Source organism: Anser cygnoides, chromosome 1, assembly GCF_040182565.1.
Source record: "Anser cygnoides isolate HZ-2024a breed goose chromosome 1, Taihu_goose_T2T_genome, whole genome shotgun sequence".
Lineage (NCBI taxonomy): Eukaryota > Metazoa > Chordata > Aves > Anseriformes > Anatidae > Anser > Anser cygnoides.
Window position 1 is genome coordinate 105,742,522 of NC_089873.1, and position 60,948 is coordinate 105,803,469.

General features: G+C 41.0%; 1 protein-coding gene across 1 annotated transcript; it reads left to right on the forward strand.

Annotated features, from left to right (window-relative positions):
- The first annotated feature begins 39,667 nt into the window (after positions 1–39,667).
- NDUFA9 (NADH:ubiquinone oxidoreductase subunit A9) lies at positions 39,668–58,520 on the forward strand. The gene is made up of 11 exons (XM_048080012.2): positions 39,668–39,820; positions 43,726–43,896; positions 44,725–44,822; positions 45,014–45,105; positions 48,100–48,241; positions 49,275–49,377; positions 49,909–49,976; positions 50,122–50,198; positions 54,158–54,253; positions 56,025–56,091; positions 58,248–58,520. Exons 1-11 carry the CDS (start codon positions 39,763–39,765, stop codon positions 58,416–58,418), a joined length of 1,143 nt encoding a protein of 380 aa, XP_047935969.1. The 5' UTR covers positions 39,668–39,762; the 3' UTR covers positions 58,419–58,520.
- Positions 58,521–60,948: the final 2,428 nt, after the last annotated feature.

Here is a 60,948-nt window from a genome sequence, read left to right on the forward strand (position 1 = left end):
TGCTTTTTATTTGCAAGTGGGAAGGACATCAGGACATGGCTAGGGGATGTGGGGGTTGATATGTTGTTACTCTCAAGGTTGTGATGGAGAGGGGGGAAAAGAGGAGTTCAAAGGTAACTCATTTGCCATTTGCTCTACTGTATTTACCTTGTGTCAGTCACATGCTTCATGCTTCCACTGGCTGCCTGAGGACGAGGAAGAAATCCTCTTTACAACTACTCTGATTTATCACCTGCAGCGTACAGTTTAATTTCACTTTTGAAGCATTGGAGTTGCCCTGGCTGGAAAAAGGAGGCTGGACAAGCATGCTTATGCTTGTAGTGGTATTGGAAAATTTCTCAAGTACCTGTAGGCAGGTGTGGCTCACATACTTGGGTTAAACCAATCACCAGATCTGGGGTCAGGAAGGAATTTTGCCCTAGGTCACATTGGCAGGAACTATTGTGTTGTTTTTATTTTCCTAGCTTTGCAGTGTGGATTGTGGTTGGCTTCCTGGATTATCTACTGCCATCTTAAGAAATGCTGACAACTCAGCGTTTGGACCTACAAATGGAAAAGTAGATCTAACTCTTAAGGTCTCAGGCCTGCCTCATATAATCATGCAGCCACTTTGGCTGTGCATAGGCTTCAGTCTCAGAAGTGTACAAGGTGTCCTCAAGACTGTCAGCATCCTTCAGACTGCCCATGTCATCTGGGCATCTCCCCCTAATAAAGTCCATGCAAGTGTGTAATTTGGAATTCTCTCTGGTTCTTTCTGTAAGGCACAGGAGGTTTGGTGGCAAAAGTTTCCAGCTTGTTTTTGGTGATAGAGCATTTTGTGACACGTGCTGTGGGAGGACATGGATACTCCCTGGAATTTTTTAGGCTACAGGACACTCGAGGCTACAATTCCCTGGGCTTGTTGATGTGGGTGATCTTGCCTGAGTGCCACAGAGCTGTCATTTAGTTCCCTGTGTTACAGGGATGGGTCTGAGTAGGTACTTCTTTAGTGGGATCCTGTAGAAACTTCTAGTAGACTTACATTTAACACTGACAGCTCTTGTACCCCTTACATGGAACGACTTGAGCCACATAGGGAGCATCACTGAATGATGCAAGAAAGCTGGGGTAAGAGAGCATCACTTCAGAGAGATGGCAGTCTCATAAGCAGGCATCTCTTCTTTGTTAATCAAAGCACTCCAGGAATAATTGCACTGTTAATTAATTTCAAATATGCTGCTGTATCTGAATTTCCTAACTATCCGGTGATTAAAACAACATGCTTATTAGAAGTCTCTTGGGGAGTGGCTTGTGTAATGTTGGTATTGATCGGATGAAAACAATCAGAAAGTTAGGGGCATTCTTCTGAGGTATTGAAAACCCTTAATGAGGCCCTTAGTTATGCAATAATTTCTTTGCAAGCAAACACATGCCTATTATCATTATTATTGTGCTGGTTGTTGATATCCCACTGACATGAACAATTTAGAGAATTCCAAGTATTATGCAGCTATCCTGCCAGCTCAGAATAGGCTGACACAGCTACAACTACCTATTTAAGAAGATTAGACACATTTTATTTGCATAAGAATTTAAAGCGACAAAACCACTTACCACAACCAGGAAATGATAATTAAAAATGAATTACTGCATTTTCTTTTATTAGCTTTGCCATTAAATTCTGAAGGCTACAGTAAATGCCAAACTGAAACAGATGCTCTAAAATATTCCTCCTAGGTTTTCCAGGTTCTTGGGCGTGCCGCAAAGTTGTCTCATTACCCATATTGTCAAAAAGTGATCATGTGTACAAGATATGTAATTATCCTAAAGTAGGCATTCCCTAACTGGGGTGACAAGTAAGTCTTTGCATGCTTTGCATTACTCATGCACAGTTCTAGTGGCTCTGCATGGTTGGGTCAGCCCACACGTAACACCAGCAAAAACTCAGGCATCAGAGTAAAGCCATCATGAAGCTGTGGGCTTCCTTCTCATCTAGTTTCCCCAGAGTCCTGCTGGCAGAAAAAAAATGAGCCCTTCAGGAAAGGCTTTATTTTTTATTTTGTGCTGCAGACTTCTGCTAAAGGGAGGTTGGTTGCAGATAGGAATCTCTCCCAGCAGCCCCGGTTTCAGCAGGGAAGTGAGAGCAGAGGAGTGAGAGGAGATGCAAAAGATCACGCAGAAAACTCTTTCAGAAGTCTCAGCCACCCTTCTCATTGATATTGTCTGGCACCACAGTGACAGCCAGAGGCCCCTGCCGAGGCCAGTGCTGTGCCATGCCAGGAATGAGATTCAGAAAGGAGAATTTCCTTCTATTTTCCAGTTGAGAATTCCCACCACTTGCCCAAGGACAAGGCTCAAACCAACCTCACGCTTTAAACCAGAGCCTGGGGTGCAAAGCAAGAGGTGGGCACCCTCCTCCTGCTGCCAGATGTCCCACCAGCCTGATGCTGCTGCACACCAGGGCTGTTTCCAGAGGCATTGGGAGCCACTGGGATGCTGCTGCCTAGCCCTGGCTGCTGGGGACGAGCCACGCCCGCCCTCTGCAGGCACCAGGCACGGGTCTTTTCCCTTCCCTTCCCTTCCCTTCCCTTCCCTTCCCTTCCCTTCCCTTCCCTTCCCTTCCCTTCCCTTCCCTTCCCTTCCCTTCCCTTCCCTTCCCTTCCCTTCCCTTCCCTTCCCTTCCCTTCCCTTCCCTTCCCTTCCCTTCCCTTCCCCCTTCCCTTCCCTTCCCTTCCCTTCCCTTCCCTTCCCTTCCCTTCCCTTCCCTTCCCCCTTCCCTTCCCTTCCCTTCCCTTCCCTTCCCTTCCCTTCCCTTCCCTTCCCTTCCCTTCCCTTCCCTTCCCTTCCCTTCCCTTCCCTTCCCTTCCCTTCCCTTCCCTTCCCCCTTCCCTTCCCTTCCCTTCCCTTCCCTTCCCTTCCCTTCCCTTCCCTTTCCCTTCCCTTCCCTTCCCTTCCCTTCCCTTCCCTTCCCTTCCCTTCCCTTCCCATTTTCCTCCCCTAAATTTAATTCAAACTATTTTAATGTCAAAATACTACTGAAATGATTGGAAATAGTTTCATTTTGAGACCTCTACATTTTAAAAATCCTATTCAGTAATCACTTTTAAAAATGTTTTTGGAAATAAGAAGGATGCCTGAAACAGGTTTTCTCCAGCCAACAGAAGGGGCAGCAGCATGCCAGTCCAGCTCCTAGCAGTGAACACCAGTGAATGAAGTGAAAAATGCTCACCAAGGTGCAGCAACAGCGGTGAGAACATCTGTTTCTGGCGGTTCAGCGCTGTGTGGCACTTACACAGCTGTGTCAAAGAAACTGAGGGTACCTAGGAAGGAAATTGGAACCGATGCCCTGGTGACAGTGAAGGCACTGTCTGGCTATACTTCTCAAATGCATCTCTGCAGTGAATTGTGCCCGAGGAGTTTCCATCCTTCCTCAGCCAGGATCTATATACCAACATTTTCTCATGACTAAGAGCAGCAGGACAACTAACTGCCCCACAGAGAGCCAGGGAAGAGGTGCTCTGGGATGAAATCAGACACAGAGGAAATGGATTCTCGAGGCTCCCCTGCTTCGTTATGGGCCGGTCTCCTTCACAAGGTGACTTAGGGGTGTTTAGTGCCCCCTCTCCCTTCTTTCTTCCTCCCATTGCTCAGCCATCCCTGTGTGTTGATAATCCTGCAGTGTTGCCACAGGCTCACATAGCTTGTGATCCCAAGGTTGCTTATGCTCTGTGATCCCAAGCAGTGGCAGTGACTGGCAAGAGATGGCTGCAGCACTCCCACAGGCCGGTTCCCAGGATGCTATCGGGTGTATCACTGAGCTGCCAGTGAATACTGCATCTCTTTTTGCCCCTCTCACAGCAGTTAAGGGACCTAAGAGTGACTGGGGGTCTGCCCTGAAACAGTTTTCAGGGGCAGCAGAGCACTAGCCTTGGTCTGAAATCTTCAAAAACCGATGCCCGCATGGTTAGGGAAAGCAAAATCATACTGCTGTACAGGGATAGCTTTCCCCCAAACCCATGAATTGGCAGGTTCACATAAGGAGCATTTGCATTTCTGTTCCCATGGCTATACCCATATGAGGCTAGATGCTTATTTTTAAGACTGTCAAGTTTATTGTTTACATGAACCTTAAATTCACTACAGAGTGGTTCTTTGTCAGCTTGAGCCTTTTCCATCTATTTTCTCAGTCTGTGTAATGAGGACAGGAACACTCTGCACAGCAGTAGCAAGAGTGACACTGAAAGACCACAGTGAGCCTTCCTACCACTGAAGCCTGCAGCAGAAATGCTTGTCACTGTCACTAGTGTATGGCCTATTTAAGGAGGGATGCACTTTTGCTGTTTCAAGTTAGGACTGATAGTCAGGAATTTCAGGCTCCATATACGTCTTGCCAGAGCCTTCTGTCATGAATTTAGGCAAGTCACTTGACATAAAATCTTGTTCTCACAGTAGCTGATGGGAGTCTTGCCATGAAATTCATTTATTTGATAAACAAAAATGAAAAATGTCCTGTTTGACATAAGACAGGAAGATTTTTGGGGCCAAGACTATCTCTTCCTTTGATTGTTGGTGGTCCATTAGTCCACCAGTTCCATATGGAACAAGAAATATGAGCTATATAATTGAAAGAGAGGGAATTTAAAACTCTGATTAAGAGAGAGAAAATAAAAATTACCCTTGCAAAGAGAATTGGTATACATCTTCAGCTCAGGGTTTTCATAGACCATCAGTCAGAAGAGAGAAATAGAAGAGCAGACCCCTGCAAACCAGAGAGCCAGATTGGTGGCAGACAGGGCAGACTGATTTAATGTTGCAAGAAGGTCAAAACAGAAACTTTAGCATCAAAGAAAGGAAGAGGGCTGCAAAAGCCCAGTGCTCACAAGTAGCACTTACCAGAGGTATCATATAAACTTAACCCTGCTGTCATTATTTCTATTGGAAAGAAGGGAGGTGAAGGCCATGACCTGTGAAGCAGAGGTCAGATGTTACAGACCATCAGACAAAGGAAGTGACAATAGGGAAAAGTTCTTCTCTGAAGCATTACCAGATGGTAGCTAATCTCGGTCAGAGGAGAAGGTATGGCCACCAAATCTACACAGGCTTCCTGAACCTGACACTCAGACATTATCAGGGGAAAAGACTATCCTTCCAACTGTTACAAGAGAGACTGGAAAGACTGTGCAGTGCAACCCATGCAGTTAATCAAAGCACTCTGCTGATTAGGGGCAGAATTTGCCAAGATCAGACATATAACACATATTCCTTGTTAATTGCTTCTGAATAGAAGACATAAACTAAAATAACCTGAAAGTTTCTGCCTTAACGTGAATTTTTCTCCCTGATCCCTCTGCCGATTTGTGAAAGCAAATTTGCTTTTTGATTTAGAGGAAAGCATGGCTAGGGGAAGGGTTGCTATGAACTGACAGATCAACACTGGAGTCTGTCTGAGTGACTTGGTTTACAGTAGCAGTGGTAGAAATCCTGCTGTCAGGATTCAGCTAGATTCATTCAGCTAGAAATTTGCTGACAGATTTACTGAGAAACCTCTGTTAGCTGAACTCAGGTAGGGCTCCAGCATATTTCCATATCTGTAGCAGAGGTGAGGAACACACACACAGGCATACAGATGGCAGTGAGCTCAGTAGCCACAGAGCAGCATCTATTCAAGGCAATAGGGCACAGACCTGGGAATGGAAACCTAAATGCTTTTTATGGTGTTCGTCACAACATGGCTTGCATTTAATCTTGCCAAAATTGCTTACGTTTTCACCACACTTCTGTTTTTCTGTCTGGGAGAGAAGGAATAGAGTCCCCATTGTTGCAGGCAGCTGCCATGAGAGCTGCGTGCAGAATGCAGAGCTGGGACACTGCTGTGCCTGCCTAGGGCTCTGCGTGACAAAGACCATGATCAGAGTCGGGCCTCTTCCAGTAATTTCTTCTACAGTAATGTGGGTTCACTAGGACTCCAAGTTTGCTGCTCGTTGCTTGGAATCTGGAACTTTTCTGATCTGATTTAAGGTCCTCACTGGTCCTCTTGTAAACAGGGCACACAGCAACACGCACTTCTTAAAGTGATCCAGTGTGCAATGGCTGCATGCTTGTGCCTACAGGTAATACAGTCCTGTGTGCCTGCCATGTGGGATGTCCAGCTCTGAGCTGTGGAAGTGACAGCTGCAACACAGGCCAGTGGAGGTGCAGGCATGGTGCTTAAAGCTGTGAGGCAACAAATCCACCCCAAACCCATTGTGGAATACCCCCAGGGGATCGTGCCAGCGATTCTCCTGAGAAGTTCTGTTTCACCTCTTAAGTATTGTTAATGATGACATTTCAAGGTGTTTCTCCCGTGTTAAATGTGCATAGCTAAAACAGGAAACAGAATACACAGTGCTTGTAAAGAGCCTTGCTCTGTCCTATCACAGAATTTACGAGTCTTGAAATTCCCTTCAAAATCTGGACCTGTTGAAGCAGGGGTGTCTTTCTGGTTTCTTTCAGACATCTTATTGTTATTGTGTGAGATGGACTCTGCAGGGCAAGCAATCCTTTTAAAGAAAATGGAAAGGTTTGCCCCCAAACTGGCAGCTATTTATTAGGAAAGTGCCGTGAAGTGACATTATTTTAGAACTCCAGCAGTAGAGAAGAGCTGGCTGGATTTCAAAGCTTCAGTGAAAACTTTCAGCACGATTTCAGATTTTGTTGAACAACAGAGTCGGAGGTTTTGACTAAAATGTTTCTGAAAATAGCAAAACTCTCACCCACACAGAGAGCTGGATGTGAAGCCTCAAATTTTGATGGGGAGAAAAAAAGTGATGACATTTTCCTTCCAGTTTTGGATCAGCCCCAGCAATAAACCTTGCTTTATATAGGAACCAAACAGACATAATAGGAATTAAACTGTACATAGATCATAAATAGAAAGTGCAACAGAATAATACAAGTACTACCAGACTTGTTCAAATATGCACAAGGCAGAAAGCTGAATAGCAGAAAAAGAAAATGAAATGCAGGGGGAAGGTATAGTTTGCATGTTGTAAAATGAGAGCAGAGGTGGAGGCACAGAGATAAGCAAGCTGTCTGGGAGCAGTAGGGAATGCTCTCACCCCAGCAGTGGACAGCTTGTAGTCATGGGCAAGGAAACGAGCTCAAGACGCACAGTCTTAGCAATTTTATCAGTTTGCAGATTAACCATCACGGTGCCCAAAATGCCAGAGTGTGCTACACAAAGGGTGCTGTGGAGCAAGGGAAAAGGAGGCCTGGTAACCCAGAAAGGTGAGAGGACAACAGGGAAGGTGCAGGAGCCAGGGAAGAGGAAAGGAAGAGTACTTAGTGCCAATGGCAGGGGCCATTGGGGTGGAGGTAGAGTTGGAAAGTCTGACCATACTGTGCAAATTGGTGGCGAGTGGCAGGTGGCTTGGCCAGGCCAAGAAGCATACATGATCTCCAAAGGGCCTTGAGGTGGTGTAGGAACTAGAGGCTGCTCTTTCTGCACAGAAAACTGCTCCTACAGAGGACCGGCCTGGCTGTTGGGCCCACTGAGATAACTGTCCTTGCTGGCCTCCAGCCCATAGAAGGTGATATCAAAGCACTGTCAGAAGTGGATATCAGCCACTGTGGTGCCACTGCTCAGCTGACCTCCCACAGGCTTGTCTGTCCACCAGGCTTGGGGCCTGGGAGGTGGTAACAGGGAGTAGCACCGATGAACTGGGGTGGTGGGAGATGCTTTGGGAAGCACTAATGACTCCATCGGCCAACAGACCCCACTGGGGCTTACATGCTTTGGGTTCAGCTCCTGGATCTGGTAGGAACTTTCTGGATGTCTCTGGGAAAGCAACTCACTGTCTGGTGTCTTCTTGGAAATTGGAAATAACAAGTATTATCTCCTTCTCATTTATCTGTTCAGCTGAAATGTGTCGTAGGCTGGGCTTTGCATTCTGTCTCTTTGCATGCCATGCAGCAGATCCAGGGGTTGCAGTACACGATGGAGGGGACAACAGCAGCTGCAAAGTCCTGGTGCAGGAACAGGAGGACTGCATTCAGCTTTGCAGTCCATGAGTGTTGCTACAAATGACAGATATAATCAGGCCTTATTTTTTTTTTTTCACGTGCATGACTGAGGAAGGATGTCAGCAGCTGTTCTCAGCCGCTCTCTTCAACTGAAGCTAAAGATTTGGGCAGGTCGTGCAGGGACTGGGGGGTGGGGAGAGAGAAATGCATTGAAATGCACTTGAAAGACACATGCATAATTCTTAGAAATGCTTTGTGTCAACTTCAAAGATCCTCCTGGGAATGCAGCTCATTCACTGACCAACACGTTTCCTTGGTAAAAGGCCGCAAACGACGTCTTCTTCTTCTCCTTTTTTTTTTTTTCATCTCTAGCATCAGTCAGTACCTATGTTTTCTTCCCCAGTAATGCCTGTAAGTTTGATCAGCTGAAATAGTTTAAAAGCAGTAATGGATTGGGCAAATTAAGTTGCTCTAATAGGACATTGAGAAAAAACGTGTCCCTCACTGACATAACTGGAAGTTTTGTTTCAGTTCTTTAATGGTTTGTTAAGGATGGAGCATGAAAGAAGGCAATACTTAACCCTTCTGGTAGAAAACACCATGGCAGCAGAGAAATTGAGACAAAATTCCTCTAAAGCCTCTTTGCAGATCCATGGCTAAATCTGAAGAAAGTTTTTTCTCCTCCCACTACCCTAACAAGTGTTTGAAATTACATTTCTAGAATTTTGCTGTTGCTGGACTTGAGGTACAACAACAACAACAATAAACCAACCCCAAACCCTGCAATAGTTCAGCACTGTTACTTAATAGACCTTTAAATCCTAACCACCATCTACTGTAAATTCTAAAAACATGTTTTCTGATCATGGTCAAGTCTAAGGTTTAACCTCAGACACTGAGGTTTTTTTTTGCTTAAGACTTGATGTGTTTATGGCATATTGCTTGTGGTGATAATCCTACTTTTGAAAGCAGTATCTCTGCTTCAGAGCCAGGTCTGTCTCTTCCTTTCACTGAACTCAGCACTCTTCTGAAAAATTCAATGGAATAAAAAAAAAAAAAAAAAAAAAAGAATCAAAAAAAAGTTGTTTTATAAACAGCCAGGAAGCAATCATATTTCTGAAATGGTTTATTTATTTATTTATTTTTAAATGAGAGTATATTTTTGGTTTTGTTCTTATCTTGGCATTTTACACACCAGTGTCATCACTGCATGGCTTCTGCTTATTGAGACAGGCTGCAAAGCCTAAAACCTTTATCCACTTTCTCTTTGATGAACTCTTAGTGCTTAGTTTTGGAATTTTGTATTTTTCTTTGAGGGAAGCACTGGCACCATTTGGTGGGATTTTTGTCACTGAGATCAGTAACATTAGGATTTCAGTCCTTGCACCTATCAACATACCAAATGTTCTAAGTTTAGTCTGCGTGGCTAACTTTTTTGCTTGTGTCAGAGAATATGAAACGTATTTATATTCCTCTGATGAGACTCAGGGATAAATAAATAAATAAAATCAGACAGGTAAGGTAGCAAATGAGCGACCTGAAACAGTTTCCCAGATAGGTCTGGGCTGGATGTAGATTTGCATTTCCCAGTCCCCAGCTCTCTGCTGCCCTCGTGCTGTGTCACTGCCTCACTCCTGCACGAAACGAGAAGGAGGGTTCAGAACCTCTCCTGCTGTTTTCAGCTTCTTTCTCCACTCACAGGAAACCTAGCAGGCTTTGAGCCTGGTGTGCAAGGGTAGTAGGCACTGCAGGAGCATGTGACCTTTCAGGATGCAGGTAGGTCAGCCAGCTGTGTCCAACATAGCCCAGCACCATTTCTCAACAAGTGCCTAGTGTTTAAAGACAGGGAACTGTTTCTGAATCATCACTGAGATGAAGACAAATTTCCAGGCAATTAAAAAATCTTCTGTACAGTCTGGTGCTGAGATCAAAATGATTAACATCAGTATTGATTAGCTTTACAGTAGGCACACAAAGAGTCAACTAAGATTTGGGCTCTGTTGTCCTGATCCTGTATTAACAGATTTTATCTGCCCAGGATGCCATGGAGTTTAAATGGAGAAGACAGAAAAAGACTGGGCTGAAAAACAGCAGCAATGAAAGATGGAAACATATCCTTAACCTTGTGTAGCAAACCAGATTTGGTGCAGGAAGGAGATACCAGCTTTGTGATTATTTAACCAAACACTTTTCCTGTAGACCTGAGAGCAAGGTTTTAGCAAGTACAGAATCATGAGAATAGGGAGCCAAAGTGGTCAAGAAAGATCTTATTTTTTTAACATTTTGAATCTAAAATTACTTGGACATTACTGTAGTCATTAGATTCAAAAGTTTGTAGGGAATGTAAAAGTAGAAGAATGTGTATCATCTGGGTGTCATATCACTCATAGTTTTCGGAAAATAACAAATATTTATTGAAAAAGAATGCATCCAGGAGTATGCATAATGAATTGTAAAAGCTTTAACTTCCAAAGATTATGATACAGGTATTTGAATAATTTGGAAGTGTTCTACAAGATATATGTTTCTATATTTTATGGTGTATAAAAAATTAATAGATACTTAACAGGTGGCTACTTATGATGGATGGCTCAAACATTAAAACCTAAATATAAACAACTTTTATATGTGGAGGAGTATTTTCTATTTGAATCTCCAGATTTATCGGAGATATCGTGATTTAGTTCTCATGTGAATCCAAAATGAAATTATTCCCCCTTACGATTCAAAAGCAGTATTTAAGGTGGTGTGATGGAAACATAAAAGCAGAATTAAACTAGTAAGTTTTCTGCATTGAGAGGTGGCAAAGTAACTCAGCTGTGATTTAATGTGTCATCTAAAGACAACGAGCAGAAATTTCCTACTGTAAATGATGACATTGGGTTTCTTTTTATGATTTGGACACCAGTGAATGCTAATCTCTGCAGAGAATTGCCATTCTGGGGCAATTTCAGGAACTTCTCTAATGAGGCTTAGTAGTTGTTTGGATGGCCAAGTTATATTGCCTCTGGAGCTGTATTTCATCTCAAATTAAGTATGTACCTAGATCTGGAAAACTAAAATTGTGAAACTGGGCAATTCAAATTCAAGCTTTGCCTTCTTGCTGGTTTTGGCAATTTCTCTAGTGTTGCTCTGGTAAATTATGAAGCACCAAATAACTTGATAAAAGTTGACAAAATTCAGTGCTAATAATTTCAAACAGAATCCTCACCTACCTGCAATTCAGATTTATGCACTATGAATAGTTCTGTTGAAGGGAACAGTGACAACACCTGCCAGTTATCAGGAAAATGTTCTGACTTTCAGTTTTGTCATTTCTTCAGAGCAGTCTGAGACACTGCTCAATGCTTCTTCCATCCTCATCTTCAATGTACTGTGGAGCACATTGTACTGAGGAGTCTGATGGCGCTGGGCAGATGGAGCGGTGATATCATTGGGCTTTTCCATTTCTACTTCCTATGAATATTTGCCTTATTCTCACATCTCAGCTCTTTCTCGACATGTTTTAGACTAGAAACATTTTTCCTTTTCAGGGGCAGAGAAGGAATCACTTCTTTTTGATTTCAGACAAGATCTGGCAAGTGAGTTCTTGTTGCTAGTCAAAGAAAAAGCATTAAAAAAATTAACACAGAATCTGTGTTTAGCAAAGTAATTTGCATAAGCTGTACACTTGGTTCTTAGAGTTGGAACAGTTCTAACCTATGACAAATTCCTCTGTCTGGGCTGTCTTCCAAAATCATTTTCATCTACCCTGGCAAAAGAACTGAAGTCTGCGTTCTGCACTAATTAACGGCCTTCAGGAGAAGGGCCCCAGTTGAAATGCTGACACACTTTGTACACGCTTTATTTGTGAAAGGGGATACTGAGCCCATTTGATGGCGCCTCCTGCTCCATCACACTGTGCAAAATTTTAAGTGAGGAAACAAAATGGGTACAGTCATGTCTTGTTAAGATTCTGAGTCACTAAAACACTGCAGTTTTCCCCATTAAAAAGTACTATATTGGGAATTTCTTATCTTTGAATAACATTGATAAGCAGAAAAAAGACTAAAACCACAGCAGTTCATCAGTGAATATGAACTGTCATCCACTATTTTTTATGAAGCACTACGTCTTAACATAGAATCATAGAATCATAGAATATCCCGAGTTGGAAGGGACCCATAAAGATCATCAAGTCCAACTCCTGGCACCGCACAGGTCTACCCAAAAGTTTAGACCATGTGACTAAGTGCACAGTGCAATCGCTTCTTAAATTCAGACAGGCTCGGTGCAGTGACTGCTTCACTGGGGAGCCTGTTCCAGTGTGCAACCACCCTTTCAGTGAAGAACCTCTTCCTGATGTCAAGCCTAAACTTCCCCTGCCTCAGCTTAACACTGTTCCCGCGGGTCCTGTCACTGGTGATAACTGAGAACAGGTCACCTGCCTCTCCACTCCCCCTCGCGAGGAAGTTGTAGACTGTGATGAGGTTCCCCCTCAGCCTCCTCTTCTCCAGGCTGCACAGGCCCAGTGACCTCAGCCACTCCTCATATGTCTTCTCCTCTAGGTCCTTCACCATCTTCATCGCCCTCCTCTGGACACTCTCCAACAGTTTAACGTCCTTTTTGTACTGTGGTGCCCAGAACTGCACACAGTACTCGAGGTGAGGCCGCACCAGCGCAGAGTAGAGCGGGACAATCACTTCCCTCGACCGACTAGCGGTGCCGTGCTTGATGCATCCCAGGATACGGTTGGCCCCCCTGGCTGCCAGGGCACACTGCTGGCTCATATTCAACTTGCTGTCAATAGCTGAGTCTCAATAGCTAAGACTCTATCTCAGTAAATATCTTCATTTTGGAAGCAGCAGGATATATGTCCAATGTCTCTTTTACATATAAATGAAAACTGCTGGAAAGGGAATTCAAGGAGAACAGCTGTCATGATAACTCTATAGAGTTCTTCTAGCAGGTCTGCACAGTCCCATAAGTAAGCTTTCCATGTTAGATCCATAAAAGGATTCAGAGCTTTTAGGCATCCAAAGCGTTCAAAGGAATGCAGAGTCGATGATCAAGCAAGGCACCCAGAAAATAGCACATGTGGAGAGTCAGGCATACCAAAACATGGCATCCCAAAAAACCATGGGAGACATCTAGGTAGTCACCAATAAATGGGAGATGGTGTAATGTAAGAACCCTATAGGAAAGCACCCATCCCTGCTAGTGCTTTCCACCAATGAGCTCTCTTCTGGAGACTTGCATTTGAGCCAAGAAAGCTCTTGCTTGCAAGGTACATCCTACAAGAGAAACAGCCTGCGCTAGCTTCACATTCAGTCCCACCTCTGTGTTGCTGTGATTTCCATCTTCTAGCTGAACATCCTACCACAGAGCTGTATGTTGAAAGGAGGCTGTCTTAGTTTTCTCTTCCAGAACTGTTGACTCGAGTATTCACCATCTGCTTTGGAGATATGAATACACACCTGCCTGGGCTGAAGAGAGATCTGAACCTGGCTCTTGACCATTTCATGTGTCCAGCATGAGCTAAGGAAAGAAATTCCTTTTCTGGCTTATCTGTATGGAGCCTTACCTGGGAAGCGTGCTTTGAAAACACGATCAGACTCAACTTTACAGCTGAACTAGATGGAGAGCTCCTGTGGAGGCTTAACTAGGTTTCAGTGCATTCACTCTGGTCAGGGAATGGAGTGCAGTACATCTGTCCAGCAGTAGATTCAGATGCTTAGTGAACTGTAGGAAAACACTTGGAAGAGGCAAGGACATTTAGGCAGCTGCATGATGCTTTAGGAATTTAAGGAATCCCAGTCTCTGTCTTAGGCTTTCCTCCTTGCTCATTTGTGATGAGTGCAGAAAGGGAAAGAGGAAGAGCAGGGGGATTTCTCTCTCAGACATTCCTGCAGGATTTTTCTCCTCAGACTTAACTCTGCTTGCCTGCTGCAGCCCTCAGTAAACCAATTCACTGTGAAACAGGAATGCACTGATTCTGTAGTCACTGAGACAGATCCAGGATTTTCCCTAGCAAATAAACTAGCAAATACATAATCAACATTCTGTGTAAATCTGCATCATTGCCTTAGGAAGAGAAATTTCAAATTTATTTTTCTATGAACCTTAAATGTGAAGTTTTCACCAGCACAAATACTCCAACATTTCTCCTTCTTCTTGGGTACAGAGGATAGTTCTGTCTTGTTTTCGTCCCTAAAAGTATTGACTGTGTTGAACACTAGGCATGTGCTTTCAGAAGAAAAGCACCATGAATGCTTTCATGTCCCTGTATTATCAGCCACGTGCTCCATCACTGGGAGACAAATGGTCCACTGAAATGTGGCTGGCCAGGACGTTCTACATACCAAGCAGATGCAAGTAGAATGCCATAGGGAAATAAGAAACACATTGTATGTGATTTAAAAGGCTTACAGCTATGGAATATCCTTCTGAAAGCTTAATGAATATCTCCAACACATACGCAATCGAAATACAAAACAGGCCATGCATCAGAATATAAAACCACAGAACTGGAGATAATCTCTGAAGAGAGCCACAAAATAAATCCACTGACAGCAGCATCTATAATCATACAACACCAGCATTTGGCTTGTCAAAATGTCTCCAAGCTCAGGATTTTCTGTGGAGAGGAAACAGTCCATGGAGATTCTTTCTTAATTTTATGCCTTCTGTTTGCCACTCAAATAAACTTGTATGCTGGGTTTGGGGGTTTTCTTTGTTTTGCTTTCTTAGACACTAATACAGCCCAGACTGAGTTTGACAAAGTTACTGATTATAAATTCAGCATTCTTGCCACAGGGCTGGAAAAGGACCATTTAAACAGGCACTTGTTCAAGTAACTAAAAATCCAAGCTTTTACATGGTGACTTTTGAAAAGATCTTTCTTCCTAAGGTTTAGATCTTTAGTGAGGAGAATATGTAGAAAAAAGGAGAAGGGAGAGGGGGAAAGTCTCTCAGGACTAGTCTTGTAAAGGCGTTTTTCTGCATAGACCTTCCTGGTTATTTCACAGCATGAGCTCGTGGAAAAACTCTCTTCAGTGGAGAGTTTCCACCAAAAGTTTAGGTGGCAGAGCTGGCAAAGGCCAGGCAAAAGAGGTGAAGAAGATAACTTCATCTGTCCCTCATTCTCAAAGAAAAATGCAACTCTGAAACAATTTATTCTAGAAATGTGTTAGTTGCTGAGTTTTCCCAGCTGCTGTAGTGAAGTGGAGGGATGACTGATGTTATAGCTGTATTGTGTGGTAAGAATGTTAAGCAGGCCAGGCTCAATAACTTTCTATCCAGACGACTGGTTGTAGTGAGGACTCCACAAGTGCCTACTCTGCGGTTAAGCAAGCTGATCCCAAGATATGTAAATGGTATGGGTTGCATTGTTTCACCTTATCCCCATGTTATCTGCCTTACATAAAAGAGCTACGAGACATCTTGAGGAGAAGAAAGCATTCAGACTCTCCTCCTCCAGAGAGTGCTAAAAGCTTATGAGGATGCCTGAAAAGTAGTGGACAAGTCTGGCTTTGAGAAAAGGCTCAGCCTTACACATACAGTGCACCAAATGTTTCGAAACTTTGGAGAAAAAGTGGATGGGATTTCAGACATGGCATAGCATTTTTATTTGCAAATCCCATGAGGTGTCACAGCTCCGTCAGCCTTTCCTGATAAGAGAGATGCTCCAGTCTGCTAATTATCTCTGTAGCCCTCCACTGGACTCTATTCAGGAGATCCATGTCTTGCATTGGGAAGCCCAGAACTGGACACAATACTCCAGGTATGGCCTCACCAGGGCTGAGTAGAGGGGGTGGATCACCTCGCTCCACCTGCTGGCAACACTTTTCATAATGCACCCCAGGATATCATTGGCCTTCTTGGCCACAAGGGCACATTGCTGGTTCGTGGTTAACCTGCTGTCCAACAGGACTCTGAGGTCCTTCTCCACAGAGCTGCTTTCCAGCAGATCAGCCCCCAACCTGTACTGGTGCTTGGGGTTATTCCTCCCAAGGTGCAGGACCCTTCACTTGCCTTTGCTGAACTTCATGAGGTTCCTCTCTATCCAACTCTCCAGCATGTCCAGGTCTCTCTGAATGGCAGTGCTTTCTTCTGGTGTATCAGCCATTTCTCCTTGTTTTGTGTTATCAGCAAACTTGCTGAGGGTGCACTCTGTTCTTTCATCCAAGTCACTGATGAATGAGATGAACAGGACTGGACCCAATACTGACCCCTGGGGGAAAGCATTAGCTACAGATCTCCAACTAGACTGCACCACTGCTTGCAGGCCTCTAAGCTCTGCCATCCAGACAGTTCCCAATCCATGTCACTGTCCACACATCCCACACTTCTGAGCTTACCTATGAGGATGTTGTGGGAGACAGTGTCAAAAGCCTTGCTGAAGTCAAGGTATACAACATCCACCACTCTCCCCTCATCTACCCAGCCAGTCATTCCATCACAGAAGGTTATCAGATTGGTTAAGCATGATTTTCCCTTTGTGAATCCATGCCGACTATTCCTCATCACCTTCTCCTCCACGTGCTTAGAGATGACCTCCAGGATGAGCTGTTCCATCACCTTTCCAGGGATGGAGGTGAGACTGTCTGGGTCCTCCTTGACGTTTTTGAAGACGGAATGACATTGGCTTTCTTCCAGTCCTCAGACACCCCTCCTGTTCTCCATGACCTTTCAAAGATGACAGAGAGTGGCTTAGCAGTAAGGTCCACCATCTCTCTCAATACTCATGGGTGCATCCCATCCAGGCCCATGGATTTGTAGGTATCATGTTTGCTTAAATGATCTCTAAACTCATTCTCCTCGACCAAGGAAAGTCTTCCTTTCTCTAGACTTCCTCTCTCATCTCAAGGGTTTGGGATTCATGAGGGTGGCAGTAAAGACTGAAGCAAGCATTCTATAAATCTGTCTTCTCGGTATCCTTCATCACAAGAGCACCCACCCCATTCAGCAGAGGGCCCACATTCTCCCTCATCTTCCTCTTGCTACTGATGTATTTGAAGAAGTCCTTGTTGTTGTCCTTGATGTCCCTGTACACTCTGATAACATTCCTACATTCCTCCCAAGTGGCCTGTCCCTTTTTTCCACATTCCACATACTTCCTTCTTTTGTTTGAGTTTTGCCAGGGGCTCCTTGCCATCCATACAGGTCTCCTGCCCTTTTTTGCTTGACTTCTTACTCATAAGGGTTTTGAGCTTGGAGGAAGTGATGCTTAAATACTGACCAGGTCTCTGGGACCCCTCTTCCTTCTAGGTCCCTAACTTGGATTTCTCCAAGTAGGTCCCCAAAGAGACCTACATTTGCTCTCCCGAAGTCCAGAGTTGTAATGCTGTTTATTGTGCTTCCTCCACTCAGGAGCCTGAACTCCACTATCTCATTGTCATTTCAGCCAAGGCTGCCACCAACCTTTCTGTCTCCAACCAGTCCTTGTTTGTTTGTTAATACAACGTCCAGCAGCACAACTCTTCTCATTGACTTATCCACCACATGTCAAAAAGTTGTTGTCAGTGCTCTGCAGAAATCTCCTGGACTGTTTGTGCCTAACAGTGTTGTCTTTCCAGCAGATATCAGGGTGGAGAAAGTCCCCCATGAGAACCAGGGCCTGTTATCATGTGGCTACTTCTAGATGTCTTCAGGTCTTGGCAACTCCTCTTCCTGATCAGGTGGCCTGACCCACAACAGTGTCACCCATGTTAGCCTGCCCTTTTATCCTTATCCATAAGCTCTCAACTCACTCGTCATCCACCCTGAGGCAGAGCTCCATACATTCCAGTTCCCCTTTCACATAAAGAGCAACTCCACCACCTTGTCTTCTTGGCCTGTAGCCATCCACAAGAGCATTCTGGTCATGTGATCTATCCCACTACGTTTCTGTAATTGCAATGACACCACGGGGTCAGTCCCCCAGGAGTGGACTGCTCCAGCACAGACCCCCAACAGGTGGCAGCTCCCCCCAGACCCCCTGCTCCTGTGTGGGCTCCTCTCCACGGGCTGCAGCTCCGGCCCGGGGCCTGCTCCTTTGGGGGCTCTCCATGGGCCGCAGCCTCCTCCAGGCCACATCCACCTGCTCCACCGGGGGCTCCTCCACGGGCTGCAGCGTGGAGATCTGCTCCATGTGGGACCCATGGGCTGCAGGGGACAGCCTGCTCCACCAGGGGCCTCTCCACAGGCCGCAGGGGAACTGCTGCTGCCTGCCTGGAGCACCTCCTGCCCTCCTGCTGCACTGGTCTTGGGGTCTGCAGGGCTGGTTCTCTCACATTTTCTTAGTCCTCTCTCCCAGCTGCTGTTGCACAGCAGTATTTTCCCTTTTTTAAACATGCTCTTACAGAGCATCGCTCGTTGGCTCAGCTCTGGCAAGCAGCAGGTCCCTTTTGGAGCTGGCTGAAACTGGCTTTCATTTCACATGGGGCAGCTTCTGGACTCTTCTCACAGAGACTCCCCCCTGCAGGCCCCCTGTGAGAAAAGTGAGAAAAGGAAGTAAACAAGTGGTAGAAGAGAAACTGAATCCAGGCAGGCTGTCTTCATTTTGAGATCAGCTGATGCAGTTTCCCACCGCCCATTCCACCAACCCAAACAGAGAAATGGGTGAACAGGCTAAGCAAAGGTTTCCCTTGAGCCCAGTAAGAGAACTGGTGCTAATACTATCCTGCCTTTCACTGGGTCTCTGTTAAACCTGGTTCCTTGTTTCTGAGATCTTATGAAGCATTTAGAAATCTGAAACTGTAAGGCACTCTGTTAAAGGTGGTGGAATCTTTCTTTAAAGACCCAGCACAACTGTAACCCCAGCACACTGGTATGCCATCATGCACTAGTCCTTGAGGTGTCATCTTTGACCCACACTAATGTAATCCTGCTAAAACCACCTGGTATGTCTGGGGTGCAACTGCCTTCAGCAGTACACTGGAGTGAAATATTTATGCATTAAGATAAAATTAAAATATAATTTTCAGGCATTTTTAGAGGAAGTCTTCAGCTTCAGATGTGGCAAAATGATAGATAAACTTTAAAACTTACATGTAACAGCTAAACGGCTTAGAATATTGTGATAGAATGTGAAGCCTATGGAGACAGCCCAAGCTCGTGCTTTTTAAAGTCGATGGAAAGATTTCTCTGTCTCTCTGAGTGTTGAATCGGTCTGCGAGAGACTGGATGAGATCCAATTGAGGCCCATAGTTACCAGAAGTTGCTACCAACCAATGGCTATTCAGTGAGTCAGTCATATTAAGTGAAAAGATGGTTGCAGTAACATGCTTAGTGACCAATGGCTGCAGACACAGAATATTTTTCTTTCTGCATAGAGGTCTGGGGTCAGAAGACCAGGAGGGGAAGGGCATGAAGGCAATAATTAATTTATCAGTCCATGTATGCCCCCCACAGAGGGATCTGGAGGAACAGTCAAACGAATGCAAACCCGTCGGTGTTTTCTGTAAGGTATTTATTTGATCCAGAGGGCTGCAGGCTGAAGTCACTATGTCTCTCAGGCTGACTCCTTTCACCAGCAGTGAACTGCTGCTTTAAAATAAAAATCCAAAAATTGACCTACAACTGCTACACTGCCAAATAAAACTGAGATTTCTTAGAAACTGCTTTCACTGTGCCTTTTGTGTAAAATATTTCCTAAGATGTCTTTGTGTGGCTATTAGCTATTGTACTTGCTGCACTGTTAAATTTTTTAATGGCAAGTCAAAATGTTTCCTTGAGATCTCTTCTGAAATCTTTTGTTATGGACCACTCTCAAGGTAAACCTGAAACAAATAAGCAAATGAACGAACAACAACAAAACAAAAGCAAAACCAACCAACCAAACAAAAAGACTGTTAAAGAATGGGTAACAGTAACATTCCTTTTTTTCACACTCATTGCAAATTACTCAGAAGCATATCTTTGAGGGGGCATGGATTTCAGGTGAACCTGAAAGAAGACACTAGAATAAAAAAGAATTAAAAAAAGAAGATATATTGGTTAAAATGAAGCACCAAAGTGATGCTTATTCATCCACTTCAAATCTTTCAGGGAACAGTTAAACTAAACACTGCAACATTTTTTCTAATTGATAAGGCTGGTTAAGAGAACTGGACAGAATACGTTACCTACAAAAATCATAGAATTTTTAATTTAGGAGACTTTTAAGCAGAGACCAGGTAAATATTTGCTAGGAACAATTTAGGTAGTGCTGATCCTACTGTAGAAGAGAGGAATACACCATGAGACCTCTTTGGGTCTCCTGTAAATTTATTTTCTATGGTTCTGTGCCGACAAACAGAAAGGAGTGTTAGCCAAGAGCTTGGGAAGATGTATAGTAATGTTTTAAATCCATTTATATACAAACTAAAGTTTAAGAAAATATACATACGAGATGAAGAACTGCAAATGAAAGATGACAGAAAAATAACACACAGGCATTTGAAATGTAGGCCGAAAATAAAACAGGATTTAGTTTGGAAAATGTATGCTAACATACTTGGGGAAATATAATCTGAATGAATATTCTCAGTGGGAAAGGGAAACCTGGAAATCATTTATGTTACAAAAGAGTCTTCTGGCTGATTAAGGACAGTGAATTAGATTGATGTGTTTGGAGTACCACTGTAATGGCTGGAGCTCAGCTGGGACTTTCAAATTTAAGTTTGCTGCTGCTACAACTGAGGCCCACAAATAAATCCCCTAGTACTCATGGTAACCTTCTACAAGCTGATTTATACTTCCATTGAAAATTTGGCTAGAAGTGTTTAGGAGTTCATGCTGTTTTACAATGCGAAATTAAACTGATCACCTGCCCTGGGAAACAGCGTTGGTGTTGAGCCCCTGAAGCTTCACCTGGAGACCAACAGCCAGCTCCAGATATATAGTCTGTGGCGATCTGTCTGCATGCTGTTTTTTCAACAGAGTGAATAAGGTAACAGGCATTCTCCCACCCTTCTCCTATGTATGTATAGTAAGGGAGTCTGAGCAACAAGAGTCTTGATTCACTGACATTAGTATACATTAAAATCCCTCTTCTTGACTTTTATTGACACAGAATTGCACCGGTAATAGAGAGTCTAAACTTCTGAGATTAGCTGGAAGAAAAACTATGCAACCAGGTGGGGAAGAATTCAGATGATGAGATAAATCATGGAAAGCAGACAGAAGAACTGGTAAACAAAAGCAAAACCCAACAAAGCAAAACTCCATCCATAAATATCAATGATCTCTTATTTTTTCAGTCCTAGCAAATCATTAGACATGGACTCTTCTACCTTGCCTTGGCTATATGCTGCAGCTACCTTCCCTACCTGTCTGATCACAAAGGGATCTAAAGCTATTGAGTAAAATTCCTTCTCCACCTGTCTGAGAAATCATTTTGAAATCCAGACCCTTGCTTATACAAGGAACTTTAAATTGTGGGTAGATGGAGTTGACAGAAATACTATATGCCACCTGGTAGACTGTGGGTAGCATCTTTTTGCCTAGTTAGAGAGAATAACAACATTAATTTCAGACTTTTATTTCCTCAAAGTCCAGAAGCAGCAATCTTGTTTTAGATGTTTTTCTTAATGCAAAGTTTTCCATTCTGTCACTAGCACTCACAGCAGCTCCTGACATAAACACAAGCCCAAGCACAGCATTACATCAGCTGATGGCAGCAACGGGGATGTCTCTGCTTACTCTGTGTGAGATCTACGGACTCCCATAGTGAACCTATTTGTACTTACATGCAGGAGTGAGTGAGTTAGTCATCTTTATCAGGTATAAAGATTAGCTTGGTTCTTTCTGCCTCTAATACTCACTTTGTGCTGTTTCTTTCTCTAACTATTCCAAAAGGATGTTTCCTGCTGGCTCCTGACAGCTCTTGTCCATTTGGTAGGAAATAGAAGGTAATGTTTCCAAAGGAAGCAACCTACAATCTGAGGAGCCTCTCTCCCAGCTCTGTTAAAGGTGATACCCACAGAGTAAAACAATCTCTTCACTTCTTCCTGCTGCTGATACTGTTTCTCCGCCCAAAGCAAGCTTTAATTAAACCTTCCTGTTTTAACTATGTCGTTTAGTTAAGATGTCTGAGATGACATCTAAGATGAGATCATGGGCTATAATCTGGTAAATGAAGTTGAGCTGTGTGGTCCTCCAGCTGTGCAGAGTGCTTTTCGCCATGAAACTTTTCTCTGAAAAGGATTTTGTTATCTGAAAATTTTTCTTTCTCTCACTGTATTTTATGAACACATGGAAAGGATCTGATGGTGGGCTTCAGCAGAATAAACACAGAGAAGCTGTGTTGGGCAAGATCATTTATTTGGTTAATTGTGGAGGGTCTTTTCTGTGGGCCTTCAGTGGTGAAAAATACAGCACCACTACTGGCACAAGCCATGCCAGATTTCTGCTGGGAAATACTGGATTGGCAAAGTCTGTCCGGAAAGAGGGCTGAGCCGTCTTGCAAAATACAGCACAGATCACCCAAGAGTCATGCAATCTCCCCATCATGGTCCTAGTTCTGCCACAGAAACCCATTAAGGTGCAGAGGGTCAGCTCATTTACTGAGTTATTCCAGATTTAGCACTGGTGCAAACGAGGTCAAACTAGGGCAAAATGCACGCAATGTCCTGCAAGGAATGGAAACATGTGAAAGCTCAATTCACGGACCTTCTTTGTAACATGAATGTATATACACTGTCTGTGTAAAGTAACACAAATGGCTGGCCAGGATCAGCTGTGAAATACACAGTTGTAAATCTTGGTGAAGGGTAGTGATTATTTACTCATTTACTTTACCTCTGTTATTTCAGTTGTTCTTTCTAGTATATTTCTAAATAATTTCCCTTCTTGCTCTAATATTTACAGATCTCTTGCACATGCAGACCTTATATATCCATTCATATGTAATCTTGTAACCCAAGTAGATATATTTAATTATTCAAAAAAGTCACATCTTGTAGTCCATTAGCAATTTTCTGTCTGCTAAGTTTGCTCCATTGTTTCAGTATTTTTCTTCTAGAGCAGTTTCTTGGACTTCATTTGATGTTCAAAGAGCAATCATAAGGGGATGCACAGTGGAGAACTATGGTATCCTTGCACTTTAACACTTTAACATATTTCTTTATATCTTTATTTCTTTCAGCTTCTGTATAACAATGTATTGAAAACACATCTCACTTGATCTTCACTGTCACTCCTTGGTCTCCTTCAGAGCTGTTTTCCTGGCTTCTGCTTTCTATTGCATATATGTATTTATTTTTTGTCACCTGCCTTGCATTTTCATAAATTCTGTCTTTCCTGGTATTATACATTATATTATAAATATTATATTATTCTGTCTTTTCTGATATGGTACGCAGTCTCTACTGATAATATAAAACTATTTTTTCTGGGTCATATTCTATGCTGTCAGTGGTAATTTTTGTCTTATTGGTATTATCTGGAAATTTCAATAATTTACTATTTTGTATTTTCCACATTATTTGAAATCCCTCTTAATCTCCAGTCCCTAAATTTGTGTCACAATGTGCTTTCCCTGGATCTCTGTGATTTTTATGATACCACTATACATATATATGAATAACAGACTATGCATTAAAGAACAAAAAACCTTGGTTGTTTAGACATCGATCTCAAACTTGCAAATGCTTTCAAGTGGATAAAGCACTAAGTCTGACAAATGCTAAAACCGTAGTCCTTGCTAGGGAAAAAGGACTGGCCAGAGCGCATGAGTGATGGGCTGGTTTGTTGCAACCCCCGGGTCACTCCAGAGAGCAAGGAGTTTGCCTTTCCTCGGATGTTTTCACTTTCTCATGCTTTTCATGGGAAATTATCTAACAAATGGAGAAAGAATCAAGCTGTATTGCATTCAGTGTGTACAGCACAGTAAAAACTCAACAAAAAGAGCTTAGGTCCCTGTGCACTAGGCTAAGCTTTGCCTGAAGGAAGATACACAGGATGGACAGGAACTCTGTGGTGGACGCATCAATGAAGAGCATGTAAAATTTGTTTTGAGGAGGCAGACAAACAGCAGTATTTACGACCAACTTTTTTTTTTTTTTTTTTCAGATAGATTTTCCAAGGTATTTTGTATACTCTTTTAACTCATATGTTTGCCAGTCAGGAGCAGTACAACTATAACCACCTCCTACAAACCAGTGGTATATAAATGAGTCTGAAATGATGGAGTTCTGCTAAGTGCTTGGCTGGCATCAGCACTCTGCATCTTGCTGACCACCATCGTGCTGCTGGTGAGGACATAAGGGGCAATGGCCCTGCTCACAAGGTATTAAGCATACAGTTCAAGACTGGCAACTAACCAAAGTCCCCTGAGCCTTCACCAGATCACCTGTATTTCAGCATTGCTCACAAAATTTCCCCTATTTTGGAAAAACAGAAACACAACAGAAGTGTGTTATACACCAGAAGTGATATACCAGGAGTTCTGATAAGGATGGGCATTTTAAAGAGGAACTGAGGAGGGCTGTGCACATGCAGGCATCTGTGCACAGATGCATCCATGATGTGCCAGATGCATCCCAGCCCTCTACTTATATCCTGCTTTTGCAGGCTGGATCTTCTCCATGTCTGGAGTCTGTAAGCAGCAGCCAAACTGGGAATTATTGCAAGATGTGAAGAGCTGCAGTCTGCTAGGTGATCAGTATAGGGGAAAAGACTACAAACACAACTCAGACAGCTCTTCATTGTCGAACTTTAAAAAAAATATATAATAAATATAAAGTGAAAAGTAATCTGGGATTCTGAATTATTTTGGTATTCAGAGTCCATAGCAATTCAGCAACATGGGTAAAAATGTTTGTGAACACCTCATAATGTTTATAAGGTAAATATTTCTTTATTAAATGGCATTGCCATTAGAACAGTTCTGAATGTAAAAATCGTTATATAATGTGCTGAAAACAAATGTATTTTTTACCTTCAAAATTAGACCCCACCGAATTTCTCGGAAATACAACATACAACATAATTTTGCACCATTCTTTGTGCAGAGCTAAAGGTGCATATTTTTATATATATCTTTAATTCCCGTAAGTTTACTACTTTGTAAGAAGTCAGTAGATTTTATATTACCACATCGCTGCTCTGGGCACTAGAAAAGAGAAATGTCTAGAAAACATTTTCTTGAGAAAAAGTTTTTTGTTTCGCATCAGACTGGGGGATGGGGCAGAAACAAATAAACAACAGTCCAAGTGTGTTCTAACTTCTGCTCACCAATTCTGATTCACCACTACCACCTGGTGTCCCAATACACTATCTTTACTGCATCCAAGGAGCACTTCCCATGGCCTTAGAGCCTACTGATCCAGTGTCATCTTCCCCGCTCCTTGACTCTGCCAGAAGGGACTCAAGGTTGCTGTATCTTAGCTCTCATAAGACACAGCTTTACTACTGTATCCACCAGACTGTCAATAAATTGTGTACTGCTTCTGTCTTTTCTGCTCAGATTGAGTTGATCAGTAAGCATTTTAGTCAGTCCAGTTATGACCTCTTCACAGGATTGCTCAATTTCTGAAAGGCCAGTGTATCCTTTTGCCAGCATTTTGGGTTGTTTCATCGATGAATGGATTTCCAGACTGACCTTTTAGTTTGCAAGCAGTTGTTATTATTATTTTTTTAATTAACTTTCAGATTAGCTTTAACGTAGCATTGGACATGTCATTTTCAGGCTTCTGCCTGTCTGACCACTGTGAATCTGACTCTTAGCTTTTTTTCATGGATCCTGATACTTTTCTGAAAACATTTGAAAGGTGGGGCCATAGGGCTCCCATAATAAGAATTCAAAGAGGGATTTTCTTTGTTAGCATTGCCAGCTTCTTTTGTCTTCTTGTTGGTGGTCTCCTGCTAGACTAGATGATAAAGCATGAGCAATAATGCAGTCAAAATCAAGCCCATGAATCTCATGACATTCTGGCTATATGCTGAATTTCTGAACTCCAGAGCACATTATTTGGTAAACTTGTTTCAGCTTCTCTTCTTTGTTGTGATTTTGAGCATTGGCTATATTGGGTTTGGTTTTCATGCCAGAGGGTAAACCCTAATTTAATGATGTGATTCCCCACTGTGTCTGCACGGGTAATTTATTTTTCTTTCAGCGGTGTTTCTGTCCTTGCTGCAAACCTCAGCACCTGAGCCTTTGCATCTGTTCTCAAGCCTGTCTTCATAGAAGCATATACTAGATTTCATCTCCTCCAGGTTTTTGTACTATCAGGGTAGAATACAAATTATTCAACATTGCTTGTGCAGTTCCTGTAGCTTTTATGATTGCTGCACAAAGTCTGCTTCACTGAAGAAGAAAAATCTGAATTAATCAACAGTTTGCCTGCTATGTCATGTAAGCTTTTCATACAGGAGTCTATTAAATCTGAAACCACTGTCTTAGAGTGCTTCAGTAACATGTATTCGGTATGATACAAGATACATTTGAGTCATTTGCTCGACCTTCTGTGGTTTTCATTACTGAGAATACCATGCCTGAAATCACATTATTGCATAAATTAATATTCTTTGCTTAAATTATTTGTAAATTATTCTTGGCCAAAAATATTTTTGTGATGTCCTTTTCCTTTTCCTGATTTCCTACCCTTCTCTTCCAGTAAAGTTCTTTTCTACCAGAAGACTTGTTTATTTCTTTATTACAAACGTCTTCTTGGAAGGTGGATTCTCTTTATATTTAGCTTCTTTCAAGTTGATATGAGTGGCGTTCTCTGAGAGATGATTTTTATCTTTATTTGTACCCAGTCCAACAGATTTATGACTAGACTTCCAAAGAACAACAAAATATGTCTTGTGTATACATGGGCCAGAAGCATCTGACTTTTCATTAATCTCTTAATCTGTGCCATTGCAATAACAGGGTTAGAAATCTTACTTGCTTTCAAGAAGTGGCCTTGTCCTCTGTGGCCTTTGACTTCTTTGGATTTGGAGTGGCTTTCATCTTCAAGTGAAAATCTGGTGGTGTTGAATCTGATGAATGGTGTTGAATCTGATGTCCAAACTAGTATCTTCACCGTAGACACTGAATCCTCAAGGTGATACACTGCTGTGTTGGAAGCTCTGCCCTCCAGTAGATAATTATCTTGAATTTCGGATATTTTTGTGACTTTCACCATATCCTCAATGCTGGGTGCACAGTCTTCAGTGTCTTTTTGAAACCAGATCAAGATTTTGAGTGGATTGGATGCAATGCTTTTCAAGTTGTTTCCTGAATCAGTCTCAGGAATAAAACAAAATGGAAATGCATAATGATTCCTTATCCACAATATGTGTATCTTGGTACAAATGTTCTGTGCATATTAAGGAATTGTGTTTGAGTATGAGGTGAAATTCTGGTTGGTCTTAGTGACTACTTTTGCTGCTTACGAGGGGCTCGTATCAAGGATGTCACCAAGAGACTACCAAGCCTTGTACAGCCTAATAACTATTATCCACTGCTGTTGTTTCATGGGGGGGGCAGTGATGCAGCCAGGAGGGCTTACAGCGCCCTGGGAGCAGCAGTGAGGGACTCGGTCATAGGCTTGGCAAGCTGGTGAAGAGGTCTTTAAACTAGAGTTGCCAGGGGAGAGGAATCTCAATCTATCACAATCCTCTCAGTTTGATGCTGGTGTCAGTGATAGATGCCCAGAGCATGGAGAAGGGTCACAGGTCAGTAGAAGAGCACCTGAAGAGCAGCACAAAGGAATTCCAGCCTCTCCAGCCAGTAAGTCAGCTTCATTAGGGGCCCAGCTCAAATGTCTCTATGCTAACGCATGTAGCATGGGGAATAAACAAGAAGAGTTAGAGACGTACGCACACCTGCAGGCCTATGACCTCACTGGCATTACAGAGACATGGTGGGATGGCTCCCATGACTGGAGTGTTGAAATGGAAGGATACAGGCTCTTCAGAAAGGACAGGCAGGGGAGATGAGGAGGGGGTGTCTCCCTCTACGTCAATGAGCAGCTGGAGTGCATGGAGCTCTGCCTGGAGATGGGTGAGGAGCTGACAGAGAGTTTATGAATCGGAACTGAAGTGAGGGCAGGGAAAGGTGACATTATAGTGGAGGTCTGCTACAGGCCACCTGGTTAGGAAGACCAAGCAGATGCGGCCCTCTATAGACAGATAGAAGCAGCCTCACATTCACAAGTCCTGGTCCTCATGGGGGACTTGAACCCCCTGGTATCTGTTGGAGGGACAGCACAACAGGGCATAGACAATTCAGGAGGTTCCTGGAATGCAGTGATGATAACTTCCTTCTCCAAGTGATAGAGGAGCCAGCAAAGAGACATGCTGTACTGGACCTCATTCTCACCAGCAAGGAGGGGCTGGTGGGGTATGTGAAGCTCAAGAGCAGCCTTGGCTGCAGTGGCCATGAAATGGTGGAGTTAAGGATCCTGAGGGCAGTGAGGAGGAAGCATGGCAAGCTCACTACCCTGGACTTCAGGAGAGCAGACTTTGGCCTCTTCAAGGATCTGCTTGGTAGAGTACCATGGGACAAAGCCCTGTAGGGAAGAAGGGCCCAAGAAAGCTGCTTAATATTCAGGGATCACTTCCTCCAAGCTCAGGAGCAATGCAACCCAACAAAGAGGAAGTCTGGCAAAAACACTAGGATACCTGCGTGGATGAACAAGGAGATCCTGGCTAAACTCTGTCAGAAAAGGAGGCCTACGGAAGGTGGAAGCAAGGACAGATAGCCTGGGAGGAATACAGACATCGTCTGAGCAGCCAGGGATCAGCTTAGGAAAGCCAAAGCCCTGTTACAACTGAATTTGGCCAGGGGCTTCAAGGACAACAACAAAGGCTTCTGTAACTACATCAGTGATAAAAGGAAGACTAGGGAAATTGTGGATTCATTCCAGAATGAAACAGGAGACCTGGTTATCCAGGCTATGGAGAGGCTGAGGTACTTAATTACTTTTTTTGCCTCAGTCTTCATTGGCAAGAGCTCTAGTCACATACCCCAAAAGTTTCTGTCAACACTTCAGTGTCCAAGTGGAGATCCCTGACAAGTCGTCTTCAGGAATCGGTGTAGGGACCGACACTGTTTAATGTTTTTGTCAGCAATACGAACAGTAGGATTGAATGCACTCTCAGCAGATTTGCTGATGACACCAAGCTAAGTGGTGCAGTCAAGGGAGGTGGTTCTCCCTCTCTACTCTGCTCTCATGAGATCCCACCTGGAGTCCTGTGTTCAGCTCCAGAGCCCCAAGCACAAGAATCACAGAATCACAGAGTCACAGAATCGTCTAGGTTGGAAGAGACCTCCAAGATCATCTAGTCCAACCTCTGCCCTAACACTAACAAGTCCTCCACTAAACCATATCACTAAGGGCTACATCTAAACGTCTTTTAAAGACCTCCAGGGATGGCGACTCAACCACCTCCCTGGGCAGCCCATTCCAATGCCTAACAACCCTTTGAGTAAAGAAGTTCTTCCTAACATCCAACCTAAACCTCCCCTGGCACAACTTTAGCCCATTCCCCCTCATCCTGTCACCAGGCATGTGGGAGAACAGACCAACCCCCACCTCTCTACAGCCTCCTTTAAGGTACCTACAGAGAGCGATGAGGTCTCCCCTGAGCCTCCTCTTCTCCATGCTAAACAACCCCAGCTCCCTCAGCCGCTCCTCGTAAGACTTGTTCTCCAGACCCCTCACCAGCTTCGTTGCCCTTCTCTGGACTCTCTCGAGCACCTCCATGTCCTTCTTGTAGTGAGGGGCCCAAAACTGAACACAGTACTCGAGGTGCGGCCTCACCAGAGCCGAGTACAGGGGGACAATCACCTCCCTAGACCTGTTGGCCACACTGCTTCTTATGCAAGCCAGGATGCTGTTGGCCTTCTTGGCCACCTGAGCACACTGCTGGCTCATATTCAGCCAACTATCAACCAGTACTCCCAGGTCCTTCTCCGCCAGGCAGCTTTCCAGCCACTCATCTCCCAGCCTGTAGCGCTGCTTGGGGTTGTTACGCCCCAGATGCAGGACCCGGCACTTGGCCTTGTTGAACTTCATGCAGTTGAAAGGAGGAAAGAAGTTGAAAGAAGGAAATGGATATATTTGAATGAGTCCATGGGAGGGCCACAAAGACGATTGAAGGGCTGGAGCACCTCTCCTGTGAAGACAGGCTGAAGGAATTGGGGTTGTTCAACCTGGAGAAGAGAAAGCTCCAGGGACACCTTATAGTGGCCTTCCAGTACCTAAAGGGGGCCTAAAAGGAAGATGAGGAGGGACTTTTTGTCAGCTAATGTAGTGACAGGACAAGGAGTAATGGCTTTAAACTAAAAGAAGGTAGATTTAGATTACATATTAGGGAGAAATTCTTTCCTATGAGGGTGGTGAGGCACTGAAATGGGTTGCCCAGAGAAGCTGTGGATGCCCCATCCCTGGAGGTGTTCAAGGCCAGGCTGGATGGGGCTTTGAGCAACCTGGTCTAGTGGAAGGTGTCCCTGCCCAGGTCCAGGGGGGTTCCAACCCAAACCATTCTATGATTCTGTACAGAGGAACCAGTATGTATACTGATGTCAGTGGTATGTTGTCAGTGCAAATAGCAGTGGTAGCAACTAGCTCCACTAGTGACGTAAACGATGTGAATATTAATATGGACAAAGACTAGGTGTTTATGACATCATGCCATTAAACTTGTCTGATGGTTTCTATTGAGGGTGACTGTTGTTCCACTGGTGATGACAACCACTGTCTGATTTCAGATTGCAGGCCTTATTGCAGACATTATTAAAGACACTTCTAATTTTAGGTTAAATTAAAAACATAGACTCTAAGCCCCTACCACTCTGTTTTTTGTTTGTTTGTTTGTTTTTTCTTACAATCAGTGTACAGTCAGACTGCTACTCTTACTGTGTATCTTTCCAAAGAATTAAGGACAACACATGAAACAAACAAACAAACAAACAAACAAACAAAAAAAAACCAAAAAAACAGCGAGTGATAGGAGAAACCCAGAACACTGAGGGTATTTATGGAAAGGCACGACAGAATATTTTCTGTTTTCTGAACCTGTCTGGGGACTTGCAACAACCAGTCTTTTGCCTAGCATTGCTTCAAGGTCAGTATCTGCAGTAAACGTGTATGAAAAATTGTATACATGTCAGTATAAGCTGTGCAGCAAATACTGGCAAAAATGGGGGGATACAGCACATGGCTACATATGTTCACTCCTTGTTCCATTTCAGCATGCAGCACTAATCCTAGTGGCAGAATTTCCTAGGTTCATCCTCTCTGAATGCTTAAGAAGGACTTGTATCTGGAGAATGTATTCTACACTCAGTACTGACGCAAGAATAAGTTTGCGGTAGACTTCAAGATTGTAGGCATAGATACAGGCGTACTCATCAAGATAGGCATGAGCTTATTTATGTAACTGTAGTTCCGTTTGGTAACAACAGAATGGCAGGGACTTGTTTTAGCCTGCTAGAATTTAGGATAAGCCATTTTAAAAATGGCACTTTCATCAGCACAGTATTTCCATTGCCATAGTAGAAATATGAAGCAGACAGATTACAGCTGTGACACTCCTTAATGTCTGAAAGCTTCAATTTTTTTTCACATTGGCACAAAACAATATTTAGGTCATTTTGACCACACTTAATGGCCCACTTCTGCTAGCTGGAACAGTCGATATATTTTGCATCCATTTCAGTAGACAGTTGTGTCTTCAGCTATACGTATTCCAGCCTGTGGTTGTGCCACAAATGATGGCCTTTTCCTTATGTTTCTAGGTCATACCTGGCTGTTTGAATGTTGTAGATTTGTAATTTACTCTGTCATACACCAGGGAACATAGAATAGAGAATTGCAGTCTTCAACTATGTTTTATTTTCTCACCTCTCCTTTTTTAGTTACTCTTTGAAAGCTGTCTCCTTTCTCCTATCTTCCTCAAACAAGCTCCTTTCAAGCTCCACCATCTTTTCATCATTTGTGAAAGTTTTATGTATTGCAAGCTGAAATACCAGTGATTATCATAAAGATTTGGTGGAAAAAAAGAATTATTTGTCCATGGCTTCTTCTTTTCCTTTAACTTCCTTTTTTACCTCACTTGTTATTTCTTCTTTAATTTCTACGTAAAAATGGGATTGTCCAGTTATCCTGTATCTAGTCTGTCTCTAAAACCATCTCAAATAATCCACAATGCAAAGACCTTTGCAAATTTTTCCTATCATTCTTTGTCTTTATCAGTATTTGGAAGGTAAACAAACCTCAAACCTTTGGTTAAACTAAGTGTATGTCGCCACATGAAATTAAAGAGAGAGAAGATTAGTACTGTCACCGGTACCAGAAGATTGGTATCACAACTAAAAAGAACGTTCAGTTAAAATTTTAACTATGTGGTGGCTACACAGAGATGCAGACTGAACTATACATGCTGCTGGAAATATTCACCTTTGATATCCAAGCCCTCATGTACAGGAAATGAACTTTTGTAGTTACTCTGGGAAGAAACCAGGGCAACTTTGTTGAGGGGCTTGAAACAGCTAGGCTAGTCTTAACCCAGGCCTAGCTTCAAATTGAAATTACTCGGTTAGGATTTACAGACTAAATCTTAATTAAAATCGTCTCAGCTTTTGTAAAGGATAATGCGATTAAGGGCTGAGGAACATAGTCTGAAAAAAAAGTAAGTAGTGATTTATTTTGGCTGATAAGAAACATGTATATATCAGATGAGGAATTCTATGTCTCAGGTCTCTGCATGTCCTTACCCAATTTACAGTACAAGAAACTGAAGAATTTTGCTCTCTTTATTTAGTCAACAAATTCCTTACTGCAGAGCAGCAGTAACTACAGTATGTAAGCAACAGAGATGTTTCTGCACTGATGGGATGGCAGATCTAGAATTAAGCTGTGAGAAGAACCCAAAGTTGTGTTGTGCAATCTGGTATTTAGTAGCAAAGAGCATTATTATTATTATTATTTAGCAAATTTACCAAGGAAAAGGTGTAACTTTCTTTAAAATATTTAACAAGACACAAGCTTCTTTCTTGATTTATTGTACATTTTTTTTCTACATGCAGGTGCACACAAAATAATAATAATAAAAAAAAAAACCAAACATTTTTTACCATCCCATTCTCTTCTTTCTTGCCTCCAAGAATATAACAATTTATTTTACAGGGTTTTCTGCTCTGTAACCAGACTGTATTACCAGATATTGGTGAATATCATAATAAAAATACAAGAAAGGAATGGATATGAAAAAAAAATAATTGTTGACAGTATGTAGTAGATTATGGAAATATGGGACTTTCAATTTTTCACCAGAGAAAAGTAAGAATTTAATTTGGTAGCTTTACACTTTGTTGTGCTTATAGACAGACTCACACTGAAACTGGGATTTTTCAAAGAAAATGAAAGTCTTCCAAAAAATCTCCGTCTCAGTGAAAATATAAGCATAAAAGTATAGGATGTTTCTGTAGGGAGAGCCTGTATTTTTTTTTTTTTTAATTCATTCAGCTGAAAATATTACACTTAGATTTATAAAGGATCAGGAAATCCTAATTCAATACTTTAACTCCAAAAAATGCCTCTTTCAAAGATGAGTTCTAATTAAGTTTTTGAAATAACTTAGTTTTGATGTTCATCTTTTTCCAGAGGAATTTTCTGGTTTGTTTGTTTGTTTGTTTTGTTTTGTTTTTCATTTTCAATATAAATCATCCTGTAACAATTGCAATTATTACAAAATATAAACTAAAATATAATTAACTGAGCAGACATTATATCACTAGTATTATTCAATAGTGTTGAGAAAGAGTTTGAATGCAAATTTTTAATACTCCAGATCCTGCAAAGTTTTATGCAGGTAGTTAATTTTACAGTTCAGGATTTTTCTGTTGATTTCATGAACTTGTCTATGAAGTGCACTTCACTAAATGTTCATGTTCAAAAGAGAATGCTATACACCACATGCTGTCTTATCCTATTGCATTTATTAAATCTTAAATTTGTTTTTGGAGTACCACAAAAGGCTACAGAATTTCTAGTCCACAGCACTACTGCTGCAGAATGTTGATTAATATTCCGATGAAGGCTTGGCTACAGATGCAGTGAAATACAGGAATGTTGTCAACTGCATAGATGTTCTCTTTTCCATGACTTTTTTTCATTTATTTATGTTACAAAACCCACGTAAGATTACAACAGTAGCCACAAGGGGAATTTGAATTTTCTATTATGCATTTTGTATTCTTGACATATATTTTTATATCTTTTTCAATCACTTAATCTTCTTGTCCAATTTCCTACTTTATTTGGTTGTTCCATATTGCTAGAGGTGGGAGAAAATGCTTCCAACTTGATTTACAAAATGATAAGACTCAAGAACAGATATGGTACCTGTCATTCTTTTTATTTAATTTACTTTGAAATAATTAATTTTCAAGTTAACTGTGTTCCTTTAAATCAGAAAAAAAGCAGATCAATTAATTCCACCCAGAGTGTGGTGCCTTGAAGCCTACCTTGCTGGAGAGCAAAGGAGACCAAGAAAAATAGTTCTGTCAGTACAATTCAGCAAGAGGATAAATGGAAATGGAAGCCCCAGAGATGTTTTGTTGTCATTGGGCCAAACTGTAAAGGAATATTCATTCACCCCAAATTAAGATTTATGTATCAGAGATGACATATATAAAGGGGGACTTCAATCATCCTGATATTTGTTGGATAAGCAACATTGCCAGGTACACAAGGTCCAGGAGGTTCCTGCAATGCACTGAAGGTAACTTTCTGATGCAGGTGGTGGAGGAGCCAATGAGGAGAAGTGTGCTGCTGGACCTTGTTCTTACTAACAATGAAGGACTGGTTGGGGATGTGAAGGCTGGAGACAGCCTGGAATGCAGAGATCATGAGATAGTGGAGGTCAGGATCTCGTGAAGAAGAAGCAAAGCAATTAGTAGGATTGCAAGCCAGGACTTCAGGGAGCCAAATTTGACCTCTTCAAAGAAGTCTACCTACTTGGAGGTATCCCATGGGCTAGAGTGCTGGAAGGTAAGGGTGCCAAAGAGAGTGGGTCGGCACTTAAACCACTTCTTCCAAGCTCAAGATTGGTAGATCCCTAAGAGTAAGAAATCAGGGAAATGTGGCAAGGGGCCTGCATGGATGAGCAAGGTGCTCATAGATAAACTCAAAGGCAGGAAGAAAGTCTATGAAATGATGGCCACTTGGGAGGAATACAGGAATACTGTCATGGCCTGCAGGGATGCAATGAGGAAGGCTAAGGCCTATTTGGAATTAAATCTGGCAAAGAAGGTCAAGGATAACAAGAAAGGCTTCTTAAAGTATGTCAACAGTAAAAGGAAGACTAAGGAAAAGGTGGGTCCACTACTGAATGAGGTGGGTGCCCTTGTAACAGGGGATACTGAGAAGGTGGAGATACTGAATGTCTTCTTTGCTTAAGTGTTCACCGCTAAGACTGCCCCTCCAGAACTGCATCCTGGGCTGCATCAACAGAGGAGTGGCCAGCAGGTCGAGGGAGGGGATTGTACCCCCCTGTTCTGCCCTTGTGAGGCCCAACTTGGAGTGCTGCATCCAGATGTGTGGCCCCCAGCACCAGAAGGATGTGGATCTGTTAGAACGGGTCCAGAGGAGGGCCATGAATTTGATCAGAGGGTGGAAGCACCTCTCCTATGAAGGAAGGCTGAGAGAGCTGGGGATGTTCAGCCTGGTGAAGAGAGGGCTCTGGGGTGACCTCATTGCAGCTTCTCAGTATGTAAAGGGAGCTTATAAAAAAGATGGAGAGCAACTTTTTTACTTGACCAGACAGTGACAGGACAAGGGGGAGTGGTTTTAAACTAAAAGAGGGAAGATTTAGATTCTGTGTTACGAGGAAATTCTTCACTCAGAGAGGATGGTGAGGCACTGGAACAGGTTGCCCAGAGAAGTTGGGGATGTCCCATCCCTGGAAGTATTCAACACCGAGTTGGAAGAGGCCCTGGGCAACCTGACAGCAGGGGGTTGGAACTAGAGGGTCTTTAAGGGCCCTTAAAACCCAAGCCATTCTATGAGCCTATGATTCTATGAACCGACGATGCCCACCACTATGATGGTGAGCATACTATAGAGACCCTTATTAAGAATCAGGTTTCTATTGTGATTCAGCTCTATATTGCAAGTGTAATTTCTACTTGTATCATCATTTAAGTACATGGCTGTATCATTCTCCTAAATGAAAACCCCATGTAACTTCATATAACTTCAGCTCAGTAAATTTGGTATTAAACATGAAAACCTACACATGTAGAATATCTAAAAGCAACTAATTAGAGACTGTTGGACTCAGGCACTGTGTCAAATGCACTGAGGGGGGTCCAGGCCAGTGTAAGTTTCAGCTATCCGCTAGCTTATATCCCAGTTCTAGTAGAAGGACTGCAGACTGAAAGACGCTCGCTGTTTTCCCTGGGGTTATCACAGGAGCAAAGGAGCCGCAGATTCACATCCATGATGCAGGCATCCCGTAATCCCCCTGCACCTTGCACCCAGCTCCAGAAGATGTGGTTGCTGTGTGCCCTCACCTTTCTCTTCCCCTTTCTGTCTCAGAGGCTCAACATCTAGATCTAACATCAATTTCAACTGAGGCTGAACTTAATATGCTCTATCTTTCAATTTATCTAAGAGCAGGCCTTTATGTCAACACTAAAATATTTTGTTTATCTGTATCTTAATGTGAGATGGTCACATTTTTTCTCTTAGTTATTTATTGCTGTATATTATGAGAAAAATTACTTGTAGGGAGCCTGGAGTAACTTAGGCTACCACTCTTCCAAGGATAAAGGAAGCAATGGCAATATCTCGCTACTAAGAAACAATTTAAAAGAAAAAAAAAAACTCAAATCATTATAAAAGTTATAATTCTATATAAACAGAGGATGCTGTAGGATTGGGATATTAACCTCAAAAATATGCTATCTACAGGAAATAAAATCAACAAATAACAACAATATAAATACTTTGTTCTAACATAGTGCTTTTCATTAATCTGTATCTAAGTGTTTCCTTAATTAGGTAGCATTATTAGACTTAATGGATGAGAAAGCTGAGATATGAAAATGTGACACCACTTCCATATGTCACAGAACAGAGCAGCAGCAAGACTGGGAGCACACCCTAGGTCTCCAGAGCGCTAACCCTGCACTGGTTCCACTGGAAATGCTGTGATCCCCTTCTGCCATCTACAGTATATAGTCTAGCTTCCTCTCAGTCAAATTTATGTGCAGCATCACAGGAAACAATCTATTACACAAAGATCTCAACAGCATGTGTATGTTTACTTGCATACAGAAATGTAATGACATTTCTGACATTCACTCTGATGTATGGAGTGCAAGAGAAGTTAACACCTTGGGGAAATTATGTAACATCTTACAAATCAAACACTTTCCAAGGGAGCTAACAAATGAAACAGATGGAACATTGCATTAAGTAGACACAACATAGCACTTAGCAGAGGTACTTCCACACTCCTCCTGCTTGCCTAGCCATGCCACATACACAACTCAGCAGAGAAACCCATCAGAAAGGGAAGGAGGAATTCTCAGGGGAAGGAAACTGTTCTTCACACACCTTTCAAAAAAGCCAGATTAGGGACAAGGGAGGTTTAGGGCGAGGGAAAGCCTCAGAACTGAATGGTCTAGAACTATTTCAAAGAGGTTTCTTAAACAGCTGAAACATCTAAATGAATTCAAAGGATAGTGAAATTAGAAAGTAAAAGGGGTGTCCAGACAGTAACTCATGGTCTTATTTATCCCTCACATGCATTGAATGATCTGCAGTTTGCCTCACTCTGAGCTGGCCTACAGAAAAATTTTGTCTATGTTACATTCTGAGACTCACATGGTCAACAACTGTAAAGAAAATCAATTTGACTTTCCTACATCAGCTGCATCAGTGTGTTTGTTGGGCCCAGAGAGCATTCAAAGGATAATTTTATAGCTAAGGTGTTGGGTTGTTCCCACCAGACAGGCACTTTGGTCTCCCTTTTACCTTGCTCCAGCCAGAAGGCAAAGTGATATTAGCATTTCCCTAACAGCAGTAAGGCCACAAGGAGATCAAGGGTGCAGGTTTGTATAAAAACTGTGGTATGCTATTTACACCTGCCAGCCCTTAAAGTCAGCACTTGCAGCTAGCCTGCCTTTTGGTGATGTGGGAGAGCTGAGAGACACCAGACACTCAGTAGGGGACTCTGAATAAATCCTCACACATTTTAGGCGATCAGTAGCCCTGAGGCTACTTTTAGATGTTTGGCTCTAACCTCCCTGGGATTCAAATACAGTAAGATAGTCCTTAATCAGCAATATGATGTTCCACATATTTTTTATTAAATCAAATTCAGCTCTCTGTAAATTGCACATTTAACCTAGTTAACTTGTAATTGGAGATGTAACAAGTAGGATGTGTCCATTACCTTAGTGCTTTTTTTTATTTTATGATTACATCATTGTAACACATGAGCATCTCTGCTCAACTGGCACATCTTATCCCTACAATAGCACTGCTAGGAAAATGATAGGAAAATGTTCCTTCAAAAATGGAGAGTAGAAAGCACAGAGCTCTGGTTCATCTCATCTCTCCTAAAATCAGAGCCAAAGGCAGTCGTAAGTCTGGAGTGGAAGACATCTCCTGATTTGTACTCCATTGCCTTAGCCTTAATTCATCCTTCTCTTTCTAGTCCTATTTTTGAATTTGTTATAAAATTACTTTCTGTGGAAGTGATTTATGTCACTGTACAAAACAAGTAGGGGTCAAGTCTCCACAGCAAGAGGCTCTGAGTTATGTCAAGAACAACATGCCTGGGTGACATGCAGAAAGTAAGTTCCCACTGCTTTCCATGGGCAGCCACTGCATTTGCAGATTGACAGTAGGCTTTTCTGTACTACAGCACTACAAACGAGATTTCCCAAAGGAGAAGAGGCAGGCTGGGCCACTCAGAAAAGCTGTGGTGAGACCGTCATGCATGATGAAGGGGAAAAGGGCATAGTTTGGGGACAGGAGGCCGTCGGGACCTGCACTGTAATTCCCAGGTACCAGCAAAAGATGCGCACATTCAGTTTGGTGTGCACCTGGCTATCTGCTAGACGTAAAAGTGCACTGTGGCTGAGAACTGGAGATGGCTGGTGTGTGCAGAGCATCCAGGTTTTTGCCCCAAAGCCCCAGTCCCTTGCTACGCCCCATCTCTGGCAGAACTGCTACTTTGGGTTTGTGTCAGTATTTTGGAATCTGCATCAAATCGCCAGAAATAATCTCCACTCTTCCTTTTACTTTGTTGATGTTTTAAAACCATTTTAGTGAGTAGGAGCAGCAGTTACAGCGGTGCAAGCCAGTTTACAAAGTAACAGGCATTTGTATTCCATGCAGACTAAAAAGCAATGGGAGCTCATGGGAAAAACGATGCTATAATAGGTCAGGTGGCAGATTTAGAGTGCCCTGCGTGTGACCACGATGCAAGATTCACAACAGCACTTGCTGAGGGGGAAAATATTTCAGTGCAACGCTGAGGTGAGAGGAGGGGCTGGGAACCGTAGGGTGGTTGGCTGTAATCACGTCATAGCTTAATTCCCACGGAAGGCTAATATAAGGAGGCCAGGTAACTGAAGGTGTAAGTACTTGTTACTGAGAATGTTTTCAACCGGCCGGCTCAGCGGCGACCGAAGTTACTGTGGTTTAGCAGTTGCTTTGGCTCACTCCCCCCACACGAGCACTCAGACCGGCCACCATGACGGACCCTGCGCATGCTCACAGGGCGCCGCGCCCGCGCAGCCATTCCCCCCCCCCTTCCCAATACGAGGCGCTTGGCCCTGCCCGCCCGCCGTCGGCCGCGGGGGGTTGTGGGCTGAGCGGCAAGATGGCGGCGGCGGCGCTGTGCCCTCGGTCGGCCCGCGGCCTGTGGCTGCCAAGGGCAGGTGAGTGTGGCCGGGCTGCCGGCACTCCTGCTCCCTGCCCGGCCCGGGGGGCGGCTGCCGGCTCCTTTCCCCGCCTGCTGGGGGTGTCTGAGCGCTGCGCCGCCGCCCTGCTCCTCCTGCGGCCCTCGCTTGAGGGAGCGGGGCGGCGTCGGGCAGCGCCTGGCGTTCGTGGCACAAACGGGGGGGGTTTCGGCCCCCACCCCCCTTTTCGTCTTCTTGCAGGGGCTGCCAGCACCTCAGCAGGTGAAATGTTGCTCTGAAAGCTAATAGTGTGGGTCCTTTTCATGTTCTGTTAGGTAACTCTGTGTCACCTAACGTGCGCAGGTGCCCGGGTTATATTTAACGCTTAGATGCGGGCCTTTGGCTCCGAAACGGAACCGATTTAGTGACATGGATTCGCCGTGTGCTCCTCTGTTGTGAAAAGTGGGAGGTGGCCATTCGGTGGGTGGTAGAGGTGCGGAAGGAGTTTAACATGCTTTTAATTGCAGCAGCGGGACTTCTCAAGAGAAATGTGGTTGTGGTTTACTGTTGATATTTATTTAATTCAAAACAGTACTCAAACTGCTTCAGATAAAGATTGTAAAAACAAGCTTCTAGTGCCAAATGGATTTTGCCTAGTGAAGAAGGTGGCATCCTGCCCATCTAGGGAAAGAACTGTTTGTCAAGTCTGGGTTACACGTTAGCATAGGACAAAAACCTTTAAGTAGTGCTGCTTAGTCTGGAAATATTAGCATGGGTTATGAAAGCCGTATGGGTCTCTTAAGTTACGTTGTCCTGAGTTACTAGGGGTTGCATTTTGGCAGGGCTGCACACCATACAGAAGGTCCCTTACTGGTTGTGAATTCTGTGTGAGGATCTCCCTAGTTTGCTTTGTTTGAGTCTCATGGATATCCTTAAAACTTTTTTTTGGTAATGTAGTAGTAACTGGGTATGTGGCCATAGATGGCGATACATTGTGATGGATCTTGTATAATTATGGAACAGGAAAAGGTGTACGCTGCTAAAGAGCTTACAGTGTAAGGAAAGTACCAACAGGTGTGTGTATAGAAGTGGGAGAATACAATACAATGAGGGGATATTATTTACAAATGTGATAGTGGTAGTATCACGAAGAGCCCATCATCAAGTGTTTTTGCAGAAATAACAGCAAAGAACTCATGAAAATGTTGGAAAGCACATGCAGAAATTTTTCATATTATCTTTTCCTTTTTATTTAGGTAGAACTGTTTAATAATATTTTGTTTGAAAGGTACTAACAGTATATTAGAATCCTGTTGGGTTTACATTTTATGTTTTAAGGACTGAAATGTTCCTAGTGAACCATAACAGAGAGAGTGTTGGTTAATTATGTAAATAGGATATTCTTTTTTTTTTTTCCTCAAACCTTTGGAAAGAGGAGTGTATGTGAACAGAGTATTGAGAAGTACAGTTGGTCATCAAGCTTTCTATTTTACCATCTCAGCATGCTATGCAGCTCTTTGGAATTAAAGGAATCTGGTTTTGAAGAACCCAATCATTTTTTCTATAGGTTTGCTTTTCCTAAAAGTAAGTATTTAAAAAAAAAAAAAGGTTATTAGAACACTACAAGAACGAAGGCAGCATGTTTATCCAACTGTCTGCCCCAGTATTATCCTTTACACTTGCGCTTGTACTGGGCTTAGCTGATCTCCACCTTCCAGCCACTTGTTACATTACATACAGGCTTTATTCTGTACAGAGTATTCAATTCACACTCCTGTTTACATATACAGATTTACTTTGTTGTTGTTTAAAAGAAATTTAAAAAAAAAAAACCCTCTCCCCAAGTATTTTTGAGCATAAAAATGTGGGTAAATTTTTAGGCTGAGAGTTCAGTTGTTGCTGTTATCATTGAAAAAAACAGAATAACTGCATAACATAACACTCTTAAAAATTAGTGACACAGTATTTTATACAGCTTTTCTTAATGTACCAAGGAACCTATATAGGCTGCATGTTTGTGTATTCTGTGCCAGATAACATAGTAATGACAGCTTGGTAATTTGTTTATGATATGCTGTATTGGAAATTCACTGAAATGACTGCCTTCACCTTCTCTGTACTTCTCCAGAAGTGAACACAGAGACTTTAGAGGGCAGTGTTGAATTAACTGTATGGTAGAAAAAGTAGAGAGTGAAGATAAGTGGAGAATATGGCAGTGATGAATTGGTATGTTTCTTAGAATTCAATCTGAGGTATCGCAAAGTTTAATATGAACCTACTGCATCACATTAAAAACTTGAAATGCAGTAGCGTATCTGTTACTTTGAGCCAGGTACCGTGCTGTTTAAGCGTTCCTGAGATTGGGCCTTTTTTGCATAGGAGAGTTGCTTTTGAAAAGTCATAAACTTGAAGTTTATGTAGGTAATACATTATTTTGTCCTGTTTCTATCGGCCAGTTGGAGTACAGTTTATAAGCACGTTAGATTAATTTGATAAGTCCAAATGAATGTTTCTGCTTTATTTAATTAAGCGTGTGTCAAACTGCCTTTTGGGACAAAGTTGTAGATGTGGCATCTTTATTTTTTTCCAGTTTGTACAGTATGAAGAGAGGAAGGATAGACAAACTTTTGGGAACAGGTCTTGCTGGATTTTTTGCAGGTCTTGAGCACTGAAGTCTTGCTGGATTTTCTGGTTGGAATGTTATCATCTGACCTAATAAAATATAATTCACCTGCAAGCATACCTCGTAGTTTTTATCTTCTTAACATTGTGGCTATGGCATCAGTGTCACTGTCTCAACTGGCAGTACCTAATATATCTGATTAAAATCAGCTCCTTCAGTGTACAAGTGGGATTTCTTAAAATTTCCTAATCATCTGATTCTGGTATCAATTACTAGTCTTCCTGTTTTCACTGTAGTTCTTTTTGCCTAGTTTTGTGTGGGGAAGATGAAACTTGTTTACCTATAAAATGCTTGTGGTCATGATTTATTAGAAGTTGGAAGGTCAGTTACTGTTTTTCTTCTGTTTTTTTTTCCACTGACAGCTGCTACAGTCTGCTCTTGTTAACAGCAGGATGTCTGTGGTGTTCTTATACTCTACATTTCATCTGTTTCTTTCTTCTTATGAGCAGGGCCATGTAGTAGCACCACACACTTCCAATTTCAAAAATCTCTTGAGTAGATTCCTTGTTCCTTTTGCCTAACCTGTTTGAAGAGAATAAACATGTGCTCTCCAAACTTCCTCTTCGAGGTATCTTGTCAATTTATATCAATATTCTACAGATCTGCTGTTTTTGTGGTTTCAACTCTTTGTACCTCCTTGAGGAAAGGAACAGCTTTGAGTCAATATCCTGTGCATCATGGAGGTGGCTCTTTGCATCTCTTCATTTCCCCGCACTCCAGAGCTCTGTTACAGGAGGACTGCTGCCTCCTCCAACATTTGAGTCTGCTGTATTTAGACTGAGGTAAAAAGTCTGGTTTAAGCACATCTAGAATGAGCTTGATGTCTTTGTCTCACAGATCTCAGGTCTAGGAGCAGGTTGTGGATGTACTCAGAAGGGACCTGCCTGTAGCAAGTAGTTTTTATTTGCTTGACCTCTGTGTCTCACCTCATACAGCAAATACTAGTGCTAGCCAGTTAAGGTTTACTTGCTGTTTAGGAACCGATAGCCTTAGTCTGCTCCTTCTGTGTCTTAGTTTGGACTTCAATTTTTATCCACATCTCCCGCATGCTCCTTGTCCTCTGACCTATCCAGATGTCTCTGAAATATCCTGGCATGGAAAACCTTTCTAACAGAGGAGGAGGAAAAAAAACAACCCAAAACTAAAAAACTAAAGAAACTAAACAAAATAGGTCTGTAATGAGAAAAAGTATTTTTAACTGTGGTTTGACACTGATAAATTTTAGCTTGTATCACGTGCTCTCTCCCATTTTGTATTGCAGGCCCTGGGATTTCTGCCTTAGCTGCAGCTCCATCTGTGTTGCAGCAGCACCGCCACGTTCATCATGCAGTGATCCCTCATGGAAGAAGTGGACGATCCTCTGTTAGTGGCATTGTGGCCACTGTCTTTGGGGCTACAGGTTTCCTAGGACGCTATGTTGTCAATCGTTTAGGTAATGCTCTCCAGGAATACTAATTAAAAGTTTAAGTGCTTAACCAAGCTCCGTTTTTTCATTAGGTTACAGATTAATCTAGAAGTCTGTAGCATTTTGGATCTTAAAAATGCAGCAGTGCAAAAGTGTTTTGCATCATTTCTTCATAGTATTTGGTTTAGTAAAGTGCCAAGATGTAGCAATTAGTAAAAACAAATTTAATCTAGAAAATATAGAAGCATTTGAAGATTGTTATAATCATTAAGACCAGTCATTCTCATTCACATAATGTTTTTCCAGTCTGTAGAATACAGCTCTGAGAAGAGGTACAGCATGTATTTGATTCTGATTTTGGCATTGTTAGCACATCATAGTAAATAGCTTGCAGAAGTTTGATTGGAGTTCTTTAGAGTTGTCCTTTTGATTTTGAGTTTTAGAAAATAACTCTTGTGCTTTGTTTTTCCTTCTCTCCATCCACCTTCTAAAAATGCAAATATCCTTAGATGTGACACATTTTTACGTATTGTACTGCATTTATAGTATGCACTGTGTTTTTTGTTTTCTGTCTTACTATTGTCTTACTATTACTTACTTACTTACTATTGTCTTACTATTTTCTGACTTATTAATTCACTCAAGTATTCAAGTATCTACCTGCTTAAGAATCGAAATGATGTTTTAAGTTCAATAACTTGTTTCTTTGCTACTTTCAGCTTTGCAGATAATATTTGAGATAGTTATGTGTCTGTGTTGTTCTTAAAGCTAGGGACAAAGGAAAAAATCTGTACGTTCAGAAGTTCATCTACTTAGGTATGTAGTAGTTTAAATGATTTTTTTTTAAATGTTTAGGTCGCATTGGATCTCAAGTAATCATACCCTATCGCTGTGATCAGTATGACCTCATGTATCTGCGACCAATGGGTGACCTGGGACAACTTCTCTTCTTAGTAAGTCTTTTACTTTGGCTTCAGATCAAATATAATACCATTGCTATACAAGGAAGTCTGTTAATCATTCTCAAAGTCAGAACTCCTGCTATTGTTTAGCCTGTAAATGGAAATGATGTGAAAGAGCTTTCTTTGATTATGCCTTTTTACACATTATCTCATCTCTTTCCCATTTGATGCTCTGGTTACAGGAGTGGGACTGTAAGGACAAAGACTCTATCCGAAGAGCCGTGGAACACAGCAATGTGGTCATTAATCTTGTTGGAAAAGAATGGGAAACAAAGTAAATTTTTTTCCCCTATATGCATAGATTTGCAACAGGTATTGGATATTGCAGCCGCTTTTTACAGCACACGTACAATATGCAGTGACACGTTATTTTTGCCTTCTATACAAAAGGCAAAACTGAAATCCTGCATATAAACGTTCTTCCACTTTAAATGTTTAATGTTTTAAAACGTGGTTATGATCTGCTCTTGAGAAGTAAATTATTTCTGTAATTTTCTAGTGTACAGTTTTTGTTCTGTTTGAGAGTTAAATTTACTCTTTTGTACACCTTACTGATGTTTGGTGGGTCCCTTTTCTGTATCTTGTGGAGGCTTTCCAGTTTCTGTGGACTCATTTACTTTGTTAAAGAAGTGGGCTTTCATCCTGCCACTTTGTGGTAATGGTGGATTGTAGCCTACTATAGTAAGCTAAGATCAAGGATTTTCTATTCTCTGGTAAATGTTAATGAACAGAAATAGCTATGGAAAATCCCTATTATGTTTAATAACAATTCTTTGACAGTTTGGCACAGATGCTTTTAGCTACATAAGCATTTTTGGTAATAATTTTTTAAGTAGCTCCTTTTTGAAATCCGTTTTTAAAAAAATCTCACATACTTCAGGTTAAAAATGCACATAATAGCCTGTTTCTGTTTTGTTGGTGGTTCTTTTTTTTTTTTTTGCATGTGTGCAATTTTCCAACTTTATTCAAAGCCTACTCCAGAACTGCCATACACAAACTCATTAACTGTGTGGCTTGCCTTTTTACATAATCTTGCTGTCATGGCAGACAGAATCAAACGCAGATCTTGGTTTCACCTATACTTAAAAGCCTAATGCTTCTGTTGCACTATTTTTGGCTAATAGTCACTTGTTGGTGTAGTCCTAAGTTCTACAATTACTTTTCCTAAAATAGTGTGTCTCTTGGCAAGCACCTATTTCAGCTGTTTCTTGTCTGGTCAAGTATTATACATAACTTCTGGGAGACTCTTTGATACAGCATTCAAACTCTTAGAGGTGCTTTTTTTTTCTTTTTTTTCCTGATAGTCTCTTAGCTCCTTATCCTGCTCTCGGAGTCTATACATAGTTTAGTTGGGGAAAAACATCTAAACTAACTTAACTCTGTGCGTCTGACAAGGTTTTTGGTTCTTTTTCTGTCTTCTTCAGACTTTGGGGTATAGGTAAAAGCATACAAAAACAACCTGTCAAGACTAATACGTGTGGTTACTAAGCTATGAACGTGAAAGTTGAAACTCTTATTGCTGTTAGAACAGAAACAATTTCTTCATAATGTGTACATTATGAATATAATATGTACAGTTGGCCAAAGGACAATGTAATCTCCATTTATCATCCAGATGTGTTCTTTCTCCCTCAACATTTCTGGACTCGTATAAAAAGTATGATTTGTGTAAGGGAGAGTTCCTTTTTTAGTGAAAGCAAGCGAAACAACAATAAATAGTTTCATTCTAGTTTAAAAAAACAATCAAAACCAAATAAAAGAATCTTGTTGCTCTGGTCGGTTTCAGCAGTGTCAAAAGCAGAGGAGTCTTAGTATACCCTAAAGACTTCATAGTGTTCCAAAATTTGCTACTGTGTTGCTCAGAAGTCCTTAGGTGTTTTTTATCTACTATGGTGATATCAATGGTGGTGCTGGAACCCTGTGATAAAATTCTGTGGCCTGTTAAACGTGAGGTCACACTAACCATTGTAATCATCCCAAAGTCTGTGAGAAACATAAGCAGGAAAAAAAGAAGATTAAGATTAGAAGTGGAGATTGGGGTGGGAAGGGAGGAGGGAGAAGTAAAGCCTGCCATTAAATACTTTTCTCCTTGCCTTGTATTAGTATACAGTATGATCTGTGTATACTATGTTGTTTGAAAACTCCATAGTTACAGGAGGGATGTTGGTCATTCTTGTGTGTTTCTAAAATCTATTTTTGTGAGTAGAACAGGAGTAATGGTTCCCAGGATCAGATTAGCTATTGAAGGGTCAAAAATAACTTCTTATTTTTAAGGCTTTCTTTAGACTCCAGTGGGATCTGAAGAACTGTGAGAGCAGATAAGGATAGAGGGAGAGGCACTTCGGAGAGGCATTCTGAGTAACAAAAATGTATGTTACTCAGAATCAAATAGAAAAGATGGAGTGGGGTGCTTACAAGGACAATATGAAGACATGAGAAGCCAGTTCTCTTTCTTGCAGTCTTGGAATAATTGGAAGGAATTCTGGGATTGTTGCCAGGCTATAGTGTCAGTTCTGCTTGGAGACTGAGCTTCTGTATTGTTCTTGAGCAGATGCCAAACTAGATTACAGTTGAACCCCGCTAACTTAGGCCCCTTGAATGCTATGAAGTGAGTAGAGCATTTTTTTTTTTCTTTCTGCACGCTTCCTCTTGAAGTCCCCTTACAGCTGCTATGGAATAGTTGTAACTGTTCTGTCAGTGTAAAATTTTCCATTTGCATAAGCACCCGTGAGTTCTTTGGTCTGTTTTTGTCCACTTTCCCAATGCCTAGCATCTGTCCTAACTTAGGCTACTCAGAATTTTTGTGTTCCTTTTTAATGTAATTGAGTGCACCAAATCAAGTCAGATTTTGAACAGGTGTTGTAAAAAGACAGTTTTGCTCAGATTTTGAAACGCAGCACTTTTTTTTCAAACAAAACACTTTTTTTCAAACAAAAAAAAAATCCCCAAACCTGTTTTGTCTTGGGAAGGGTTTCTACTTGTCACAGATGAGTGGGCAAGAGAATTTTTCATACTGATTTGATCTTACCAGATGAAGAAGGCAGTATTATTGCTGTAATTGAAGCTCACTGTTGCATTTCACTTGTTCTTATTATGAAAAGAATATCTCACAAACTTAAACTTTCTAATGAGATAGATTTTTGATGATAGATGATGATGATGATAGATTTTTGAAATATATTCAAGTAATATGTAATGATTGCTATTGGTTGGTAGGCAACCACTATTGGTCACTCTTAAATTAAAATTTGTTTTTGGCTTGTTTTAGAAACTTCAGTTTTGAAGATGAATTTGTAAATATTCCCAAAAGTATTGCCCAGATAACTAGGGAAGCTGGCGTGGAAACACTCGTTCATATCTCTCACCTGAATGCTAGCATGAAGAGTCCTTCCAAATACCTAAGGAATAAGGTAAGTCTAGAATAATTTTGAATATATTTGCAGAAAGCCTACTTTTTGTCTCTTTTTTTTCCAACTGAGTCTGTTTGAAGTAAATCACTCTTCTATGGAATTTTGTCTTCATCTGAGGAATTTTTATGTTACTGTGCTTATTGGGGCTAGAAATCCTCCTAAGTTTTTCATGTACGTTGAAGGGAAATAGATCTTGTATTCCTGAAAACTACTCCTTTCTTCTGTCCTTGGGTATCTCTGCATCTACAATTACAGTTGTTAGGAAGGAGTTTGGTGGTGGTTTGGGATCCGATATCATGCTTTACATCTAAGGCTGACCTAACAAATGCGAGTAAATAGATTATGCCAGAATGAATTGTGCAAAAACAAAAAATCAGAATTACAGACCCTTGTACAAGAACAGATAATTCTACTACTACAAAAAAAAATCTGTTTTTTGGTATCCTTTTGTTTTGTCCTGCCTACTGGACTCTGTCGTCTTGGTTATAATAGATTTTTTTTTGTTAAACACAGTTAAAATTTGGTAGCTCTCAGAGTGTAATGAGTCTATAGGATATAGATAGGCCTTATTGTATTCACCAGTCCCATGTGGAAAACAGCTGCTTCTGAAGTTTTTTCACTGTACTTAAGCAATTCTTGGAGTGTTTTAATAATACAGTAGGGGTTATTTAAACATTGTTTTTTTTTTTGTTTTGTTTTCAATCTCTATTCTGACATAAGATAGAGAAGTACTTAGATTAGGTTTTTTTTTTTTTTTGAAATTCATCACTTTTAATGGGCATTCCTTCACTAATGAGACTGTTGTATCTCAAGTGGAATAAGTTATCTACGTTTTTATGGGACTTTTGGGACAGTCTTCGAGAACTTAACTTAGCATCTCAAAAATCAAATGGCTCAGATACAAATAATTTTGTACTGCTGCTGCTGAGTTCTTGAGTGCTATTGTCAGGATGCCCTAAGTTCTGAAAAGGTATTATCTTTTGGTCTATCTGGAATGGATCTAATTCATATAATCACTTTAATTGAATGACAGGCTGTTGGAGAGAAAGCAGTGAGGGAAGAATTTCCAGATGCTATAATTATGAAGCCCGCTGAGATGTTTGGGAGGGAGGACCGATTTCTCAATCATTATGCGAGTATGTATTCTTGAAATAATAAAACCATGTCCAGTATGTATACATATTTGTAGAGAACAGAGGGAAAATGCATTTTACTTTTGAGAAGTGGAGAGTTGATTTTTTTATCAGAAATGTATTGTATTTTACTTTACTGAAGATGCGTAACAGAAGAATAATAATTTTTCGTCTTGTGGTGAAATGGTAGATCCTGAATTCTTCCTCAATCTAATTAGACTTCACTGATTTTATATGCTACTACTTTTTTTATTTAGATTGTTCTGACAATCTAGACAGCAGAGAGTAGAAGCTATTTCTGGCTTGCAAAGTTGAGGTATCCCTGAACCACTTTAGGTGAACAGCAAGTATAGCCTTCCCATGGTTGCTGATAAGAAAACTGAATGTGGGTGGTAATTATTTCCAATTTTTTTAATCAATTTTTTTTCAGAAGAGATCCACACTCAGTGTTGTGCAACATGTATTGGTTATTATTTGCCTGCTGAAAGGATTCACAGATTTTATTCTCAAGTTATGTTTGTTTCTCTCCATCAGACATGCGCTGGTTTGGTGGTGTGCCTCTTATTTCAATGGGCAAAAAAACAGCAAAGCAACCAGTATATGTAAGTTTTCCTAAAAGCAAGACAATCCCAAATCCTGTGTCTTTTTTTTATTTTCCTTTCTCCACATAAATCACTCTTGAAGAAGAGAGTGTGCATGCATTCATGTTTTCTGTTGACAATTATCTGTTATTATTGTTTCTCACAGGTGGTTGATGTAGCAAAGGCAATTATTAATGCAATTAAGGATCCTGATGCTAAAGGAAAAACATATGCATTGGCTGGGTAGGTTACTTTTCTGATTCTAATTATCTGAAGTACTTCTTTTTGGTGTCATTTTTTGGCATGCTGCACAGTACATTTAATTTCTCCGTCCATGCACACAGTTTGAGCTGCAATAAATTCCACCTCCTTTTTGGGAGGAAAAATGACTCAAGCTGTTGTTGTGAGTACTCTGAAAATCCTAGTGTGGGCCCCATTGCATTTAATGGTATGTATGTGCGCACAAAAAAAAAACCCAGTCTTTTTAAAATACACCAGACAAAACAGCTTTAGAGAAAATGCTGCTAAAACTACGTGGAAATCACCTTGAATAAGAATGGATAAAGTCAGTGGATCCCTTGGATTATTTATTTACAAAAGCTCCAAGTCAGAATAGGTCATTAGCAATAAGGAAAGATGACCTGCTAAATGCCAAGGTAATGAATGGGTCCATGTTTCAGTATGTGGCACTGAAATCAGTTACACGGTTATTCCTGAAAATGTACTGGATTTTGCAGAAGGCATATCTGAGACTTTATTGTTCTTTCCATATTCATTTTGTGATGCTGTTACAAGAATAACAAGCTGTCACTGTAGAGCAGAGATTATTACTGGTTTATCTTTCACTCTTTTGATGTAACTGAGCTATTGAGGAAGATGCTGTTCTAGTAGCCAGGTTAGGTGTGCAGTATGCTGATGTTCTTGAAAAGGCAGCAGCTTTTTTTTTTTTAATCAGGCTGGAGAACTTCTGTTTAAAAACTAGCAAAATAATTTTTAGCTTCACCCCTATCTCAGCAGAAGTAACTACTCCAATGGCAGGAGAAACTGAGAACTGCATACTAAATAGAACAATATTTGCAACCAAATGCAAGGGCAGTTGGCTAAACTTTGTATTGTTGCAGTTTCAAAGTCTCATTTTTTGGCAATTTGGAGAAGGCCAGGAGTTCAACACCTAGGTTTCAGAGGCAGGAATTCAAGCGAGGATGCCAGGCTATTGCTGCAAGGAATACAGAGTTTCAGGCACCTAACAATGACTGAAAAGCTTTTGAATAAGTGATAGTCTAAACCGAAGACTCAAGTCAGTGTTGGAAAACCAAAGGAACTCTGCAACATAACCCTTGACTAAAGCTGTGTGAAGCACTTTTTCTTCCTTTTTTTTTTTTTAAAGGGAGTTAACAGTTTGAGTATAAAATATTAATTTTTTAAAAGAATGCTTTTCCCTCTCCTACTCTATGGTGGAATAGAGTTTCAACTATGGCACCTGGTGGTAGCATTGCTGCTCCTGAGCAACTGAAGATTTTGTATGTTTTTTCTCTGTTCCATTCTCCTCTGATGTCTTTGGTTTTGCTCCATCCGTTCATTCAATCTGTCTTGGATGCTAAAAGCTTGCTGTCTGCTGGTTTTGTGGTTGGTGTAATGACACTTGTATGTAACTTTTTTCTTGGTAAAGTTGCATTGTTAGAGTTTGGTAATTTATAAAGGAACAAAAGTATTGGTCTTTGTTCTCACATCTTATTATATAGAGCTACCTTACATATATCTGTGGATTTTAACTATCAAGATTGAAGTAGATTTGGCTTATTTTACTAGCTTTGGATAGGTATTAGGATGTTTAAGTATAAAGGCAAAAAACTTGGTGTCTGGTACTCCTTCTGTGTAACTTCATAAATCCAGATCTTTATCAGGCTATATAATTTAGCCACCTGGATGAAGTCAACAAGGAGTTTGGAGTGTTGAATTCATTTGAATTCTCCCAAATATGCTGACCTACCTTTAAAGTATACCCATTAGATTGTTTTGCCCTAATTTGCCTTTAGAAAATATAGTAGTAGTAATTTAGCATTTTTCTCTTTTCTAACATCTAACAACAAATTTTGTTTGCTTATTTGCATTTCTGTTCTCTCCAAAGAACATTGCAGGCTATTGAGCCTGAGCTATTGAAGGCTCAGTTTCCATTCCTACAACCTCAAACATTGATACCTTTGAGATATTTGGTTTATCAAAGTGAAATTGATGTTTTTTGTATCATAGCCAAGGGTTTCTGGAGTTTTACATAGTCTTACTCTAGTTATTACTTACTCTTCATTTATGTGGGATTTTAGATTCCAGCAGTAATTCATTGTCAGATGAAAAGCTACAGTCTTATTTTTAGGATGATTCTACCTATGAAGGAGTCAGTCTCAAGATAGTTGTCATTTCACTGAGGTCTCTGCCTTATCTGAAAAATACAACAAAACGTTAGGAGACTCACACTTTGGTTTGTTCATTGTTTCTTTGAATCATGATCTGCAGCATATAATTTTGAAGGCTGAAACACAAAATGACACATCAGAGCTTAGTAGTGTGCTCTAGTGTGTAGTAACGAAGATTTTTCAAAATGTTTTAGAATACCAGAAAGTTGCCGTGAAAGCCAAGGTAGATAATTGTTTCAGTCCAAGACATCTAGAAAAATGGAGTATTTAAATGCCAAGGTGAAGTCTGAACAAGAAAAGAATAGGAACTCCCAGTGGTATGTTTCTCTTAAACAACTGCAGGTGTACAAGAGCCTGACTGCTTCCATCCCTCCGTTTTGAGAGGGTGAACGCATTCTTTTGGGGAATTTACCCTGGTTTCTTCCTCTTGCTCTTGAAGAGAACAGCATGTTCTTAGTCTCTCAAAGGCAAGTGAATTAGTTTCCTTGCAACCATTTGCTACCGAAGAAACCGTTATTAATTTTAGTGTTTGCTTTCTAGCTTTTTGGCTTTCTTGTATTACAAAGTGTTACCTGGGCTTCTACAGATTCAGTCCTATCCCAGTACTTAGTGTATTGTAATCAGAATTTGAGTCTTTGGAGGAGGCGCATTAAGAGCGTGATTTAGAAGCACACAGAATACATTTTATTCAGTATGATTGTGGTGGGCTAGCCTAGTCCTGCAACCAGATACCCGTACACCTGGCCACTTACTCTTCCTCCTGCTCAACAGGACAAGGGGAGAAAATAAAATGAAAAACCTTGTGGGTTGAGATAAAGACAGGGAGACAGCTTACCCAGTTACTGTCATAAGCGAGATTTTACTTGGGGAAAATTAATTTATTGCCAATTAAAATAGATTTTGGCATTGTGAAATAAAGACAAAACAAACAAAAGAAACCACCTCACCTCTCCCCATCTACCCTTTTCCCTGGCTCAGCTTCACTCGTGACTCTTCTATTGCACCTCCCTGAGTGGTGCAGAGGGTTGAGGAATGTCATATGGGGTCAGTCCGTAGCAGCTCCTTTGTGCCATTCCTTCATCTTCATATTTTTCTCCTCCTTCATGATGGTCTTCCCCATGGGCTGTAAAAGAATCTCTGCTCCAGTGCTTAGAGCCGCCACCACCTCTGACATTGGCGTTCTCTCTGCTGTTTCAGACACACTTCTTCCCTTCACTGCTCAAACTTGTGTTTGTGCTTGGGACTGCCCTTACCCAGATGCAGGACTTTGTTCCTTGTTGAATCTCTTGAGGTTCACACAGACCCATCTCTCAAGTCTGTCAAGGTCCCTCTTTGAAAATGTTTTAATAGAGGCACCACCAGCTTGGCTGATGGGCTTATCTGTGACTGACAGTGGGTCTGTTGGTCAGAGATGAGTGTCTGGGCATGGGGCAACGCCTGAACTCTTTCCACAGAGGCCACTTCAGCATCCCCCCTGCTGCCAACACCTTGGTAGGGACACCCAAAACTATGATAAAACAATTTTGTAATTCGTGAAGTGTACTGTTATCATCACTAACATCTGATTATATGTTTTTCTAACTTAATCCGCTTATTTCAAACAGTATAGAATTTTAATAACAAAAATTTTTTCACTTCTTGTGAGGTAACTTGACAAACCTGACAAATAATTTACGCTGAAGAATATAGGCCCTTGGTAGGCTTGGTGTGTGTGTCTTTCTAATTTTTCTCTTACTGCAAATGTTTAAGTACACCTAATTTAACTATAATGTTTATTGCTTTTTCTTTCAGACCTAATCGCTACCTTCTTCATGACCTCGTAGAATATGCATATGCAGTTTCCTTTCGAACCTTTTTTCCATATCCACTTCCACGTCCTTTGTATCAGTAAGTGGAACCCTTCCTTCACTAGGAAGTTTTCAAGCAGCATAGAAGTGTAAATAACTATTGCATTGGTCATTTACTATTAGTACTGTTAATTGCTATTTAATGTTGTAGGATTGTAGAAACTGGCTTTCCCCAAGTACACATCTGTTAATTTTGAGTCTTCTGCTCAGGCACAGGCCTGCCCTTGATAAGCTACTGAATAAAAAGTGGAGTTGTAGTAAACTTAACTATTTATTCCAGAGTTATTGAATGGCCTTGCTTTTTCTGAGCCAAGAATTAGTAAAAGGTCCAAAGTGGAGACACTCAGTAGCAAATTGAACGAACTTTTAGTAGTACCACAGGGAAAAACTGTGTATGCTGCTGACCATAGGCCCTGACAGATGTTTTGTGCAGCAGCTACTGTCAGCTGTCCTTCCAGTCTGTTGAGCACTGCCACACTGGAAATAGAATTGAGATGTGGGTATCTATGGGTATTGACTTGACTTTCTAGTTCAGCCCTGAGTATTCATTTCAACTAGTGATGGAGGTAAGTTTCTGTTGGGTTGTTGGCCTGGGAATTTAAGCAGTGCATTTGAGCACGTGTTTGGTTTTTTTTTTTTTGGCAATATGAGGAAAGTAACATCTTTCAGAAGATAGTAATAAATAGGAAAATAGTTTAAAAAAAAAAAAAGCTGTAGCATCACTTCAGTTGACTACAGTGGATGAGTTGTAAAGGTTCTGCTTGCATGCACTGAACAACCTGTGTAGCTGTATGTTTTGTCCCTTTAGAGCACTCAGGAGAGAAGCTGATCTACAGAATCAATCTACTAATGAACTACTAGGTTCACGTAGCAGATGATGAATAATTCCAGAACAACATCTTCAACTGTTGCATCTATTTCTGAATTGTCTGTAGAGTCCTCTAGTTAACATGGCTTAGATGACATAGAGAAGCTTGTTAAAAAGTAACTGCATGGGTGTGTATTATTCTTATTAGCTCATATTAGCTGCAGTCCATGTTATATATTTTTCTTTATGGGCTAAACTAAGTGGTATTTCATATTTTTGAGAAAAGAGCATGTCTGTAAGGCAGATAAGCCTAGTTCTGTTTGTGTAGTAACTTTATACTGTCCTAGTCTGCCACCTGAGCGTTTCAGTAAGAGGTTCTACCTTGGAATACAGTTGGTCCTGAATCACTGAGCAAGAACTGTAGTATTATTTTCTTCTCTGCCAGATTCATTTGTTTTCAAGGGAAATTTGATTTCTGGAAATTGTAAATACACTAATACTCATCCTTTTTATAGATGTAGATTGTTCCAGATTCCATCATCTTGTTTATATGGCTGTTAAATCATTTAGTTGTCAGCAAGCTTGTTTTCCCATGGAGGCATTGAATCAAACTTTGTGACTAGTTGGATTACTGCCTAAGCTATTAGGGAAAAGAGTTTGGAGGAAAGGCAGGGGAAGGACCGAACTCTCTGGTGTGTAGCGAATTGGATGTGTTTACTTTCTCCACCTACTAACAACACTCAGTTTTACTTCTAGATATCTACTCTTTCATCCCTTTATGAAGTAGAAAAGTAGGAGGTTGAATAATTCAGTAGCAAACAGTTAAAGTTAACAGAAACACAGCTAAGAAATTGTTTGCTGGCATGTTCATTGCATTAATGATTTTGTAGCTTTGCACAAGCAGCACACACTATAAAGTGTGTAATATCCTTCCTAGTTCTTGGGTTTTTTTTCCTGTGTATCTGCATAATGACTATAATTTTGCAACACTTTCTGATTACAGTTTAGTTGCAAGATTCTTTGAGATCAGTCCATTTGAACCATGGTTAACGCGAGACAAAGTAGACCGGGTAAGTGAAGGAGAACTTTCAAATTTTTCTTGGGGAAGGTTTGTGTTTGTAACTTCCACTTGTAGTTCTACAAGGAGCACTCCTTTCGTTTCAAGGAGTGCTGAAGTGTGTGTACATCATGTGGTACAGTATTTCAGTCAGTTCACTAGCTAGAGTTTGATTATGAAGAATTAACTTCAGACTTTGAACAGTGTACAACAATTTAACACTTGTCTTACAAAGGCTAAGTAAGAGATATAGAGAGACTAACTGGATTTTTTTAAAGGTATCATTAGGATGTAGTTTTTCTGCTAATATTGGTGGAGGAAGAATAGTTAACATTTTTCTTTAACTAGGTTTAAGAAAGTGGTCGAAACAATTGGCAAAGGGTTATATAATTAGTAGTAGTAACATGGTAATGTGGTGACAGGTGAATGCCCAACATTCATATGTGTTAAGTGATCAGGGCTGCATGCATTACCTCCCCTCTTCTTTGCCCAGCAAACACTATTAAAAATTAGGTAACTAGTGAATTTATGTTCCTATAACTGCATTAAAATCACTTATACCACCCAGACAGTGTCATTTTTTAAAAACTCAAGTTGAACTACATTGAATACAGACAAAATTCTTGCTTAATATTTGAATGCATTTCTAGTGGAGGTGTTGAAACTTTGTGTTCATTCTTAAGTTCTCAGAGTATTAAAATTCCTAATTCTCAGAGTATGTGAATGGAGGTTGGACAAAAAGCTTGACAATAGCCTATTATGACCTGATAGTACACTGTCTCTAAAATTCTGGGACGATCAAGAATCTGGGAGACCTAGGTCTTATCCTTAGAGCTGCTTATTGAATATCTGTCAGGAATTAACTTTCCTGTTTGCATTTCTCCATCTGTAAAATAAACAGTAATTTTCTATTCCTGATGGAAATTAATTGTGAAAAAACGTGGATAGTATATATAATAGAGGAATTAAGTTTATTCATGGTATAGATAAAAGCTTTTTTCCGCTTTCCAAACCACTAACACATTCCCGATGTTAGAGGGAGTTGGCACTGTAGTTCTATTGACCATATTGACCCAGGAGGTGGACATGCTACCTCATGAAAACTTTAATTCTAGCTGCCTTCATAGTTCATAGTTAGATTTTTGTGAAATAAGCCTGTACCAGTTGACTAAAAATACTGCAATTCAGCTGTAGTATGGGTAGTATAAAAGTTTCTCTGTCTCCTGTGTCTGATTGTTCCCCTCTTTTCCAGCTTTTCATCTGTAAGCAATCTGTACACAAAATTAGATGATTGACTTAGACCTTTTAAGAAATAGCACTGTAAGAGAAATCCCACTTTTCTAAGGTACAGGTCGTTTGTGTTGAAAGTAAGTTACTAGAATTAAATAATTGTCCTATATAGGACCCTGTTGTAACCATAAGCAGAGAAAAGCAGATACTAAAGACAATAATTCAACATGCGTTTTCTTGACAAAGCAGGATGTATACTTGCAGTTCAAATATACCTCTACATACAAGTTTGGCCTAATTTCATGGTTTCAATTGAGTAATCTTACTGGTATGCAGACATGATGGAGAGAGAATGAAAAATCTTTCTGCATATCTCAGTTATTTATTCCTGTATCTAAATCTGAAGTCTGAAGGATTTTTTTTTTTTTTGCCAGCAGTGCAGAGGATCTGTATCTCCTAGCTAAGTACAATGGGTCCTTAATACATTGTATGATTAGGCCATAGTTTTGTAGGGCCATGTTGAGTCTTTTCATCCCCCCGAGAGAAAAATTGTGCCAAAATTACAGTTGGTGTGCAGGGACTGACACATAGGTGGCTGAGTCCATGTTTCTTTAAATAGTTCTTCAGATCTACTACAAGATGTGGGAATGTATTGTAATGAAGTCTTCTTTCTTAGGGGAAATAGCCTTTTATCAACAGCCTCAAAACTGCAGTTGAATCTCTGAAGAGCTGTCGTGTAGAAAATTGTTTTGAGACATATTAAAATGTTTCTAGTACTAGAGATTTATGCTAGTATGTGTTTAGGAAAGAAAAAAGGTAACCTCAGGCGTGAATACACAATACTTCTCTTTTGCATGTTAAAAATTACACTGGGTGTTAATGCTGTTCATTCTGTTAATTCCCCCTCTTTTTTTTTCCCCCTTTTCATTTCTTCTGAAGTTTCACATAACAGACATGACGTTTCCTGACCTTCCTGGTTTGGAAGACCTGGGTATTCAACCAACACCTCTAGAACAAAAAGCAATTGAAGTTCTGCGCCGTCACCGCAGATACCGCTGGTTGGATGCTGAGCTGGAGGAGGCAAAACCAGCAAAGACGTACAACATGTAAACAGTTGCTTAGGTGGTTGCTTAACACTTCCTAAACTGTCTTTGTATGACCTAATTTGTTTGAAGAACTGTGTACATACCGAGTAAAATATGTTAATCATAAGCTATATTTTGCCAGTGTTTTCTTTTTAATTATGGAAGACTGTAACAATTCTTCTCTTTAAAAGGTCATGATAGCAAATTTGTGTATTGTTCCTTAGTTGGTGAGCATTGAAGTATTTTAGCTGGTATAAGTTGAAATTGGTGGGGAAATTGAGTGGGATTGAAAACGGGGATAAAACAAGTGACAGAGCACCTTGTATTTTCACCTCAAAGCTTGCTTCCTACTATTTGACTTTGTTGGATGTGACAATAGGAGAGAAGGAACTGGGACAAATAATCACGGTGTCAAAGGTAGAAGCCTAATGGTGGAGGAGAAATTTGAAGTGGAGATTGGGACTGAATAGGTTACAAAAAAGAAGAGCAGGAAGAAGAATGGACAAATTGAAAAGAACAAAAAGGTCAAGGTTAGGAAAAGCATTAAAAACGTCTCTTAACTCATGATGATTGCTGGACCCAAAGATCAGAATCTTGGTGTTTGTGTTGTTGCTGAAGTACTGTGAAACTCCTGGACAAAGTGCTTCTTTAATTTCAACAGCTGCTGCATTTTGCTCTTCCACAGAAACCTGCTGTTAATGTTTACTTTGTTAGGAAGAGTTAGATTCTTGTAATAATAAGACTTACTGATTCTGCCTGCCACGTGTTTGATTTGGCTCTCATGCGTAGTTTACTTTTCTCTTGATAACGTATATTCATTCACTTGAAAATAAACCTGCCAATTCAAACATTCAAAAGATAGACAAACTGGAAGTGCATATTGTTAATAATTTGATCCTTATATTATTTTTACTTATTGAGTAAATCCTTTTTTTCCGTAAGACCCTAGCTTTAAATAAATAGCCTTGTTTGTGCTCATTTAATATGTATGGCTTATGCTTGATTTGTGCATGTTACTCACATCCTGCTGGGAAAACTAGTATTTCAGAACTGTTTCACGGGAGCCATGTAGAGTACAGACAGAGATATGCAATTATCATGATAGTCTTGCACAGATAATGAGCAGTTTCCATTTTCAGATGGCAAACAGGCATAAAAAGTTCTCAAAGGTACTGCTGTAATGATAGATGCCAGTTCTGAGAATGGGGGGAAAAAAAAACATTACAGTAAGCATTTTAAGTACAGCTTTTCCAGTGGCTTCAGTTGCACCAAAGACCACTCCTACAGGATCTTAATTCAGATACACATTAAATAGAGAACGTGCACCTGATCCATGAAAAGTTTGCTTTAAGCAGCCTATTCCACATCAGGTAAGAATACCAGAGAAGAGGAGCATCATAGTAGTGCTCAGCTGTTGCTGCTGCAAGTTTCCGTAGGACACGCGGTTCCTGAATGTATTAGCAACAACAAATAAAAACTGAAAAAAAACCCCACGGTAATACAGATCAGAACACAATGTGGAAGAGGAACAAATTAAGCTAGTGTATGAAGCCTGAATTCTGACATTTTTCATTTCTGAGAGTCTGATACTGCAGCCTCAGTCACTATTATTTTCTTTCATTTACAAAGAAAAACTAGATAGGAGCTTCCAGTAGTTCGCAGTTGTTGACTTCAGTTAGTTATGTATCTCTTTTGTTGTGAATGAATGCCAGTAGGTGGCATCATACCTATGGTCTCAAGCTGTGTGAGTAAGGCACACCTGTAAATTTAATTGGATTAATCTCTTCCATGCTTTGCATTATGCAGTGTGTCTCTCTTCCGTTACTTCCACTCCTTCAATGATTTTTAATATGGTCAATTTTTTCGCAGTCTCTGTATAGCTTTTTGCCTGTCACTTGAGTTTAGAGTAATGTTTATTGCCAAGGAATATAGTGCAGCACCATTGAAGTACCCTTTAAAGACAGGGAATCATTAGCATTTGCTGCTTCTTCTGTTTTTGCTAGAATATGACTAGTGCCCTTGATGGGGATCTGAAAGTGGGGCTCTGTTCTAAGCTGTGCCCTTGCTTTGATATACGAGCACTGGGGGTTAGAAAATCTCAATTCTTTTTATGGTGTTTCTTTGATTGGCTAAGTCTTTGAAGAATTTTTTTTTCTTTGTGGTGAACCTATGTGAGAAAGCGGTGATTGCAGAATAAACATAAAAGTATTGTTTTTTTTTCCTAGTCTTCCTCAGAATAGGTCATATCCTACATAATACTTAGGTGGTAGGTAGCTTTCATTGATTTCAATTGAAGTTGAATAAGAAGATTCCTGTGAAAAATGGAGGAGGCACATCTTAGGTTCTTTTGGTACTAAATCTCATGTAGGCAAACAATGGACTAATCCCACTCTGAATTTCCTGTCTGTTTTAGCTGCGTATCCTGTGGTAGAACGGCTGATGACATGAACAGATCTATTTCTGTGTTGGGTCAGACAGTGGTCTGCCTAACTCAGTATTTTGTCACTGTTAATAGCAGATACATAGAGCAACATATTAGAACAGAACAATGAGAG

Bases quoted from the DNA above. Each gene is read 5' to 3' on its own strand.
- NDUFA9 (XM_048080012.2), top strand. From the start codon at position 39,763: ATGGCGGCGGCGGCGCTGTGCCCTCGGTCGGCCCGCGGCCTGTGGCTG. The intron at 43,897-44,724 runs GTAATGCTCTCC...TTAAATGTTTAG, and splicing joins CTATGTTGTCAATCGTTTAG to GTCGCATTGGATCTCAAGTA. The intron at 45,106-48,099 runs GTAAATTTTTTT...GGCTTGTTTTAG, and splicing joins GGAAAAGAATGGGAAACAAA to AAACTTCAGTTTTGAAGATG.